We start from the raw sequence: 72,089 nt of genomic DNA, 5'->3' as shown, positions 1-72,089 counted from the left end.
TTTGACTCACGATTCATCTGCGCTCGCTTACTTCGACTCACGACCCATCTGAACTCAGATTCATCTGAACTCAGGCATCTGGACTCACTCATTTCAACTCACGACCCATTTGAGCTCACTCATTTATACTCATCGGGACTCACTCATTTCCACTCTCGACAAGCAACGAGTGACGGTCCAAAAAATTGTATAGGTAGACGGAAGGCAGTGCTGAGGAAAACGAGAAAAAATAAAGAAAAATATGTGTAACATTACAGATTAGACTGTTTTCTTCAGTAATGAATGAATTGAAAGGTTACAGGAAAATGAAAAAATATGGTAGGGATTATCTGGGATTACCATGCCCAGTTCTGACTGTGGCCTCTTGCCCTTTATACAGGTTCCTGAGGAGACAGATGAGGTGAATTGGAACTCCCATCTCTTGGAGAGCTTGCCACAATCTGCTGTGATCTACGCAGTCAAACGCTTTCGCATAATCAATAAAGCAGAAGTAGATGGGTTTCTGGAACTCTCTTCCTTTTTCCATGGTCCAGCGAAGGTTGGCAATTTGGTCTCTAGTTCCTCTGCTCTTGCGAAACACAGCTTGCACGTTCGAAAGCTCCCGATCCACATACTGCTGCAGCCTTCCTTGGAGGATTTTCAACATCACCTTGCTAGCATGCGAAGTAAGCGCGATCATGCGGTACTTGGAACAATCTTTGGCACTGCCTTTCTTTGGAATGGGGATGTAAACTGACCTCCTCCAATCCTGTGGCCACTGCAGGGTTGTCCAAATCTTCTGACCTAATGTATGCAGAATGCTAACTGCGTCATGGTTGAGGTTTTGAAGCAACTCAGCTGGAATGCCATAATTCCGCTAGCTTTGTTCTTAGCAAGGCTGGCTAAGGCCCATTCAACTTCACTCTTCAGGATGCCCGGCTCGAGATCAGTAATCACAACCATCTTATGTTGGGTTTGCACATTCGGGTCCTTCTTGTACAGTTCTTCTGTGTATTCCTGCCACCTCTTCTTTATCTCTGAGGCTTCAGAGAGGTCCTTGCCTCGTTTGTCCTTTATCAAGCCCAGCTTAGCACAGAAGCTTCCTTTGATATCTTTGATTGTCTTATACAGAGCTCTTGTGTTCCTTAATTGGTTGTTGTCCTCAACTGCTTGGCACTGTATGTACAGGAAGGCATTCTTATCTCTCCTTGCTATTTTCTGGAAATCCGCATTGAGAACCTTGTATCTTTCTCTTTCCCCCATAACGTTTGCCATCCTCCTTTCCTCAGCTATTTGCAAAGCCTCTTCAGATAACTAGTTTGCTTTCTTGAATTTCTTTTGCTTTGGAACTACCTTAGTAGCAACTTCTTGTATTATATCACGAACATCAGTCCACATCTCTTCGGGCTCTCTGTCTTCCAGATCTAATTCTTGAAATCGATTCCTCACTTCCACAGCATATTCTAATGGAATTTGATCCAGATCATACCTGAAAGGCCTTCTAGTTTTCTGCGTTTTCCTCAATCGAAGCTTAATTTTGGCAACAAGAAGCTGATGATCGGTGCCACAATCGGCTCCAGGCCTTGTTTTTACTGCTTGTATAGCGCTTCTCCATCTCTGCCGGCAAAGAATATAATCGATCTGATTCCTGTACAGACCGTCCGGTGAAGTCCATGTGTACAGGCGCCTCTTGTGCTGTTGACAATGAGTATTCGCTATGGTCAGGTTGTTTTCTTGACACTAGCCTCTGCCAAGCTTCATTTGGATCGCCAAGACCAAACTTTCCTATAATTCCGGATATTTCTTCACTCCCGACCTTAGCATTCCAGTCTCCTATGAGAAAAACGACGTCTGATGATGGGGTGCGGTCTAAAAGGCATTGTAGGTCCGTGTAAAATTCCTCAACGTCAGCTTCTTCAGCAGTAGTGGTCGGTGCATAGACCTCGGAAGGAGACTCCAGCCATGAAATTAGGAGACGCCTGCTTCTGGGAAAGAGAGCAATGGTTAGCCTTGACCGCCTAGTAAAGAGCAGAGACATTAGTCTGCCAACCAAGATCCGTATAACTCGCGCTATGATATTTCCAGTTGTGATGTATGGATGCGAGAGTTGGACTGTGAAAAAGGCTGACCGCCGAAGAATTGACGCGTTTGAATTGTGGTGCTGGTGAAGACTCTTGAGAGTTCCTTGGACTGCCAGAAGATCAAACCAGTCAATGTTGTCGACCATAAACCCTGACTGCTCATTTGAAGGTCAAATTCTAAAGTTAAAGCTCAGCTACTTTGGTCATCTGATGAGAAGAGAGGAGTCGCTGGAGAAAGATTTGATGTTGGGAAAGGTTGAGGGTCGCCGGAGAAGGGGTAGGCAGCGAACGCGATGGTTAGATGGCATCCTCGAGGCACTGCAGATGAAGTTATGTGATGTTAGGAAGATAGTGAGAGACCGGAAAGCGTGGCGTGAGATGGTCCATAGGGTCACGAAGAGTCAGACACGACTGATCGACTGAACTGAACTGATCTGTTTTGAGCTGATTATAGTACGAAAGCTTGGTCTTTTTAGATATAGCACGGGCAAACTTTTGATATGGCTATGGCCGCTTTGGTGGTTGCCGTCTTGTCGGACACTGTCAATAAAGGTTGGATACCAATTATAAAGGTGATACTTCGAAGGCGGCCTGGGCCAAATTCTGGAAATGGTCATGCCCAACGTATAGGTAACCATAGTGCCGAGGATGGTCAATGCAATTAGGAACTGATCGCTTTTGATGTAAATTGGCCAAAATCAAGTTTCGAGGGTTGGTAAACCGTGTGTGACCCAAACCAAAATTTGGAGGTCACCATCGTGTTCGCCGTAATCGAATTATGTTGTTCGTTCATTTTGGTCCGAAATCGGCTCAGGTCAATCTACTGGGTTGAGGGGACCAAATTTAAGGGTGGGCCCTGTTCGCCATAGTCTTGTTCGCCATAGAACCCCACAAACCAACCAACCATTAAATTGGACAGATATTGCCCAAATCAGTCGAGGTCAAATTTCGGCGGTGGGTGGGCACAATAAAGGCGGCCATGGAGGTCACCGTCGTGGTCTCTGTAGGCGAATTATGTTGGACAGGTTTTGGACCAAATCGACCGAGGCAAAATTTCAGCTATACCGGAATGCGTTTAAATTACCCACGTACGTAGCCACGTATTTGTAACCTCCTCAAACAGCCTACCCAATTAGAGCAATGGCATACAAAAAGAAACATCGGACAAGATTCTTGGTCTCTGGTGGTGAGCCTGTGAATTCTTTCGCAATAAGAAAGAACATTAAAAATGTGGTTTTACAATGGTCTCTTCGAACTTAGCCTGATATTATTAGCTATGCACGGCTAGCCTGGCTCGTTTGCATCGCTGTGCACCTAAACCGTGAAATCATTTGCGAGATATGCCGGAGTAAATAAACAGCAAAGAACGAACCACCGCAATACAACACACTAACGAGAACAAATGTTCGATTAACCTGCATTAGTCGCCACAGTCAAAAGAATTGCGTAACAAAAAACAAAGAAATCGCTCTACATCATCATCTCACCAAGAAGCTTATTCATTATTAGAATTACACAGGCAATTCGAGTCCGCTAGGATCTAATTAGCGGCATGTGCCCATTACTCACTCAATCACTTCAGATCATGATTCTTCAACCTCTTAGCAAGAATTCATTTGATTTCGTCAGACTCGGCAAGACAGATCATAATCTGAATGCGAGTCCGGACTCACTCACGACACAGATCATGATCTAAAAGTGAGTCCGGACTCACGACTCAGACCATGATCTGAATGTGAGTCCGGACTCACTCAAACTCAGATCATAATTTGAGTGTGAGTCCGGACCCACGGCTCAGATCACGATCTGAGTGTGAGTCCGGACTCACTCACTAATCAGATCATAATCTGAATGTGAGTCCGGGCTCATTCACGACTCAGATCATGATCTGAAGATGAGTCCGGACTCACTCACGACTCAGATCATGATCTGAGTGTGAGTCTGAGTGAGCCCGAGTGAGTCGACTCATGAGTGAGTCCGCCGACCTATGGCCGACTCCACTGGCGACGCAGCATAGACGCCCGAACAAAAAGAACGTCTTGACAAGCGGAGAAGCCAAGATGCAGAACGCAACAACAGCAACAACAACAACAATAACAACAACAACAATAATAATAATAATAATAATAATAATAATAATAATAATAATAATAATAATAACAATAATAATAATAATAATCAATCAATCAATCAAACTTTATTTAATGTGCGCAGGAACAACCATGTGGTCTTCGTGCTGCAACACAAATAAAAAAAAGAAACAAAAATGAAAATGCACAAACATGTTTACACACACAGAGAGAACACAAAAGAAGAAATAAATAATACATAAATGAAACAGACAAAAAGTATCACGGAAAGTTATCAATAAATGAGTAGCATCACTTATATTGTAGCGTGTGCAACAGCAGCCGCTAGGCGGAAGCTCATCGAGAGTCTCGTGCGCGGACTGGAAGAAGTGGTCTCGTGGCGTTCGAGAAGAAGCTAGTCGGCTGCTGTCTCTCAGTGCTCTCTGGACCTACTCTTCTGTGCCTTCTAGGTCAACCCCCCTATTAAAACCAACCTTCTGGTTACTGGCCTAAACGGCTACGTGACACTGGTGGAGGTGAGGCCTTGAATTACATGTCTCGGGCCTCTCGTAGCCGCTCATCGAGTCCCAACCGGCTTCCGCTCGTGTCGACACCCGTTCATCGCTGCAGCCGTCGCCTCCGAGGTCTGGCGCCGGAATTCGCTCCTCTACCTGAACCGACGCCAGCTGATCAGCAGTTCGAGACTTCTGTAATGGCACAGGCAAGCCAGCACCAGTTGCTGCTTCAGCAGCCTCGTACGCCCCCCAGTTTCCATGGCGCTACTGGGGAAGATGTCGACGACTGGATCGACCAGTTCGAGCGAGTGGCGCAATTCAATCAGTGGAGCCCTGCTCAGAAGCTGCACAATGTGTATTTCGCCCTTGAGGACTGCGCAAAAACATGGTATGAGAATAGGGAAGCCAGTCTTCAAAGCTTTGATTCCTTTCGCCAGCAGCTGCGGGACACTTTTTCCAGCCATGACTGCCGTGATCGCGCACGCCGCCTCCTAGAAGCTCGTGTGCAACTACCAAACGAGAGCGTGGCCATGTTCGCTGAGGACGTGACGCGTCTTTGCCGACGGGCTGATCCCGACATGACGGAATCAGCGAAGTTGCGCCACCTGATGCAGGGCGTAAAAGAACCCCTCTTCGCTGGTCTGGTTCGGAGTCCACCTCAAACCGTCGCGGACTTCATCAATGAAGCTACCCTCATTGAGCGAGCCCTGCAGCAAAGATACCGGCGCACGGAGTCTGCCTGTGGTCAGCCCTTCAGCAGTGTGGCCACATTGAACGGATCCACTGACGATCACTCTCTGCGTGAGCTGATCCGCGAGGTAGTTCGCGAGGAGCTCCTCAAGTTCAACCTTGGATCGCCTAACCCGACTGCCGTGGCTGTCACCGAAGCCGTGCGGGAAGAAATACGTCAGACATTGTCCCCGCCTGAGTCACCGTCGGAGCCACGTTCTATGAACTACGCAGCGGCTCTTCGTCGGCCTGCAGTGCCTCCTGCGCAACAGCTTCGATTCGAAGCACAGCCGCCACCCACTTTGCAGCCACCGTTCTACCAACCGTCCTTCCAGCCGCCATACCAGCAGAGCCTCGTCATACAGCCGTCCGCTCCTCAGCCACTATACTACCAGCCTTCCTACCAGCCACCGCCCCAGCAGAGCCCCGTCATGCAGCCACCGGTTCGGAAGGCAGACGTCTGGCGCACTCCTCGCCAACGGCCGCTGTGCTACCACTGTGGAGAACCCGGCCACTTGTACCGTCGTTGTCCATACCGTGAGCTCGGTCTTCGGGGTTTTTCTCGGGATTCCCCGCGTCCCCGGGTCGGCGAACGCCCTCCAGAAATCGAGGAATACCTCGCAACCCGTGCAACCTCTTCAAGCAACCGTACACAGTCTTCTCCCGCGCGCTACTCGTCACCTACCCGCCGTGATTTTAATGATGCGCCGAGGCGCCGGTCGCCAAGCCCACACCGGGGAAACTGAAGGCGGCGACCTCAGGGGGGCAGGTTGCTGACGAACGGAACCGATATCCCGAAGACCCCCCCGTGACGACTCAGTCCGATGCTGTGACTAGGATGCCGCCGCCGCCACATGAATCCGAAACTCCCAATCAACCTCAAGCCGATCAAGTTGTTAGCGCCGACCTTTCCGTTCTCGTCGACGGACACCCAGTAACAGCTTTGGTAGACACCGGAGCAGACTTCTCAATAATAAACAAAAATTTCGCAGATCGGCTCTCTAAGGTGAAAACTGAATGGCTGGGGCCGCAAATTCGTACTGCTGGCGGTCACCTTATGACGCCGATCGGACGATGCACTGCCCGAGTAACCATCGCCGATTCAGCCTTTGTAGCCGTTTTTGTTATCCTGCCACACTGCTGCAAGGATCTCATACTCGGCATGGACTTTTTACGTGAGCATGGGGCGATTATTAATGTTCCTCGCCGTACTGTAACGTTTTCGACGCCTGAAACGATGACCGTTGACTCAGAAAGACGCCACGCACCTTTACGCATCGTTGACGCGGATATATTCATGCCGCCGCGTTCGTCTGCTCTCGTCGCAGTCAGGTGCGACGATCAGTCCTGTGCTGCCGGTGTTGCCGAACAGAACATAGAGCTTCTGTTACATCATGGAGTCTGTGTTGCACGCGGTATAGTTCATCTGACTAATGGTCTAGCTCACGTACTGATTACGAACTTCGGGAACGAACGGCAACGCATCGCTAAAGGCACCACGGTAGCTTACTTTGAAGGTGTCGCAGAAGCAGCCCACGGCTGCTTTGTTCTTGAGACCAACACGTCTGCCAGCCAAACGCCCAACTTCGACCCTGATGTGAATCCCGCTTTATCACCGGCAGAGAAGGACAGACTCGTTGGGCTACTCTTTCAGTTTCAAGACTGCTTCTCATCCACCTCCGCGGTTAAACAGACGCCCTTGACCAAGCACCGCATAATAACCGACGACCGCACCCGACCAGTCAGACAGAACCCCTACCGAGTGTCACCGCGGGAACGCGAAGTCATTGCTCAACAGGTCGACGAGATGTTAAATGACGGTGTCATCCAGCCATCGAGGAGTCCCTGGGCTTCGCCTGTTGTCCTCGTTAAGAAGAAAGACGGAAGTTTAAGGTTCTGTGTGGACTACCGTAAGCTCAATCAGGTCACAAAAAAAGACGTCTACCCGCTGCCACGCATTGATGACTCATTAGACCGGTTGCGCCACGCGCGCTACTTTTCATCGCTTGATCTCAAGAGCGGTTACTGGCAGATCGAAGTCGATGAACGTGATCGCGAGAAGACAGCGTTTGTCACGCCCGATGGACTTTATGAATTCAAAGTCCTACCTTTCGGATTGTGCTCCGCTCCAGCGATATTTCAGCGAATGATGGACGCAGTTCTATCTGGTCTTAAATGGCAGATGTGTCTAGTCTACCTGGACGACGTTGTTGCGTTTTCACCAACGTTCGAGGAACACCTCCAACGTCTCTCCGCTGTGCTACGGGCTATCAGATCTGCCGGCCTCACGTTAAAACCACAAAAGTGTCACTTTGGCTATGAAGAGCTCATGTTCTTGGGCCACGTCGTCAGCCATCGAGGAGTTCGTCCCGATCCCGCTAAAACAGCTGCCGTCACCAAATTCCCTACTCCATGTAACAAGAAGACAGTTCGCCGTTTCTTGTGCCTCTGCGTCTATTACCGCAGATTTATTGAAAACTTTTCACGCATTGCCGCTCCGTTGACACGTCTCACCCGGGATGATGTCACCTTCACCTGGACGGACGAACAGCAAAAGGCATTCGACGAGTTACGGCACCGCTTGCAGACAACACCTGTACTTGCCCATTTCGATGCGAATGCCGAGACTCTGGTCCACACAGATGCCAGCAACGTGGGTCTAGGCGCTGTACTCGTCCAGTGGCAAGACGGTGCCGAGCGAGTTATCGCATACGCAAGCCGGACTTTGTCCCGTGCCGAATCAAACTATTCAACCACCGAAAAAGAATGTCTGGCCGTTGTATGGGCGGTGATGAAATTTCGACCCTATCTTTATGGCCGGCACTTTCGGGTTGTGAGTGACCACCACTCTCTGTGCTGGTTAACAAACTTGCGAGACCCCTCCGGACGCCTTGCACGATGGAGCTTACGGCTACAGGAGTTCGACATGACCATCGTGTATAAGTCTGGACGTCAGCACAACGACGCTGACTGCTTGTCCCGTTCACCTGTCGAGGCTGCGCGGGAAGACGAAGAACCAGACTTTCCCCTTATCGCCGCCGTCGACGCGCTCACTGTTTCGCAGCAGCAACGTAATGATCCGGCTCTCGCACCACTTATTGATTTTCTAGAAGAGCGCACTACAGAAATTCCCCGTCTCTTCGCCAGAACGCATTCGTCGTTTTGCATGCGAAACAATGTTTTATACAAGATCAACTTCGCTCCGACGGGAAGAGATTATCTCCTCGTCGTACCAGAGTCTCTTCGCGAAGAAATCTTACAGGCATGTCATGACGAGCCCACCGCGGGTCACCTGGGGTATGCTCGAACTCTGGCCCGAATTAAGAAGAGTTATTATTGGCCAAACCTTGCGGCCGCAGTACGCCATTACGTGAGAACATGCCATGATTGCCAGCGACGAAAAACACCGCCTGTGAAACCGGCCGGTTTACTACATCCTGTTCAAGTGCCAAGATACCCATTCGAACAAGTTGGCATGGATTTGTTGGGTCCTTTTCCAATTTCTGATTCCGGCAACAGGTGGATAATTGTCGCTACAGATTACCTTACGCGTTACGCTGAAACGAAGGCCCTCCAGCGGGGTACGGCAATCGAGGCAGCGAAATTTTTCATCGAACGCATAGTCCTCAGGCACGGCGCCCCGAGAGTTATAATAACGGACCGAGGCACTGCTTTCACTGCCAAGCTACTGGAATCTGTCATGCAGCTAAGCGGCACTACCCATCGCAGGTCAACAGCCTACCATCCACAAACTAATGGCTTGACAGAACGTCTGAACAAAACTCTCGCCGACATGATGTCCATGTACATGGATGTTGAACATCGGTCTTGGGATGACGTCCTCCCGTACGTCACGTTCGCGTGCAACACGGCGCAGCAGGAAACAACGCAAATGACGCCTTTCTCCTTATTGTATGGCCGTGAAGTTTCGACAATGCTCGAAGCCATGTTGCCCCACGACGGCCGTGACCTCGAAGTTGGCGTCGAGGAGTTCACTCAACGCGCAGAACAAGCGCGACAGCTGGCGAGGGCACGCATCCGGAACCAGCAAGGTCGAGACGCCCAGCGGTACGATCACCGCCACCGTGTAGTGACTTTCGAACCGGGCGACAGGGTGTGGCTCTGGACTCCGATTCGACGTCGGGGACTATCCGAAAAACTTCTGAAACAGTACTTTGGCCCATACAAAGTGCTCCGTCAGCTGAGCGACGTGACTTACGAAGTGCTTCCGGACGGCTTTTCTTCTACTCGTCGTCAGCAGAAATCCGAGGTTGCTCATGTCGTGCGCATGAAACCGTACTTTTCGCGCGAAAATTAGCGCACCGCCTACCGCATGTTTCTTGCTTTATTTTTTTTTTCTTTCTGCTTTTGAATTCATCAAACCCGCATTTATTTTTTTAGAGAGGGGGGTAATGTAGCGTGTGCAACAGCAGCCGCTAGGCGGCAGCTCATCGAGAGTCTCGTGCGCGGACTGGAAGAAGTGGTCTCGTGGCGTTCGAGAAGAAGCTAAAGTCGGCTGCTGTCTCTCAGTGCTCTCTGGACCTACTTTTCTGTGCCTTCTAGGTCAACCCCCCTATTAAAACCAACCTTCTGGTTACGGGCCTAAACGGCTACGTGACAATATACACAGTGAGAAAATTTTTGAGCACATCAGGAAAGAAAAAAAAAGAACGGTATATAGAAGAGGAAAAAAAGAACAACAAATAACTGACATTGATTATAGTAATATAGAAATATACATAAAATAAACAACCATTCCAGGCGCAACAAGTGCATGGTACTTAAAACAGAGGCTAGAAATACAGAATAATACAATAACAAGTACAATTAAACAAGGGACAGTAAGATTCGTTAAGTTTAAAGTTGAAATATGAGTAAGAAACGGATAAAAAGTAGTTCAACATACAGACAGGAGAACAAGCAAAAAGTGAAGTAAATACAATATTAAGGCTAGAAAGTGGGAGTTATATGTGATAAAGTACTATTTAGAATACAACGCTACGAACATCCAATGTAAATTAACAGAGCGAGTTTTGGAAGATGTCAAGGTGAGGACAAAAGGAGGTAAATAACCACTGCATCCTGTCCGGAGGGGAGTGGGAATAAAGAGAAGAAACCTGAAATGGTCTGAATTCCCTCATGCTCTTTCGCGGAACGCGCAGTAGGATGCACTCTAAGAGCTGAGGGCACATAATGGGGCTATGAAGGAGTTTGTACAGAAATATGATATCAAGTCTGATACGACGGCAGTGAAGAGAAAGAAGATTCAGTTGGGCGCTCCTGGTGGAGCGAGAGCGGGAAGTTGCGCAAGGAAAGAGATAATGAAATATCCGTAAAAAAATTTTTTTTTGTACTCTGTCAACCTTTTCCAAGTTCGGTTTGCAAGTGCCATTCCAAACAGCCGACGCATACTCTAATAGCGTCAAGCATATGGACAGGTACAGTTTTAGGAACGGAAGTGGAGTATGGAACTCTCTCGAAAGTCTGCAAATGAAACCGAGTGTGCGCATAGCCCGCTGAGCAATGCGTTTAGTGTGAGAGGGGAAGCTGAGAGTGCGGTCAAAAAGTACACCAAGGTCATTAATTTCATCAACCCTGTCCAACAACACAGAATTCACAGAATAATGGTAGAGAAAGCTATGTGTCTTACGAGTAAAGGACACAACCCTATTTTTGGAAGAATTGAGGGTAAGTCGATTCTTTGCACACCAATCAGAAAAAGCAGATATGTCCGATTGCAACAACAAGCAATCTTGAAAAGAATGTATTACCTTGAATATTTTTATATCATCAGCATAAAGAAGAAACGAGGAGTTCTTTATCGCCGAGGAAACATCATTAATGAAAACGGAGAAGAGAAGCGGGCCTAGTACTGAACCTTGAGGAACTCCACTCGTTGCAGGGTAAACGAAAGAAGTCTGTCCATTGACACTGACAAAGCAGAAGCGATCAAGGAGATAGTTGCGTAGGAGGGCTACGAGTGAGATTTCAACGCCAGAGAGTAGAAGTTTTTCAAGAAGTAGTGAGTGAGTAACAACGTCGAAAGCTTTGTTCATATTACAGTACACAGTGTCAACCTGACCCCTCTGAAGGACAGCTGCAGAGGCATACGTCATAAACGTGATTAGGTTGGTAGAAGTAGAGCGACCCGACATGAAGCCATGTTGATTCGGTACTATGATATGTTTGAGATGGAAGGAAAGTGCGTTGTGCAAAGCTAATTCGAAAAGCTTAGAGGTTGCACATATAAGAGAAATCGGACGATAATTGGAAACATCAGATTTGTTTCCAGACTTGAAGACAGGAAACACGCGTGCCATTTTCCACACGCGAGGAAAGGCAGCATTTTTAAACAGTTATTAAATATGGCAGTCAGTACCGGTACAAAGATATAACTGAAGGCTTTTATTATGGCGGCTGGAATGCCATCAGGTCCAGGAGACAAAGATGGTCTCAGACGCTAAGGACTCTCAGTTATCAACTCCTCGTCAAAGAGAATGGAATTAGATAGTGCACCAGATGGGAGGCAAACGGAATCACAATGTGGATGTTTGTAAACGGAGGAAAAATGTTAGGCAAAACTGTCGGCAACATCCCGAATTTCCGAACCCTGAGAGTAAACTAAGCTGATACTTAAATCTGATTTAATGGAACGCTTGCGAACGTAACGCCAGAACTGACTAGGACGATTTGAGGCACTCCTCTTTAAAGACTCAAGATATGAGTCGTAGTCCCGCTTGTATAAGCGTTTGCAAAGAGAACGCACACGGCGAAACTCATCTGCCCAATGGTGAAACCCAGGGCGTTTCGCTTTACGATGGGCCCGTTCCTTGAGTTTTAACGCCGTTATTAGTTCCCTTGAAAACCAGGAAGGGAACTTCCTACGCGTAGGAGTATGCAAAGGTTTGAACCGACGCATACCATCAAGAACTATTTCTGTAAAGAGACTGACTTGTCCATCTGAATCATTAATGCCATTTTAAAGGGACTAGTCGACGGAAGAGAAGAAATTGAAAAGACCGACATAATCACCACGGGCATACGCGAAACGGGGCGAATTCCTCACCGATCTGATTTAGTAGAAGGTGAGGCAGAGACAGCAGTAGTAACTAGAAGCGGAGGGTGAAATCTGTCACAGCGAATTAGCGGTATGTCTGAACTCGAGACTCGAACACTTTCAAAATTCGATAGACAGATGTGAAGAATATTACCACAGCAGTTTTCAATTAAATTTTGTTGCTGCAAAGAGTTAAAGGCTATAAAATCAAGTAGAGCGTTACACTTACTTAATATGTAATAATTGCTGTGAGAAGAAATAAATGAGTTTCAGTTGATACCAGGAGTATTAAAATCGCCTAAAATAAGAAGTTTGTGTTTGCTATGACGGGTTCGATTGAGAGCAGGACATAATCATAGGCTGGAGGAGGAAGATTCGCAGGAATGTAGAAAGCTGCAAGTAAAAGTTTTTCATGTCGATTTAAAGTGAGCTCGAGCCACGCACATTCTTCAACAGTTTCCAGATCGGAACGTCGAACACACTTCACAAAACTGTCAATAGCAATGAGCACTCCACCTCCTCTTGATTTGGGACCTGTTTCAGGGCAGTCGCTACGAAAAACAGAGTAATTATTTGGAAAGAAATCATTGGAAGGAATATCACTTGACAGCCAGGTTTCGGTAACCACAACAGCGGTATAGCAAGAGGACAAGACGCCAGAAAAAAATTCAGATCCCTTAGTCCGAAGACCTCGGGCGTTTTGATAATAGATGTCCAAATTAGGGGCCACTGCAATTTTGCGTCAGTTCTGAGGGATGAAGCATATCGTCGTAAAGCTTCCCACGAAAGTCCTTGTATATGCATCCCATCGGCCACATCGAAGGCTCAACAAGCTTACTGTAGGATTCTTCATCAATTTCAATATGGAAGGACGAGTAGGAGTCGTACCTTGTTTTCAGCTGCCGGCAGGAACTGGGGGTAATATTCACTGATTTTAGATGGTTGGTAAGGTCTACCGATGTAGTATCGGGACTCAGTTTAGAGACGAAAATAGTCTTCGGACGCTTCTGTTGGTAAATGGCAACGTTCAGGACAGATGAGCTCGATGCGCCAGTAATGGCTCGACTTCGGTGCTTCTTCATCGCACTGGGTGAGTTAACCGCACGGGGAAGAGCAGAGGCAGAAGATGAACAGGTAATATCGCCGGAAGTCATCCCACGATGAAGAGCGGCGGAGTAGTCCACAGACGGCTGCTCCTCACGGGTAGGATTGCCCACGGAGACAACGAGAGGACGCTCGACGAGAGGACGCTCACACTGCGAAGCAGCGCACCGCGCGAGCTCCTGGCGTAGGCCGCGAACATCGGCACGTAGAGAGGCAATGACCTCGGCTTGTTGTACGAAAGCCCGCGAGTTCTCTCCACGAAGGCGCTCGTTCTCCTCTCGTAGCTGGGCAACCTCATCGCTCAGAAAAGAGATTCCCTCAAGCGCGTCGAGGAGGAGAGCCCGTAGCGAGGCAAGCTCACCGCCATGTTCGGCCGTCGCAGTTGAAGGGGGAAGACCGGTTGGGTGGCTGGGCAGGACCGGGTCGAAGGGAGAAAGGAACGTAGCCGCCGGCGCACCACCGTCGCTAAGCCCAACACCGTCAGACGACGACGACGCACACAAATTACACACGAATGGCCGAGAGCCGGACTTCAGGAGTTGCAGCTCGTCATCCGCCCAAGTGACGCACTTCGTGTGAACATGTTTCGCACAGTCGGCACATCGTAAAAACTGCTGCTTGCCAAAAAACGGGCGAGAGCACAGCGCACATGCGTCCTTACTGGGCGCCATCTTGGAATAATAATAATAATAATAATAATAATAATAATAATAATAATAATAATAATAATAATAATAATAATAATAATAATAATAAAAGCACTGCAGAATCTGCATTGGAGTAATGCGGAACCACAGATGCTGCTGTTCATTGCTTCTAGTTGCTTAATTCACTTCTTGTTTACCAATTTTAGTCTTCGATACTTTCAAATTGCGTGCCAATTCCTTTCTTTGCCCTTTTTAGGCTGTACTTCCGGTTGCGTGATGTCACATTCTTGATGTAAAATCCACTACGGCACCCCTTTCTCTCTTTCAACTTTCACTCCCATCTTCCTCCCTTCTCATACGGCTCGGTTCAGGTGTTCACAGAACAAGTATGACAGATACTGCACCTTCCTTTTCTGTGAACCTGTTATACTAATTAATTAACTTCGCCTAATTATTTTTGGATACAACATTACGCCACCCTCTATCGATTGCCACCACTCATTAACCTCTACCACTTCTCAATAACTGCCCCTCCAGGGTGGCGTGGCGCAGTGGTTACGGCGCTCGAATACTGTTCCCAAGGACGCGGGGTCGAATCCCGGCCTCGGCGACCACTTTTCGATGGAGGCGAGAAGCAAGGCGCCCATGTGCTGTGCGATGTCAGTGCACGTCAAAGAACCCCAGGTGGTCGAAATTTCCGGAGTCCTTTACTAGAGCGTCTCTCATAGCCTGAGTCGCTTTGTGACATTAAACCCCACAAACTAAACCAAACCAACTTCTCAATTACTCACAACTGCTGCTGACACGATTTTGTGGACACATTCCGCAGACAGAAATCTGTGAACATAGTGTAGTAACGCTATAATAATAATAATATAATAATAATAATAATGATAATAATAATAATAATAATAATAATAATAATAATAATAATAATAATAATAATAATTAATTGGCTCACAGGAAAGTAAAGGCGCAGTGTCTGTCACACTTGCTCCCCGGGCACCTGAACTGTGCTGTAATGATAGGGAGGAAGGTGGGAGATACAATGAAAAGAGAAAAATGGAAACGGTAGTGGAAGGTTATGGAGTAATTTCGACCACCTGGGGATCTTTAATGTGCACTGCCACCGCCCAGCACACGGACGTCTCTCCGTATCGCCTACTTCGAAAGGCAGCCGCCGGCAGAGCGTAAATAGCGGCGCATAGCAGCAGCAAAGAGTCTTTGGGCTGTAGAAGGCGAAGAGAGCACCGGAGACGCCCAAACATAAACAGGAACGGCTTGCCAAACGGTGATTCCAAACAGCCGAGCATAATAGACGGAGCATATTTAACCACTGAGATGAGGCCTATTGAAGAGTTCAGTCAACGGGAACCAACAGAAGAGGATCTAAAGGCACGTCGTAACGGATCACTCCATTCGGGTTTCCAAAAGTGCATCTGCTACCCGGAAATTTGAAGCAGACTGTGAACAATCCGTCTGGACACATGTGTAGGGTGTGCGAGAGATTGTGGCTCCACACCGGTGAGTAATCCGATGTATGAGACTTTGCGTATGAAGACTGCTAAATCAAAATACTGTACAGATAAAATTGATACCGCTGCATGCCACTTCACAGATCATCGGGCAGTCTTCGTCTCTATCAAACAAAATGAATAAAAGATGTGTATACCTAATATCTCTCATTGCCAAACATAAATGACCACAACAAGCTTACCGTCATAGAAGACACTGGGTTACCGACGCTTTCTGGAAAATATTGCTGCACAGACTGCCTCTGAAGACCGTGAAGATGCCAGCAAGTTCACGGAACGCTTTGTGCTGCTTCGCTGGCGCCACTGGTCTGCGAAGGCATAGCCAGCCCTAGCTTCACAGAGCCAACATGGCGGAGTGCGACGCATCGGCATTCGTGATCCCTGCCACCACCTGCTCTTCGACCGTTATTGCTTTGTGCGTGCTTGCCGTGCTACAGAAACTGCTCTCCATCGACCTGTGCAATAAAGTTCTTCTAGAAACTAGTTTCTTGGTATCCTGATTAGTTTGACACCTGTTCAGAAATATTTCAGCTTTGATCGTTGGTAAGCTTCTTGCACAACAAAAGTGCAAAAATTAGCGCCTTCTGCTTCGTTTTTTCACTTCCTGATTGCGAGGTCTTTCATGCTACTGTTCAAACTGACGATACCGAGAAGACATCAAAGAAAAAGATAAAAATAACTCGATAGACTCCGGCCGCGAATTAGAGGGCAGGAGCAGAAGAGAAGGCAAGCTGGAACTGAGAATGTGAGGGCCGCAGTGGACACGAAATGGATTACAATGTACAATGAACCTTCAAGCTCTCCCTACTTGTCCTCCCAGCTACGCGTACGCGGAACGACGACGCCCTAACAATGCGCCGCTGTGGCTTGCCCAATCTTCAACTGCAGGTGTACAAGACGCGGGCCTTCAGTTCACGAGCTATAATTTCAGTTCATTGAGTGATTGATTGATTGATTGAACGTCCTTTATTGAATAGGAAGGCTCATGGCCATGGATGGTAGAGCAGAGTAGGCAGAATCTTCATTATTTGCACAGGTCGTCACTTAAATCATATTGCTCTGACCAGGCCACTAAGGGCGCCATATTTGGCAAATATCCTCTATGTGTTAGCATCAGTGTTTAGAAGGGAACGATAGTTCAGGCGGTAGGGTTCGATCTCGGAGCATCCAGTAGAAAAAGAAGGGCAATCCCGGAGTATTTATTTATTTATTCATGTTACCCCTACAGGCCCTCCAAAGGAGGGTATTATAGGGGGGGGGGGGGGGGGAATACAATTGTAATAAACACGATGAAATTACAACAAGAAACACTAACTAAATAGTCGGTATAACATCAATAGAGATAAAGAAAAAACAACAGCAAATATTCTACACATTTGCGTCACAGCGAAGTAGCTCTTGGAATTTCTTAATGCCAGCTTCTGTGGCAATGTGCGATAGCAAGTTATTCCATTAAATGATAGTGCGAGGAATGAATGAATGAGCATAAGATGATAAATGACACTTTGCGCACTTAACTTTGAAGGCATGATCAAGTCGTGGAAATATGACATCAGGTGACTGAAACAAACCACTGCGCAGAGTGGATGGTGGTAAAGCTTATGGAAAAGTGTTAGCCGAGCGTGTTTACGACGACATAAGTATTCCAGTTCAGCACGTTATTTTAATGCACTGACGCTTGTGAAAGATGAGTAGTCTGAAAAAATACAACGCACAGCACGGTTCTGCAAGGATACGATGTTGACGATAACATAGGCTTGATTAGGGTCCCAAATATCCGCGCAATATTCAATTTTAGGCCGCATTAGAGTTACATAAGAAAGGTTTTTAACGTGAATAGGAGCGTGTTTGAGAGTACGTTTATGAAGAGAAAGTGAACGTTTAGCAGCTGCTAAGGTGAGGTCAGTATGGTGATGCCATGTTAGATCAAACTGAAGGTGCACGCCAAGGTATTTGTAAGTGTTTCTTAGTTTTACAGCATTGTAATGGAGTGTAAGTGGTTGAAATTCAAGCTGTACGACGAGTGAAAGATATCTGTTTTGTTTTAGAAACATTTAGCATCATTAACCAGGATGACCACCATGAGCTTACTGCGTTCAGATCAGGTTGTAGGAATTGGTTAATAATGTTACGGTAAATTACGCAGTCACCTGAGAAAAGACGAACTCTAGATGTTACATAGTGTTGTGCCGGTGGAGTTATCACACAATATGCCACCGTCAACAGGGTTGTGCCAAGGAATTGGCTGCGTAGCGCTCGTCCCCCGTTTCGTGAACGAGGGCTGTTAGCTCCTTGGGCGGTAGCGATGAATCCGAGTCAGCGCTAGAGAGATGACGAAAAGGCTTTATACACTATTTACGGCATTTACACAACGCCATCGGCTCTGGGACCGAAAGCTAACATAGCCATACGCGACTGTACTCGCGCATCGACGGCCGGGGAGATTCCGCCGCGTCCGCTCTCTCAGGAGGCGAACTGCTCCCGATGGACGCTAGTGACAAACTCACACTCGGAGTCCCGAACGGAAGCACTTGAGGCTCTGTAAACCGAGAAACCGTTGTCGCTCAAATGGTCTAATCCGACGGCAGCACTTTCTCAGGGCCAATGGGAGAGCTCGTTGCGCTCCTCAAATGGGCAAATCCGCATTCTTGGCCTGCCCACCTCAAGCTGCAACAGTCCTCAGTAAAATTTCAGTTAAAATTTATACGTTCGTCTAGAACGAACGAGTAAAGGCTGAGCTCCATGTACACGAAACCTCACGCGAGCGCAATAGTGGCACGTGTCGCGAGAAGTGTTTGCGCGAACAAATTGCGTGCATCGCCTGCTGGTGGTAACAACTTTTATTGCCACAAAATGAAAGGAATTATTTCGGGCTGGCGCGAGTCCAGGGTGGCCTCCAGTCGGGGGCGACCTCTTGAGCTCGCGTGAGAGGGCCAGTTGCGCAGTTTTTCTTGGGCTGGTCAACAGCTTGTCCCATTCCTCTGCTGCGGGTCCTGGCAAGAGTGTATTTAGAGGGGGATTGCTGGCGCATTCCCATAGTATGTGGTCTTGAGTGGCCCGCGTCCCGCCACCGCAGTGCCGGCATGCAGGGTTGTATTCTCCATTCGTAATTAACGATAATCGGTAGGGGCTAAGAATCGCCTTTGTTTGTAGGCGTCTGAGTGTCGTGGTTTTGAGGGGCGGGATACGTGCATCTTAGCTCGCGATAAAAGTTTATCTCCGCGTATGTGCGCGGCGCACTCGACAGATGCGTCCGTTCCCGATAGATCTCCCGTTTTCCGGTTGGTTAAGCCTCGGGCTAGATGGTCGACCCCTTCGTTTCCGGAGTTACCCGCGGGTGCCGGAACCCATACGAGATTGATATCGTCACGGGGAGATCGGCTGCGCAGAATTCGCGTCGCGAGCGCGCTTACAGAATTTTTGGCGAAATTTTGAACGGCGCTCTTTGAGTCGCTTAGAATAATTTTGGTGCAAGGATCCTGATAGCCAGTGCAATAGCTACTTCCTCTGCCTCGCATATGGAGCTAACATGAAATGTTATGGCGTCAATAAAGGTTGACTTTGAAGTGGCCATACATGACACGCATGCTCCGTTTTTGATGTGTTGAGCCGCATCCACGTGCACTGCTTGTAGATCGTCCTCGTACTGTTTCTCAAGGGTCTGTGCTCTTCTCGTCCTGCGGGCATCATGTCTGCCTGGTAACATGTTTTTGGCTATTTGTTTAATAACTAGTCTACTAGTAATGTCAGCCCATAAATGGGATGTTGCGCACACCTCTTCGGGGGGTGTATGTGGAGCTTGTCGATAATTACGGGCCCGCAACGCTGCGTGACAAGTGGGTCACTTGTGCTGTCTTATAGGCAGCGTGTTAAAAATTCCCAACTGCACTAGTCGATATGAGTTGGCGTATACAGACAAGCCAATGGCTCCTTTATATGCTGTTATAAATATTGTATTAAGTTTATCTTCGTCCCTACGACGCACATAAAAGTACGAGCAAGCGTACATAATTCTGCCTATCATAAAGGCTTGAATGATCCTGCACAGGTCGGCTTCTCTCATACCCCTGCAACGTGTGGCAATGCGCCTCACCAGCCCACCTATCTGGCGAGCCGGCGTATAGATTCTGTGTTACGCGTATTATTCTGAATCAACATTCCGAGAACTCTGATCGTGGCTACCGGGGATATCTGATGGTTGTCAATGTGCAACTGGATATGTTCTCGAGAATCTGGTTTTGTCTGTGAAGCTTGTTTGTTCCTTATGAGTTCTGTTTAGCCGGTGAACACGTAAGGCCATTTTCCTGCACGTAAGACTACCGTGTCGATAGCTCGTTGTAATAACTCTGTAAATTCTCTATCGGAGCCAGAATTGGTCCATATCGTGACGTCGTCGGCGTATATGGAATGATGTCTGTGTGGGACATAATGTAACAGAAGCTCGAGGTCGTTAATAGCGATGTTGAAGAGAAAAGGTGAAAACACGGCACCTTGCGGTGTTCCTCTCGTCCCTAGTGTAATTTTGCCGCTAGTTTTGTCAACGAAATGGAGCGTAGCCGTACGCGCATTCAGAAAGATAGCGATGTAGTCGTATGTCCGTTTGCCTACGTTCATCTGTGAGAGGTCAGTGACGATGGAAGCGTGTGCCACATTCTCGAGGGCCTTACTAACAGCGAGTCTCAGGATGGTTCGCGTGGTTCTTATGAGTTTTGGACCTAAAATGTCATGTTAAATTTGCCACATGATGTCCTGAATCGAAAGCACTTTTCGAAACCCAATCATGAAGGGGGAAACGTGCTTTCCGCATGGGTGTGCATAAGGAGCCTGTTAAAGACAACGTGTTCCATTACCTTCCCGACTCTGCGCCAAGGATCTATCTATTACCTTCCCGGGACATGACGTTAGCGACATTGATTTGATTTGACTTGTGAGGTTTAACGTCCCAAAGCAACTGACGCTATGAGAGACGCCGTAGTGGAGGACGTCGGAAATTTCGACCACCTGGGTTTTTTAACGTGCACTGACATCGCACAGCACTCGGGCGCCTTGCTTTTCGCCTCCATCGAAAAGCGGCCGCCGAGGCCAGGATTGGGCGGAGTTCCCCATCTCAAATCTTTTGCCCGATTTAGGTACACTCTTAATCTCGTTCCACATAGGTTCCAGTTAGAAGTGGAACTTTCAAAAAAGTTCCGCTTAATAAGTGGAATGTATGTGGAACCCCCGTATTCACAAACCAACTTTTACCTTCCCTTTCGAGGTTCTCACCTTTGCGGCTCCTTATCGCGTTTCGGAAACCAGCCTTCCCTTTAAACTACACCTTTAGCCGGCCTTTCGGCCTCGGAAAGGGAGCGTTCGCTAAGGTAGCGTCTGACCTACCTTCAGCAGCTCCTTTATACCATGGTACCGCTTCGGTGATCGGTGGAACGAAGCTGCATTTACAAATATATTTTATGACGGGGTTTCAGGAGTACCGGAGTGCCGTCCGACGAGGCGTCAACAGCGCTGTCAAACACCCCACGATGGCAGCACCTCCTCAACCGCCGTAAACACCGCCGTGGTAGCCCCTCCTCCCGTAAACCGTGCGCGAACGACACGGCGTATCGCTAGCGCCGATGTCCGAAATAAAGCGTGCACAAATTTGTTGGCGTCTGGAATACTGAGCCGAATATCAAGAATGAAGCACTCGTGAGGATCGTTGACCAGCAGCAAATTGCTGGTATGAGCGATAGCTGCGATACAAGCAAGTTTCTGCTCAAGCCAGCTGCCGCCGGTGCATTGCGGTTCATTCGATCTGCTTGTACTAGCTCTGCGATTAATGCGTCGTCAGACATAATCCTATCATTCTTTTACTATGGCAGAACAGGTTAAAAATAAGGCAGTTTCATAAGTAGACGATTTACGATAGCGTTGATCAGTTCCAAAGCGCCGACCACCGCGGCTTCGAAGCGAAACAATTTAGGCCTAGCGAAGACTAAGGACGGTCACGCACGGCGCCGTCGTGCGCCGCGCTCTCGGTAAGTGTAACGTAGCTCAGCCTTCTCGCTGCATCCCGTGCTGAAAGCGTTGCAAACTCGTGTACTTTCATGATAGAGCTAAGGCAGCACATTTTTTGACGTTCCGTTCAACAACAAGCCGTTCAAATGATACTGCAGGCAGAACGGGGCTTCAGTACGCAGTCGCTGCGCTGTCGGCTGTAACAAAAGATGTCGGGCGGTAGAGTAGACACCGCCTGTTTTATTCATCGATCTTTAAACGTGATGAAGTTGGAAAATGAATAACATTATTAAGCAGACCCACTCGCACGCTTCGCGCACTCGGGCGCCGACGATCGAGTAGCCTCCGTTAACAGACGCTTCGCAGTTAACGACGCAAACCGAGGTCGCCAAGCTCGGTTTGCGATAACCGCGGAACCACGGTTTGGTCCGCCGTAGCACGATTGGCTAGATGGAGCATTAGATTACAAGAGTATGACGTAACAGTCGTATACAAATCAGGACGGAATCATCAGGATGCTGACTGTCGCGCTCGCCCATCGCCATATGTCCAGAAGAAACGGCCGATGATTTTCCCTTTCTGGGGGCTATTAGTACAACCCAAATGGCGCAGCTGCAGAGAACGGACACAGAGTTAGCGTCACTCGTCGACTATCTGCAGGGCGTCGACGCCCGTATCCCCCGTGTTTTTCATCGTGGGCTTCAAACGTTCACTCTGCGTGGTAACGTGCTCTACAAGCGAAATTTCGCCAACAGTGAAGAGACGTTTCTCCTTGTTGTGCCCTTCGAGTTGCGCCGAGATATATTGAGTGCCTGTCATGATGAACCCACCGCCGGCCACTTGGGGGTGAGCCGTACACTTACACGAATTCGTCAAAAGTATTATTGGCCCAAGTTACTCCCATCGGTGCGGGCTTATGTACGCTCATGTCGTGACTGCCAACGTCGCAAGTCTCCGCCATTGAAACCCGCTGGATTTCTTCAGCCTATTGCTCCGCCGAAGACCCCTTTCCATCAAGTGGGCATGGATCTTCTCGGTCCTTTTCCGAAGTCCTCGTCTGGCAACCGTTGGGTAGTCGTCGCAACAGACTACCTAACACGGTACGCAGAGACCGCGTCCCTTGTTAAAGGTACTGCAGCCGAAGTTGCTCAATTTTTCGTTCATAACATTGTCCTACGTCATGGCGCCCCCGCCGTGGCAATCACTGACCGTGGAACAGCTTTTACGGCTCGCCTAATCCGGTTGGTCATGACTCTGACTCACACTAGCCATTGACGTGCGACGGCGTATCACCCTCAGACCAACGGGCTGGTGGAGCGCCTCAATCGCACCCTCACCGACATGATTTCTGTGTATGTGGACGCAGAACATCGCACCTGGGATGCGATTTTGCCCTATATAACTTTCGCGTTCAATACCGCCACTCAAGAGACGACGCGACTGACCCCGTTCCAACTTGTCTTCGGTCGCCAAGGGAGCACGCCGTTGGATGCCATGATGCCAGTTAGTACTTCTTGCCGCTCTGACACCGAACTTGACGCCGACATCTTTGTTCAGCGTGCTGAGGAAGCGCGGCAACTAGCACGCCTCAGAATCCACCGACAACAGGCGAATGACGCTGCTCGGTATAACCTCAGCCGAAGAATCGTCACTTACGAACCGGGCGACCTCGTCTGGGTTTGGACACCTGTTCGTCATCGCGGCTTATCTGAAAAATTACTGCGCCGATACTTCGGCCCTTACGAGATTGTTCGCCGTATCAGTGAAGTCACCTACGCCGCTGTTCCCGTAGCTTCAGCTCCATCCCGAAGGCCACAGCGTCCTGAAGTCGTGCACGTGGTTCGGCTGAAGCCCTATCATGACTGAACTTTTCATCAACGCCGCTGGGCCCTTGTGACACTTTAGTGCACCCTTTCGCTGACTTCTTCCTAGTAGCACCTCGTCGCATCGAGTCGATGCTACAGAGGAGGGGGGCAGTGATACAAACTATAGTCGACGACGAAGAGGAGACAATCAGTGGCTAGTTGACGTAGACGATGAAGTGCTTGCTAGTTGGCGTAGACGACGAAGTTGGTTGCCTGGAACCGCGCTCAGACCGCTGCTCGGGCCGCTCTCGGACTTCGGCAGTCTTCTAGGCTCAGGGCGCTGCCTGAACGTTTGGCTCAATACCCGTTACAATATGTTAGTAAAACCACCATCGTTGAAATTATTTTTATGGTGGGCGATTAGCGCCAATACTACATACCTATATTAATAACTAATCTATTGACTAAAGTCTACCCGTTCCTAGTCCTCTGAGAGCTGCTGAACACGTTTTTCAGGATAGTGAAAGCTGCACACTCTCTTTCATGGCCATTGATGTGATGCGGCGAATTGAAACAAGCGTCGCTTGCGGACCTTTTACCTGTGAAGAATAAAAGTAAAAAAAAAAAAATATTACAGCTGCATTGGTACATTCGCTTTGCTTTTGGCTGGTTTACTACACTCGGAGCAGTGTGACTGATTTTGCACTCGAGGGTATTACAATTATGGAGCTAAGTGAGCGAAAAAGTGAGCGACGCGACCAGGCAGCGTAGTGAATGCGATAATGGTTCGCTCCATCGCCTACTGGGGAAGATACATGCACGCGACAGCGCGAACGGAGCGAAATGGCGACGACGCTATAACGACGCTCAGTGCAGACTGTTGCTGGCATAGTGACCTAATACACCGCGAAACTATTGGCAAATGCAACAACAGTCATAACGATTGCAACAATTGAAGTTATTTCGCGACAACATGGGGCAAAGTAAAAGGGGTTTACAACAAGCCGTATCACAATTGTGTTAACTTGCACTATACGAGTAGTCACGTGACCTCTTGTTTTTTGGTTGCGATTAGACGTTTTTTGAATCCTTGGCCATTCACCCTTGTTCGTACAAAGCGAAAAAATTGCGCGGTAATGCACAATCTCAATGAAACACTGCAAAAGAAAGAAGGCGTGCGAAATGAGTGGCAATGACGTACGTTTCGCGCTTCGTGATATTGGTTGATCGCGCATACACTTTTGGGCGAATGAGCGAAATTTGCTATTTCGTCAGATCCGACGAGCTACGAGAATGGGGCTGCTAAGTTAACAGTAGAAAGGGAGCTAAATTATGGGAGACAGCTCGGGCGGTAGCGCGTACATTACTCGTCGACCCTGATAAACCTACGCGCATTGGTGACAGTGTAACCAGGGATACGTGCCCTGACCTTACCTTTACCAGAAATATCCCCGATGCGAGATGGGAAAACCTAAATACAAACATAGGAAGCGACCACTATGTACGTACCACTTTCCAAGCCACGCATTGCAAAATGCGTCGCCAGGAAGGGAAGCACACGAACTGGGACGCCGTAGATATGTCCGCTCGCAAAGGCCAGCGGAAGCTATAGTAGATTTAAGAGAAATGGGGGATGAGCGTCTGTTGCAAAACGCCGCAATAGTACTAACACTAATAATAATAATAATAATAATAATAATAATAATAATAATAATAATAATAATAATAATAATAATAATGATAATAATAATAATAATAATAATAATAATAATAATAATAATAATAATAACAATAATAATAATAATAATAAAAGGTTCAGAGGAAGGGAAAGGCGCAGTATCTGTCGCACTTGCTTTGTGGACACCTGAACCGCGCCGTAAGCGAAGGCAGGAAGATAGGAGTGAAAGGGGAAAGAGAGAAAGAGCAACCGTAGTGAAGGGCTACGGAGTAATTTCGACCACCTGGGGACCTTTAACATGCGCTGACATCGCCCAGCACACGGACGCCCCTTAGTTTCGCCTCCATCGAAACGCAGCCGCCGTGGTCGATTTCGAACCCGGGAACTCCGGCACAGTAGTCGGGCGTCTTACCGCTGCACCACCCCGGCGGGGCCAAGACACAGCAAACACTTCAAAAACTGTGAAACTGGAGGACAGCAGTCCCAGCCCGGATGCTAAGCTAGTGCACATGATGGAAACGCAAAGGAGTATTCATGCTCGATGACGTAAAAATAAGCACAACCAACGTTTAATAATTCGGCTAACTCGGCTTGAAAAGGAAATTGAGGCTTACTCGCGGGAATTTAGCCGAGAACAGTGGCATCAGACTTGCGACCGCCTTAATGGGCAACTGGGCAACAAGATCACATGGTTTCTACTTTGACATTTACTCGATCCTCCTAGAACTAAGGCCGAATCTCACAAGAACCTTAATGGAATCTCGCAATATTTCCAAGGCACCGACGAAATGTTCATCACCGTATTAAAAGATCCGTACGTTAACACCTCCCAGGATATACCTACGCCAGATGGGTACTCAGAATTGGATAATCCTCAGATTAATATCGTCTTAACCGTAGCAGAGATCAGAGCTGTTCTTAACCAAATTCACACCACCTCGGCCCCGGGGGAAGATTGCATCATCAATAAGCTCTTACGGACCTCTTCAACAAGTACTGTACACAGGGCAGCGTCCCTGAGTAATGGAAGCATGCTGAAATTAGTTTCATACACTCTTAATCTGGTTCCACATACATTCCACTTATTAAGCGGAACTTTTATGAAAGTTCCACTTCTAACTGGAACCTATGTGGAACGAGATTAAGAGTGTACCTAAATCGGGCAAAAGATTTGAGATGGGGAACCTCCGCCCAATCCTGGCCTCGGCGGCCGCTTTTCGATGGAGGCGAGAAGCAAGGCGCCCGAGTGCTGTGCGATGTCAGTGCACGTTAAAGAACCCCAGGTGGTCGAAATTTCCGGCGTCCTCCAGTACGGCGTCTCTCATAGCGTCAGTTGCTTTGGGACGTTAAACCTCACAAGTCAAATCAAATCAGTGTCGCTAACGTCATGTCTCGGGAAGGTAATGGAACACGTTGTCTTTAACAGGCTCCTTATGCACACCCATGCGGAAAGCACGCTTCCCCCTTCATGACTGGATTTCGAAAAGGGCTTTCGATTCAGGACATCATGTGGCAAATTTAACATGACATTCTAGGTCCAAATCTCATAACAACCACGCGAACCATCCTGAGACTCGCTGTTAGTAAGGCCCTCGAGAATGTGGCACACGCTTCCATCGTCACTGACCTCTCACAGATGAACGTAGGCAAACGGACATGCGACTACATCACTATCTTTCTGACTGCGCGTACGGCTACGCTCCATTTCGTTGACAAAAGTAGCGGCACAATTACGCTAGGGACGAGAGGAACACCGCAAGGTGCCGTATTTTAACCTTTTCTCTTCAACATCGCTATTAACGACCTTGCGCTTCTGTTACATAATGTCCCACACAGACATCATTCCATATACGCCGACGACATCACCATATGGACCAATTCTGGCTCCGATGGAGAGATTACAAAGTTATTACAACGAGCTATCGACACGGTAGTCTTACGTGCAGGAAAATGGCCTTACGTGTTCACCGGCTAAACAGAACTCATAAGGAACAAACAAGCTTCACAGACAAAACCAGATTCTCGAGAACATATCCAGTTGCACATTGACAACCATCAGATATCCCCGGTAGCCACGATCAGAGTTCTCGGAATGTTGATTCAGAATAATACGCGGAACACAGAATCTATACGCCGGCTCGCCAGATAGGTGGGCTGGTGAGGCGCATGGCCACACGTTGCAGGGGTATGAGAGAAGCCGACCTGTGCAGGATCATTCAAGCTTTTATGATAGGCAGAATTATATGTACGCTTGCCCGTACTTTTATGTGCGTCGTGGGGACGAAGATAAACTTAATACAATATTTAAAACAGCATATAAAGGAGCCCTTGGCTTGTTTGTATACGCCAACTCATATCGACTAGTGCAGTTGAGAATTTTTAACACGCTGCCCATAAGACAGCACAAGTGACCCACTTGTCACGCAGCGTTGCGGGCCCGTAATTATCGACAAGCTCCACATACTCCCCCCTCCCCCCTCCCCCCCCCCCCCCCCGAAGAGGTGTGCGCTACATCCCATTTATCGACTGACATTACTAGTGACTAGGTACTAAACCAATAGCCAAAAACATGTTACCAGGCATACATGATGCTCGCAGGACGAGAAGAGCACAGACCCTTGAGAAACAGTACGAGGACCATCTACAAGCAGTGCACGTGGATGCGGCTCAACACATCAAAAACGGAGCATACGTGACATGTATGGCCACTTCAAAGTCAACCTTTATTGACGCCATAACATTTCATGTTAGCTCCATATGCGAGGCAGAGGAAGCAGCTATTGCACTGGCTATCGCGGATCCCTGCACCAAAATTATTCTAAGCGACTCAAAGAGCGCCATTCAAAATTTCGCCAAAAATTCTGTAAGCGCGCTTGCGACGCGAATTCTGCGCAGCCGATCTCTCTGTGACGATATCAATCTCGTATGGGTTCCGGCACCCGCGGGTAACTCCGGAAACGAAGGGGTCGACAATCTAGCCCGAGGCTTAACCAACCGGAAAACGGGAGATCTATCGGGAACGGACGCATCTGTCGAGGCGCCGCGCACATACGCGGAGATAACAAACTTCTATCGCGAGCTAAGATGCACGTATCCCGCCCCTCAAAACCACGACACTCAAACGCCTACAAACAAAGGCGATTGTTAGCCCCTACCGATTATCGTTAATTACGAATGGAGAATAGAACCCTGCATGCCGGCACTGCGGTGGCGGGACGCAGGCCACTCAAGACCACATACTATGGGAATGCGCCAGCAAACCCCCTCTAAAGACACTCTTGCCAGGACCCGCAGCAGAGGAATGGGACAAGCTGTTGACCAGCCCAAGAAAAACTGCGCAACTGGCCCTCTCACGCGAGCTCAAGAGGTCGCTCCCGACTGGAGGCCACCCTGGACTCGCGCCAGCCCGAAATAATTCCTTTCATTTTGTGGCAATAAAAGTTGTTACCACCAGCAGGCGATGCCACGCAATTTGTTCGCGCAAACACTTCGCGCGACACGTGCCACTATTGCGCTCGCGTGAGGTGTCGTGTACATGGAGCTCAGCTTTTACTCGTTCGTTCTAGACGAACGTATAAATTTTAACTGAAATTTTACTGAGGACTGTTGCAGCTTGAGATGGGCAGGCCAAGAATGCGGATTTGCCCATTTTAGGAGGTAATGATGTTGCCTCCGATGTGAAGATGGATCTGCATATTGGGGTTGGTTTTATGTTTTCCGTCGATAATAATCAGTTCTGTTTTATGTGGAGCGAGTTCGAGGCCAATTTTGGTTACTTTATCTTCAAGACAAAGAAGGGCCGCCTGAAGTTCAGTCTGCATCGAATATTTGCTTGAGTAATCCGCTGCCTCAGTCCAGATAGTAATATCATCGGCATATATAGCGAATCTTGAGCTTGTGCCGAGTTCCAGATTGTCGGCGACGCGTGCCATGGCCAAGTTGAACAACATGGGTCCAAGAATGGAGCCATGAGGTATACCCCTATCCAAGTAATAGGTTTTGGGTGCCCATCCCGGAGCTTTGCCATGTAGCTGAATGGGTCTTGATGTCAAAAAATTGCGGATCCAGATTTGGGCATGCGTACTGGTGAGTTCCTCCAAGATAACCTCATGGCGAACATTGTCAAAGGCTTTGTGTATATCGACCAGCACTGCTGCACACTATTCGTCGCCTGTCCAACCGGCACGGCGGTGCGCGGCAACATGCCTGCCGTGCACTGGCCCGATCAGCGGCGGTAGGAAAAATCCTCTATGGCACACCCGTCCTCCCACTGTCGAAGACTACCTTCGCTAAGGTCTAACGCATCCTTCGCTCAACATTATGCACTATTACTGCACTATTATTATGCACTACACTGATATGACTGACATATACACCAACGCTTCGATTACTCGGTATGCGATGACAACTATTCTCTTTCAGGCGCTTATGCCTGCCACCTACCCTAAGATACACCTCTTAATGCTAAACTCTTCGCGATTTAGGGAGCTTTGTCAGAAGTGCCTTGCGCCGGAACTCATTCAGTACGTATTCTTACTGATTCCTATGAAGCCTACAAGGAAATGGCTACTCCGGGTTCGCAAGATGCAACTGCTACGGCCATACAGCACCTCCTTCAACGCCACCAACTCACGACCAGAACTGTCGTTATTCAGTGGATCCCAGGTTACTCGGTCAAATCAGGGGGCAATGCGGCGGCATACTCCGCGGCTGCCTTGGCAGGTGGGATGTCCACATTTACTTCACTACCCCCCTTGCTTCATCTTTACTCGACCTTGGGCGGCAAACACACTTCTTCTCTTGCCCTTATGTACTATACACGGACCAGTCTTCGTAGCCTCAGTCAGCATCGGATGCAAGTGGCCACACCAGATCCACCTCAAGACGTCTTCTTGAATAAGCTTCTCACCCATGCGGCTTACACGCCATGTATTATGGCCTGTTGGCGTCAGTATGCAGAGGAAATGATTACGTGCCCCAACTGTACGACTCTAACGCGCGGCGGCATATCTCATCTACTCTCAGTTCACCTCGATCAGTTATTAATTCTAAATCTTCTTCGAATTATGTGACATATCGTGCACACCAAGGAAGCGTGCTTGGTCCTTTGCTTTTTCTAATTTACAATAATGATTTACCTGCCTGTTGTGGCCGGCCAAAGCCGCCCAGAAATTCAGCCGGACGCCAAACTTCTCCGGCGAACACCTCCTTCACAAATTCCGGATACTTCTTTGCAATGCACCGGTGCACTGGAGGCGAGCCGTGCCAAGGGGAGATGAGCGACGTGTTTGAACATGAGCTGAGCATCCAGACAGCTCGGCGCCGTGGCCCTGGCGGTGGACCCCTTTTCGCCCCGCGGCATATTTGAAGCAAGAGCGCAACGAGCTCTCCCATTGGCCCTGCGAAAGTGCTGCCGTCGGATTGGACCATTTGAGCGTCAACGGTTTCTCGGCTTACGGAGCCTCAAGTGCTTCCGTTCGGGACACCGAGTATGAGTTCGTCACTAGCGTCCATCGGGAGCAGTTCGCCTCCTGAGAGAGCGGACGCGACGGAATCTCTACGGCCGTCGATGCGCGAGTACAGTCGCGTATGGCTATGTTAGCTTTCGGCCCCAGAGCCGATCGCGTTGTCTAAATGCCTGTAAATAGTGTATAAAGCCTTTTCGTCATCTCACCAGCGCTGACTCGGATTCATCGCTACCGCCCAGGGAGCTGACAGCCCTCGTTCACGAAACGGGTGACGAGCGCTACGCAACCAATTCCTTGGCACAAACCTGTTGACGGTGGCATATTGTGTGATAACTCCACCGGCACAACACTATGTAACATCTAGAGTTCGTCTTTTCTCAGGTGACTGCGTAATTTACCGTAAAATTATTAACCAATTCCTACAATCTTATCTGAACGCAGTAAGCTCATGGTGCTCATCCTGGTTAATGATGCTAAATGTTTCTAAAACAAAACAGATATCTTTCACTCGTCGTACAGCTTGAATTTCAACCACTTACACTCAATGACAATGCTGTAAAACGAAGAAACACTTACAAATACCTTGGCGTGCACCTTCAATTTGATCTAACATGGCATCACCATACTGACCTCACCTTAGCAGCTGCTAAGCGTTCACTTGCTCTTCTTAAACGTACTCTCAAACACGCTCCTATCCACGTTAAAAACCTTTCTTATATAACTCTAATACGCCCTAAAATTGAATATGCCACGGATATTTGGGACCCTAATCAAGCCTATGTTATCGCCAACATCGTATCCTTGCAGAACCGTGCTGTGCGTTTTATTCTTTCAGACTACTCATCTTTCACAACCGTCAGTGCATTAAAACAACGTGCTGAACTGGAATACTTATCATGTCGTCGTAAACACACTCGGTTAACACTACTTTATAAGCTTTACCACCATCCACTACTGCGCAGTGGTTTGTTTCAGTCACCTGATGTCATATTTCCACGGCTTGATCATGCCTTCAAAGTTAAGTGCACAAAGTGCCATTTATCATCTTATGCTCATTCATTCATTCCTCGCACTATCATTTAATGGAATAACTTGCTATCGCACATTGCCACAGAAGCTGACAAAAATTCCAAGAGCTACTTCGCTGTGACGGAAATGTGTAGAATATTTTGCTGTTGTTTTTCTTTATCTCTATTGATGTTATACCTACTATTTAATTTGTGTTTTTTGTTGTAATTGTTGATAATTTCATCTTGTTTATAACAATTGTATCACCCCCCCCCCCCCTATGTAATACCCTCCTTTGGAGGGCCTGTAGGGGTAACGTGAATAAATAAATAAATACTCTGGGATTGCCCTTCTTTTTCTACTGGACCCTACCGCCTGAACTATCGTTCCCTTCTAGACACTGATGCTAACACATAGAGGATATTTGCCAAGTATGGCGCCCTTAGTGGCCTGGTCAGAGCAATATGATTTAAGTGACAACCTGTGCAAATAATGAAGATTCTGCCTACTCTGCTCTACCATCCATGGCCATGAGCCTTCCTATTCAATAAAGGACGTTCAATCAATCAATCAATCAATCAATCAATCAATCACTCAATGAACTGAAATTATAGCTCGTGAACTGAAGGCCAGCGTCTTGTACACCTGCAGTTGAAGATTGGGCAAGACACAGTGGCGCATTGTTAGGGCGTCGTCGTTCCGCGTACGCGTAGCTGGGAAGACAAGCAGGGGGAGCTTGAAGGTTCATTGTACATTGTAATCCATCTCGTGTCCACTGCGGCTCTCACATTCTCAGTTCCAGCTCGCCTTCTCTTCTGCTCCTGCCCTCTAATTCGCGGCCGGAGTCTATCGAGTTGTTTTTATCTTTTTCTTTGATGTCTTCTCGGTATTGGCAGTTTGAACAGCAGCATGAAAGACCTCGCAATAAGGAAGGGAAAAAACGAAGCAGAAGGCGCTAATTTTTGCACTTTTGTTATGCAAGAAGCTTACCAACGATCAAAGCTGAAACATTTCTGAGCAGGTGTCAAACTAATCAGGATACCAAGAAACCAGTTTCTAGAAGAACTTTATTGCACAGGTTGATGGAGCGCAGTTTTTGTATCACGGCAAGCAAGCACAAAACAATAACGGTCGAAGGGCAGGTGGTGGCAGGGATCATGAACGCCGATGCGTCGCACTCCACCATGTTGGCTCTGTGAAACTAGGGCTGGCTATGCCTTCGCAGACCAGTGGCGCCAGGGAAGCAGCACAAAGCGTTCCGTGAACTAGCTGGCATCTTCACGGTCTTCAGAGGCAGTCTGTGCAGCAATATTTTCCAGAAAACGTCGGTAACCCAGTGTCTTCTATGACGGTAAGCCCGCGCGAAAAAAAAAATTTACGATATACGTAGCAAGGGGTACATACTTTCCCTGGCTGAGCTTGTTGTGGTCATTTATGTTTGGCAATGAGAGATATTGGGTATACACATCTTTTATTCATTTTGTTTGATACAGACGAAGACTGCCCGATGATCTGTGAACTGGCATGCAGCGGTATCAATTTTCTCTATACAGTATTTTGATTTAGCAGTCTTCATACGCAAAGTCTCATACATTGGATTACTCACCGGTGTGGAGACACAGTCTCTCGCACACCCTACACGTGTCCAGACGGATTGTTCACAGTCTGCTTCAAATTCCCTGGTAGCGGATGCACGTTTGGAAACCCGAATGGAGTGATCCGTTACGACGTGCCTTCAGATCCTCTTCTGTTGGTTCCCGTTGACTGAACTCTTCTACTCATCTCGGTGGTTATACTCCGTCTATTATGTTCGGCAGTCTGTAATCACCGTTTGGCAAGTCGTTCGTCTTTATGTTTCGGCGTCTCCGGCGCTCTCTTCACCTTCTTACGCCCATTCTCTCTTTGCTGCCGCTATGCGCCGCTATTTACGCTCTGCCGGCGGCTGCCTTTCGAAGTAGGCGAAACGGAGAGACGCCCGTGTGCTGGGCGGTGACAGTGCACATTAAAGATCCCCAGGTGGTCGAAATTGCTTCATAACCTTCCATTACCGTTTCCGGTTTTCTCTTTTCATTGCATCTCCCACCTTCCTCCCTATCATTACAGCAGAGTTCAGGTGCCCAGGGAGCAAGTGTGACAGACACTGCGCCTTTACTTTCCTGTGAACCAATTTATTATTATTATTATTATTGTTATCATCATCATCATCATCATCATTATTATTATTATTATTATTATTATTATTATTATTATTATTATTATTATTATTATTATTATTATTATTATTATTATTATTGTTATTATTATTATTATTATTATTTTCTAAACATTACTACGCTATGTTCACAGATTTCTGTCTGCGGAATGTGTCCACAAAACCGTGTCCGCAGCAGTTGTGAGTAATTGAGAAGTTGGTTTGGTTAGTTTTGTGAGGTTTAACGTCCCAAAGCGACTCAGGCTATGAGAGACGTCGTAGTAAAAGACTCCGGAAATTTCAACCACCCGGGGTTCTTTAACGTGCACTGACATCACACAGCACAGCGCCTTGCTTCTCGCCTCCATCTAAAAGTGGCCGCCGAGGCCGGGATTCGATCCCGCATCCTTGAGAACAGTAGTCGAGCACCGTAACCACTGCGCCACCCCGGCGGGGCAGTAATAGAGAAGTGGTAGAGTTTAATGAGTGGTGGCAATCGATACAGGGTGACGTAAGGTTGAATCCAAAAATAATTAGGCGAAGTTATTTAATTGGTATAACAGGTTCACAGGAAAGGAAGGTGCAGTATCTGTCATACTTGTTCTATGAACACCTGAACCAAGCCGTATGGGAAGGGAGGAAGATGGGAGTGAAAGTCGAAAGAGAGAAAGGGGTGCCGTAGTGGATTTTACGTCAAGAATGTGACGTCACGCAACCGGAGGTACAGTCGAAAAAGGGCAAAAGAAGGAACTGGCACATAATTTGAAAGTATCGAAGACTAAAATTGGTAAACAAGAAGTGAATTAAGCAACTAGAAGCAATCACCAGCAGCATCCGTGGTTCAGCATTACTCCAATGCAGATTCTGCAGTGCTCTTTATTATTATTATTATTATTATTATTATTATTATTATTATTATTATTATTATTATTATTATTATTATTATTATTATTATTATTATTATTATTATTATTATTATTATTATTATTATTATTATTATTATTATTATTATAATTATTATTATTGTTGTTGTTGTTGTTGAGTTCTGCACCTTGACTTCTCCGCTTGTCAAGACGTTCTTTTTGTTCGGGCGTCTATGCTGCGTCGGCAGTGAAGTCGGCCGTAGGTCGGCGGACTCACTCATGAGTCGACTCACTCGGGCTCAGTCAGACTCACACTCAGATCATGATCTGAGTCGTGAGTGAGTCCGGACTCACATTCAGATCATGATCTGAGTCGTGAGTGAGTCCGGACTCATATTCAGATCATCATCTGAGTCGTGAATGAGCCTGGACTCACACTCAGATCATGATCTGATTAGTGAGGTAGTCCGGACTCACACTCAGATCGTGATCTTAGCCGTCGGTCCGGACACTCAAATTGTGATCTGAGTTTGAGTGAGTCCGGACTCACATTCAGATCATGATCTGTGTCGTGAGTGATTCCGGACTCACATTCAGATTATGATCACCGTCTTGCCGAGTCTGACCTAGAAAGTTCCTATGAAATCAAATGAATTCTTGCTAAGAGGTTGAAGAATCATGATCTGAAGTGATTCAGTGAGTAATGGGCACAGGTCGCTAATTAGATCCTAGTGGACTCGAATTGCCTGTGTAATTCTAATAATGAATAAGCTTCTTGGTGAGCTGATGATGTAGAGCCATTTCGTTGTTTTCTGTTACGCAATTATTTTTAACTGTGGCGACTCTGCAGGTTAATCGTACTTTTCTTCTCCTTAGTGTGTTGTATTGTGGTGGCTATATAGTTCTTTCTTTGCTGTTTATTTACTCCGGAATATCTCGCAAATGATTTCACGGTTTAGGTGCACAGCAATGCAACGAGCCAGGCTAGCCGAGCATAACTAATAATATCAGGCTAAGTTCGAAGAGACCATTGTGTTAACACGTTTTTAATGTTCTTTCTTATTGCGAAAGAATTCACAGGCTCACCACCACCGACCAAGAATGTTGTCCGATGTTTCTTTTTGTGTGCCATTGCTCCAATTGGGTAGGCTGTTTGAGGAGGTCACAAATGCGTGGCTACGTACGCGTGTAATTTAAACGCATTCCGGTATAGCTGAAATTTTGCTTCGGTCGATTTGGTCCAAAACCTGTCCAACATAATTCGCCTACGGAGACCAGGATGCTGGACTCCATGCCCGCCTTATATTTTGCCCACCCACCGCCGAAATTTGACCTCGACTGATTTGGGCAAAATCTCTCCAATTTAATATGACTATGGCGAACAAGACTATGGCAAACCGGGGCCACCCTCAAATTGGTCCCCTCACCCCAGTAGATTGACCTGAGCCGATTTCGGACCAAAATGAACGGACAACATAATTCGAGTACGGCGAACACGATGGTGACCTCCAATATTTGGTTTGGGTCACACACGGTTTACCAACCCTCGAAACTTCATTTTGGCCAAGTTACATGAAAAGCGATCAGTTCCTAATTGCTTTGGCCATCCACGGCACTATGGTTACCTATAAGTTGGATGACCATTTCCAGAATTTGGCCCAAGCCGCCTTCGAAGTATCACCTTTATAATTTGTATCCAATCTTAATAGACTGTGCCCGACAAGACGGCAACCACCAAAGCGGCCATAGCCATATCAAAAATTTTGCCCGTTCTATAGCCAAAAAGACAAAGCTTTCGTACTATATTCAGCTCAAAAGAGATAATCCCTACCATATTTTTTCATTTTCCTGTAACCTTTCAATTCATTCATTACTGAAGAAAACAGTCTAATCTGTAATGTTACACTTTTTTTTTCTATTTTTTTCCCTCGTGTTTCTCAGCACTGCCTTACGCCTACATATACAAGCTTTAGGACCGTCGCTCGTTTCTTGTCGAGAGTTGAAATGAGTGAGTACACGATGAGTCTGAGTTCATATAAGTCGCGAGTTGAAGTGAGTGAGTGTAGATAAGTTGCGAGTCAAAAATGAGTGAGTCGAGATGAGTGAGTGAGCCCAGATTAGTTATGAGTCTGAGTGTGCCCCAGTGAATCGTCATCATGCGTGAGTTTGTGTTTAAGAGTCTGAGTGAGCCCGAGTGACTCGCCAGCTTGGGTGAGTTTGAGTTCACGAGTGTGAGTGAGTCCGGGCCTTGTGAGTCTGAGTGAGAATGAGCCCGCAGATGGACCAAATTTTCTGAGTGAGCCTGAGTGAGCACACGTGATTTTGCGGACCTGTGGAGTCGGCACGTGGCCGCGGCAACGGCGAGCTCTGATGTCATGCGCAGCGCACCTGTTGCTCCTCTCTGGTTTCCGCGCATGCGCACAGTGACCTGGTTTACACACGACGAAATGCGCTGCTGGCTAGCGTAGTGTGATCCTCGCTACAAAACGCAAGCAGATGCGACAAACGAGCCAGCAGCGATGATGGCATTGTAACCTGCTAGCTCGGTGAAGAGTGACCTGCCGCCAGCCGGCGGCCGAGTGCCTAGACGCTGAAGAAGGAGTTTTTAAAACCCTTTAAGGTATCGAGGAGTATTCATTCTGGCAATAAACTCCTGTTTGTAGAAGGAGCATAATCATCCAAGACTCAATTTCACTTCTTAATTTTGTCACAGTAGTAAAAAAGGTGGTGTCCTCAACTTCTTACAAGGAATTTCATAATATCGAAGTAACGAGTATAAAAGGCGACGTCAGCCATTTATTCTCCTATTTGGGCTTGTTTATGTTAAAAGGGTGGCAACCCAAAATTTGGTGCTGCCTATGACATCGTTTTATTGCATTTTTAAGAGCTACTTGGAATCAGGAGGCGCCGCAACGTATAAGGCAATGCAGGCCCACTGAGTATAATCAGTTATTTTCGTGCCTTTAATTCTTTACCTCCATGATTACGACAGCGACAAAGAACGCTAGCAAAACCTACACTGCGGTCAAAAGAAAGACTCGACACAATTATTACCGCAATAGCATTAGTGATCTCTTTCGAAGAGAAATGTGGCGTTGACGCCGCGTCGAGAAGATGCTGATTGGGAGAGGGGGACTTGACGTCAGAGCCAACGAATTTAACACAATAGAATAATTTGTCGCTCAAGTGCTGGAATAAAATGTATGTCCCCTATGTCGCTATCTGGACACGCTGCCTCTACGCCAACAAGGAAGCTGTCGCACAACACTCTTAAAGGCCCACTGTCCACCTTCCGGTCGGAAATATTTTCTGCACCGATGACTGTGAGACTTCGCCCCTAGAACGCAAGGCCGCAAAATGTTTTTGAAAAGAGCAACTAATAACGCAGTTACAGCCATCGCAATCACCCGATTCTGTCATGCTTGTCTCCTTCCGTTCCCTCGCAAAGGTTTTTCACTCTCCTGCCCAAGGTCGTCTAGCCTCCGCAAGACAAATTCCCCTTCCTCCTCCGCGTTTGGCGGGTGGTGGGGCGTGGCACTCCGCGAGCGCGAAAAAAAAAAGAAAAAAAAAAAACGGCCGAGGGAGCGCGCGCCTCTGGATTCAGTCTGGCCGTGGCGAGGGAAAAGCGCGCAGCGAGCTGCAGACACCCATTCTTCTCCCGTCAGTCAGCGAGACGGACCAATGGACATCGTTCGCGGTAGGTACGTGATTACTGTGGCCCGTCGGGCCAGCGCAGGAAACGGGGAAGCTGGCTTCCCAAAGGGGAGCATGAGAGCGCTTTGATTTGTATTTTCGATGCTTTGGAGCGCGCGTGTGACTGTAGCATTTTGCACAGACTATCTCCGGTACCTGATCGAAACACTGGGCTCCTTTGCTTAAAAGGGCCTTCCCTGGACAGTGGCCAAGTACTCACCGCATGAGGCGGAGATCCGCCATGACGGGAAGCCACTCGCCGCTCGATAGGCAGCAGGTTGCGAAGCAACAAATCGCATAAGGCTTTGACACTGTATGTAACTTCCGCTATACATTTTTTTTAGAAACTTTGATCTTTTTTTATTCGAGAAGTTTGCCATAAGGAATTTGCTTTCCTAGTGCCGTTTAAGTGAGGAACCTGCAGCTACTCGCTTCATCTTAGCCAAGGAGCAGGGTTGGGAGTCTAGTGCAGTTCGCCGTTTGCGACACAATGTGCTTGCCGCTATTGTATTTGTATTATACATGCCGTCATTGCACTCGCCGCCGCTACGATGGCGAACGACGGCTGTCGTGACGCGTGTCTTTATCTTTCTTTTTACCTCATCTCTTAACTCTCTGCCTGCAAGAGTCAATGGTGGTGGCTTAGCTACAGAGACAGTTTGCTGGGCCGTGCATTTTTTTTTACTTCTTCCTAGAGTCGCAACAACATCTGACCCATACATATGAGCGCGTCGAGTTCTGTAAAATTTGGCAGGTTAATAACGGATACAAAAGGCTATTGTGGGTAGGTTTTGGGGATTAATAAAAAAAGGAGGGATAGAAAGTCACTTTTTAAAGTTGTGCATCGCATAGTGTAGTTTCACATCACTGCACCGTGTCCCTTAAACGCCAGATATTTTTCAACGCTTCCTGTTTAGCCTTAAAACATGACGCTAGCATATTTATACTCCCCTTGACCAAACGGCGAGACGGCCGAAACAGAGCAACACTTTAAACATTCTGTCACCGAGCTTCGTTTATTCGCACGGGTAATTGTTGTGCTCTCGGATAATTGCACATACACACAAGGGACAATGGCCACAGTGTCTGAAATGGTATTATATTGCGTAACGAGATAAAAAAGTATATTGTAATATGATAGACAAAAAGCCCTACTGAACAATAGGAAACAAATCAATAACTTCGACTCAATGTGAAACAAATGGTAGAGACCAGAATCGGCGCACCTAGCAGGAAATTCGTTCAGAGGGATTAACAAAATTATGAACCGCAGGGAACGATCCGTGCCCCTGTAATGCCTAGCTGCAGAGTAGCTTGAAATGAAAGAAATTTGAAATAGTCAAATATATAACTATTTGGTTATAAGGAATTTCAAGGAAAACTTTACTGAAGGACGCGAAACAGTGAAAGTAGAGGGAAAAATGATCCAGTGACTCGGGTTCACTGCAGAATGAATACATGGCTGCGGGCGAGGAGCGAGGCTTGGGGGGGGGGGAGGGGGGGGGGAATAAAAGAGAGTAGTCCTACACCTGACTTTTGTTAGAGATAGCTCGCACTGATGTTTCAGGCTCTGCCCTAGGGTCTGGTATACTGCAAATATATAATACCAGCGGAAACGATACGCGTTGGAGTCGTCGCGCGACGAATCGCTAGGGAAAGTGGCCTCATGCGGTTATCGCTTTAAATAAACTTAAGTATACTCATTTTTTGTCACAACTTGAAGGTACATGCATTTTTAGGCAGTAGTGAGATCGACAAGAATTCGAGCTTGATTTTTAAGTTCTTAATATTTTTGACCAATTGATCCTTGCAGGCACGCGCCAGTCTCTTGACTGCGAAAAAGAAAAGAGCGAAGAAGAATGCCGCATGTTTAGTCAAGACCGTGGTTTCTTATAACCAGAGCCCAGTAAACTGGATAAACTACAAATTTTGTTCGGCGTCATTTAAAAGAGCCATAGCGTAGGCAAAGGACAAGTACAATGAAAATTTAAATACTTATTTGTCAAGCCCTAAGCACAGGAAGGCTTTGTATCGTTTCATGGAGCGAAATAGAAGCTCACGCATTTCTCAGTCATTAAGTTCAATAGAGGGTTTACAAAAGTAAGTCTGGCAACCATGAGCGGTACGCTGATCACGCGCTGCCCGCCATATTTTGCTCGCTCTATCCGTTCGCTTTGTGTCTGTCCGTCAGCGCTCGCCGTTCTGTTCGCGCTTTTCACGTTTTAACCTAGTGTGCTGTGCTTGTACCTCTGCTCTGTCCCTGGCGGGTTTCGTTAGCGACGCTTAAAAGCATATTTTGACAGCCGAGACGTGGCATGGCCCACCGGCCGCGCTGCCGAACGCAGTTACAAATTGCTCTACGAGTCGTGCATGGGCCCCTCGGCAATCAGTGTAGCGTCATTCCTATCCAGTCACAGTATCCAGTGTTTTGTAATGTGGATTGTTTTTGTCTGTGTGCCTTTGCTGTTTACTTGAACGCCTATGAGAGACGATGGCGAGTTTGTTTGCGTGGTTTGCGCAGTCACCGTCGCTCATCCTCCTGGTAGATACTTGGTTGGTGAAATGAGCGAGTATGCATTTTATTTTATGATAAAAGAATCGTGCGTAATTTGACGTAAGTCGGACTGGCGCTGAACACTTTCCTTTCCATGTCGTCGATGCAGTATTTGGCACGAGTTTCGAAAATAATCGGGGGCTGCGTAAAATAAAATATATGCCATGATAATTTGTGCTTCCAGTGATTTAAGATTGATTGGTGTGCGATAGGCGATGACGAGTGAATTAAACCTTCGTTATTAATTGATCAATTGATGAAATAAAGAAACGAAAAAAGTGACAATTGTAAATGAAGGGTTTAAATGTGTCAGAATGCTCAGAATGAAAAACCGGTGCTTGATGATGCTAAGGAAGAAAATTTAGAATGTGTAAATGATTAATTTGAATGATTGAAGAATGTGTTCAATAGTGTCAAATTGCTCAGTATGGAAAGCGATTGTTGCTGACGCATGAGTATTGGCGTATAAAAATATAAATCATCAAATAAAATAAATCTAAATAAAGAAATGATAGAAATATAATATAAATAAAACAGCTAAAATATAAAACGTGAAGAAAAAAACATCGTGCGTGTGTGTGTATGAGAGAGAGAGACGCTATCGCGTTATATCTTTAACGGCGGAGCTTAAGTGTCCTCGTAATTATTTACAACGATATGATATAATACAAATCTGACTTTATGAACAAAGCCAGTTGCCCCAAACACAAACACATCGCAGTAATGTAAGTTGGCCATTCAAATTTCTTTTCGTTTCAGCCGAGTTCCTCTTCCTCAGAGTTCCTCGAAGTTTCCCATGTCAGCGCTTTCATGTGAAGTTACAGCTTCAAATGTCTACTATCTGAGAGAGGGAATAAACAAGAAATCGGCATATTTACAAATTCCACTGAATTTCAGGTAGCAGTCAATTAGCGAACCATCTGGTGTTTCGACAAAACAAACAAAAGCGAAGCGCAGGCTTCGTTATTTTATCAGCCGCGCTGGCAGGTATAAGGCACAGAATGCGAACCTGAGCTGCGCGCTCTGGACGTGGACCGGTCGAAACGGGCTGCACGTGAGCGTATTACAACACACTAGTGGGATGTCATATTTTCCTGCTTTACTAGACGCCGCGGGTTTGGTAGCCGCTTGCTTTTGCAGCGTGAAACACGCACCTCGGGTGCACTAGACAACCGTACTGCTCTCTGGTAAATGCAACCTGCGTACAAAATGTTGCAAAGAACGTATTTGGACTATAGCGTTTGTTATAGATGCATTGCTCCTTCTCCCGTGTTCTCCATCGCAGCATAAGCTTCTCCTTCAAGTTCACAAGGCTCCATAGCACGCCAAATAACCTTGCTGTTTTAGGAGATAGCACGTTCTGTGAGCTAGCTCTCAGTCAGAGGGACGTGCAGTAATGCTTTACATGATGCAAGTGACACTTGTGAAGCCGATTAGAACTGCAAACAAACGGTCGCAAACACGCGTATACCTTGATTCCGTGCGCGTCTACGACGGTGCGCGTGCTGCAGAAGGGGACGCAACAACATGCTGTCATCATTCCGAATAGAGCTTAGTGCTAACAGTGACTGCTGTGATGTTAAAAAATGGAAGAATCACTTGTGAGTATTAAAATGCACCTTTCGGTGCATGCACGGGTTCCACGAAGGCGCGCGTTGACAGCGTTCTCGATGGGAGGCGCGGGCGGACTGAACAAAACATGGCCGCCGCGCACAGTTTCTGTTTCTTTCACTAGATGGCTCTAACTTTTGTAAAGCCTCTATAGTGTTGTCTCCACAGGAGGCAAAGGATGAGTTGGAACCAATTGCACAAGGGCACGCATTACGTTTCCAGGAGCAGTGCAGAGTTTCCTTCCACGCTCCCATTTTCTGCTCACACTATGTGGAGGTTGAAAGGTCAGAACTTCTATCTGTCATTTCTTCCATGCAAAACTCGGCTCCAGGTTGGGACGGGGTTACGATAGGTGTGCTCAAAATTTTAGCAAATGAATTCACTTAGTATCTCCTGAATCTGGTCCACGAATCATTAGAATCTGCATGGCTGCCGCACGTCTGGAAAGTGGCAAAAATTATATTGCTCTTGAAAGACCCTGGTAGAGGATTTTATGTTGAAAACATTCGGCCGATAGCTTTGACTTTGAATCTAGTAAAATTAATAGAAAGAATTGTGCATGGCCGCCTCTCAAAGCATATTTCAGAGGTTAATGCTTTGAGTTCTGACCAGATTGATTTCCGCAATGGGTGCTCAATATGGTCTGTACATGTTGATTTATAAAGCAGGATTCATCTTGCAATGTGCAACAAGGAGGTATCAGCGTTAGTGACGCTGGATATAGCTAACGCCTATGACAGCATTGAACATTCCATTCTACTAAACAAGTGGTCATTATCACGTCCTCCGTTCTACATTTATGCTTAGATCAGGAAATTTTTGAAAGGACGAGAATTCTTTTGCACTGATGGCTCATTATTCTCAGATACCTATGCACAGACAAGAGGGGTGCCCCAGGGCTCTGTGCTCTCACCACTCCTTTCTAATATATTAATGTGCGATATTCCGGTTCATCCTGATGTCACTGTGTATGTATATTGTCACGTAGTGGTGACAAGGCCGTACACGCCCAAAGTAGACACAGGCGTGATGGTACTGAAATAACTCTTTATTGGGGCTTACTTGCGCCCGTAAAGGAACTAAGCAACTCGGCGGCGGCGATAGCAAACGTGCTCGTCGGTCGTCGGACAAAGAGTGCTCGTCACACTCGTCAACGCTCAATTTAAAGGCTGCACAGACCAATCTCGATAAACGTCGCAAACAGCTACCAGCACGGGCTGGAACATTGTGGAAAGACACCCGAGTGGCCGGAACCTTCGAGACAGATCTCGGTGCATCTTTCGCTACAACAAAACTGATAAAGGTGTGACTTGCGACATCGAGCATTAACAAACAAAGATTACGGAACTGATACGCGGTCCAGAATCAGAGTGATAAGCCTGTATGCCGGCGGCTGTTAAAAAACAACAAATACTGTTTTGAAGGTTTCGCGGCAATATGCAGATGACATAGCATTCTTCGCCTCTGCAAAAGATATTCATGACCTCTATCGTTCACTACAGGCTCACCTAAATGCCCTTGATGTCTGGTTGGACAAAATTAAATTGGTTTTAAACGTGTCCAAACGTACTGTGCTAGTTTTTAAAACCAAAACCCCCTTATATGTTTCGTTAAACTACCGCTCAGATGTCATACCTCAAGTGGAATCTGTACGGTATTTAGGCATTACGTATGATGCTAGTATGGATTGGAGGCCTCGCATCAAGTCTAATGTTCAGAAAGGTGAGCGTGCCCTTGGTAGGCTCATACAGATAAGTAGTAGGAAATTTAGTATGCGTCGAGACACTCTTCCACATTTGTACAAAGCCTATGTGAGACCGATTCTGGAATTTGGCTCCATTCTTTTTTCTGGGTGTCCTAAATATAAGCTGCATCCTTTGCTGTTTTTAGAGAGACGAGCTCTGCGCCTCTGCCTAGGGCTTCCACAGTCAGTCTCTACCACTGTGCTGCACTTGGAGGCCCGCAATTCGGACCTTAGCTCCCGTTTCCGCCTTCTAACTGTTAGATTTTTCTTGCGATCATTTGAGGCTACTCCAGGTATGGCTATACCTATTTTTGTGTCAAACCCCGCCCTCTTTCTCACTCACCAGTGGCCAAGGGTCTGCAAGCCCCAGGTTGTTTTCACGCAGAGCATTTTAGCAAACATTGGTGTGGACCTCGGTTCTATATGTCCTATTGGTTGCTCAACGTCCTTTGTGGATATAAATTATGATTCTATATTTCCAACTAATGTGAAGCACTTACCTTCAGGTCTGATATCCAGTCTCCTATGTGATCACCTTGAAAAGTTCCCTGATCACACTGTAATTGCCACTGATGCGTCTGTGACTGCGCTGAAAGCAGCGATTGGAATTTTTTTCAGAGTCTCTTTCCTGGAGTTTTTCGGTGCGTGTCCCGGATTACACACCGATATTTTTAGCAGAGTTTATGGCAATTGGACTAGCACTACTGAACGTTCCCTGCAGTCAATCAAAAATAATTTTTCTATCAGACTTTCTGTTTTGCTGCCACTGGAGTCAGCACGGGATGCTCTTTTGAGCTGCTCACTAAAGTATTTCATACCGGGGTGGGTGAAAGAACTACGCTTCATCTGGGTCCCCGGTCACTGCGGTATTTTTCAGATCGAAGCGGCAGATTTCCTGGCTAAACCAGCTCTTGATGCATCCGTTTCATGTACCATCCCTAATATCACCATTTTTGGAATGTCCTGTTTTCAGCGTTATCAATACCTAGCCGCTTCGTGCAATGAAACCTTGCTATCTACAGCCGAATACCAGCATCTCATATACTCATGGAAAGTTCGTTCATGTAAATTACGGCAGTGTGAGATAACTATGACTCTCACGAGATGCAGGACTCCTCGCCTAAATCTTTATTTATGTAGATGCGCGATCAGCCCCACAAACCTTTGTGAGGCTTGCGATGAGATTGAAAATATTGATAACTTCCTCCTCGCTTGCTGAAGATTTTCACATCAGAGGAGGGTGCATTTAGAAACTCCAATTGCACGCTTGTGATTTACGTTGTCGGTCCCGCTTGTACTCTCCTTCGGTGCGAGTGCGAAAGGATTTGCGTTGCCTCAAATTTGTCAGTACTTCCATAACTACATCACAGCTACGGACAGATTCCCTTGCTAATTGTATTCCACATTTACAAACTTCCAAATTTTTGCTGCGTATTTTTTCTTTCAATCAATTTTGTGATCTTAAATCTTATGTTTTTGTTTAGTTGATAATTGCTTTATTGCACTAATTCAGTTCGTGTAGGACATTTGGCAGTCCACACTGAACCCTGGTCAATCCCCCTTCGTGGGTATGTGCCATATATCAAGGCAGAAGAAGAAGAAGACCTTGGTTCAGGTTAGGGCAGCTACAAATACCTGCCGTATTAACGTCTAAGATGCTTCTGCTGTCTAGATGCAGGCTCAGTCGAGTAGACTTAGTGACGAGCGACTGCTATGACTGCAGTGATGTGTTCGGCCATGGTCATTTTCAGCGCTGGTTCTTCAATCTCGTTATATTCTCCGTGTGCGCAATGCAGTGCCACACCCTCGCCTTCAGTCTCATCTCTGGTGACGTCGACCACTGGTGCAAGCAGCCACAGGGCGAAATGAAGGTACCTGCGGCCTCCTGGAGGAACTCGGCAATCCCTCTAGAGGCGGACGGTCGCTTCAGTCGATGCAGCGTGTACAAACACCCAGGTCACCCTAACGACACGCTGATTGTTGACTGCGATGATTGGGACTACGACCCGGAGTACAGCAAGAGGACCATCGTAAGTCAGTGGGACTTGGTCTGCCACAGACGCTGGTTGCGCGCCATGGCGGAGAGCCTCTACATAGCCGGCTCGCTGATTGCGATGACTGCCGTCGGGCAGATGGCGGACCGAGTCGGCCGGATGCCCATGCTCCTCACAGCGATGGCGGTGCTGCAGCTGGCCACGATGGGCGGATGTTTCGCAACATCATACCACATGTACGTCCTTTCAAGGTTTCTCAACTCTGGCTGCGTGGCAACTGTCGCCGTCCTCGCCTGCACACTATTCTTTGAGGCATCCACGCACGAGAACAGGAACAGGGACCTGTGTGCCGCCATGTGCGCAGGCTTGCTGATTGCCGAGGTATGGCTTGCTGTGGCACGGCTGCTCAGAGGGCTGAACTGGATAGTTCTCCAGATCTTCATGCTGTCCCCGACTGTCCTCACGTTGTACGCGGTGTCCGCAGTGCACGAGTCAGCCCGCTGGTGCATTGCAGTAAACGACATGGCCAGAGCCGAAATGCTCATGATCGCTGCCGCCAAAGAAAATCACTTTCCCGTTTCGAACACTGACTGCATGCTGGAAAGGCTCAAGGCAGAGGTTCAGAGGACCGAAATGCGCATGCTGCTCACAGCAGCAGACGTAACTAGAGCAAAGGCAGTACAGCGCAGCGCGTTCGTGATGATCGGCTTATCGTTCTCTGCTTCGTTCTCACAATACTCATTGATGGCCGTCGAGGACAGGGTAATATTAGGAACAACTGCTTGGTTCCAGTGGGCCTCAAGCGGAACCAACCTCGCAAGTTTCGCGCTGCTCTACGCTACGTTCAGAAAACTCTCACCGCAACATCTACTGGCCGCAGCAGTAGGAACGCTCGGTGGCGTTTCCTGCGTGATAAGCCTGAGTTTCGCATTGGGATGCGATTACGTAACGACATTGTTCTTCCTTTTAGCCAAACCGCTTACGTTCGCGGTCAAAGTCCTCATATTCGCCAACGTCTTGGAAATGGTGCCGACGCGTGTGCGTTGCGGGGCGAGTTGCTGGCTCTTCGGTTTGGGCCGCTTGGGAGGGGTGTGTGCCATAGTGCTGTCCGTGTGGCAAGACATTGGGCGTGTCGATGTGCTTTTCGCCCTAGCTGGGACCACGCTCTTTATGATGCTCCATGCCCAGCTCTTTTCACAGCAGCCGTCGGAGAAGCCAACTTTGGCCAGCCCTTTATCTGCTGCGGGTTCCATTCAGAGTGTGGACTTCATGAAGCAGACGCTGAACTGGCGGAATGTGAAGAAGGAACGAACCAGCAAGCCTCGTGGCAGTGGTCAGTCATCGAGGTACCAAAGCATCGAGCCGAGACCTGTGGACAGCAGACTCAATTAGAGTGTTGTGATTTGTGACGCAAATGGGTTTTCAGTCTCATCACTGTAATTTATGCTATCTAAGCACAACGTTATGCGAATGTAATTTATTCGATCTGTCGAATGTTTACACAATTTTTATGCCGTCATGTGACACTTGTATCAAGGGCAAACATTGGATATTGGATGCAATGCATTTTTTTTTGTGTTGCTATTAAGTTGGCTTCCAATGTGGTTTGCTCTTGGGGTTTAACGTCCCAAAGTGACTCAGGCTATGAGGGACGCCGTAATGGAGGATTCCAGAAATTTCGACGACCTGGGGTTCTTTAACGTTCACTGACATCGCAAAGCCCACGGGCGCCTAGCTTTTCGCCTCCACCGATAAGCAGCCACCGAAACCTGCATTCGATTCCGCGTCCTTGGGCGCAGTAGTCGAGCGCCCTAACCACTGCACCACCCCGGCAGGCTGCCAATATGTGCATGACCTATACATTATTAGTGGAGGAGGTTCGGAGCCTACTAAAATAGTCTAACGTTTTTTTTTATTACGTCTTTATTTCTGCTTACGTTAGGCGTTTCCCTTGCGGCAGAACTAAGTTGTTTCATGGATGTAGGGGTGGGGGTGGGGGTGAAGGTTGGGATAGATATGAGGGACCGGTGTCCACTTCTTCCTCGAGGTAGGGTCGTCCCGAGGTCGGCTCCGTGAAGTAATGGCCTGGTCCTTATTCTTCCTTGAAGTAGGAAAGAAAAGTTCGCCAGAGCCGGGTTGCGTCTGATGGCCCGATGTGCGATGGAGGATCGACCCATGCCTGCAGGGTTGCAGGTCGAAGCCCACCCAGGGACTTGAGTGCTCTCTCCCGTACTGCGTCAAAAGCGCGCAGCTCCACAGGAGATGTTCGGCCGTGCCTCTGGCCGGGCATGTCGGGCACTGAGGAGAAGGTTATACCTGCGGGTTTATGAGGTGCAGCTTCCAGGGTGACAGAAGCTGACCAGTCTGGGCTCGGCGAAGGAGTACTGCCTCCACTCTCCGGAATGAGCTATCTGGACGGCGATATAGTTGCTCAGGGTTGGCCAAGTGCTGGAGTATGCTTCGACGATAGCGTTGGGCTCGATGCCATGTCTCCGCCCTATCCATATGAGGCGACGACGGATGTGTAACGTCCTCAGGGGGCCACGAAGAGGAAACGAATGTGGATCCAGGCAAAGGTGCGGAAAGAGCTGCTTCGCGCGCTGCCTGGTGTGCCTTTTCGTTTCCAGTGATTCCTTCAAGTGCAGGAATCCATTTGATAATTAAGGTGTAGCCCTCCTCTCTCAGGTGACGGGCTTGTGTTCGAATAGTGTTCAGAATGGCATAGTCTGCTCCCCCTGCGTGGCATGCAGTGTACGCTGCTTGTGAATCTGTGTAAACATGGTAGGTGCACGGAGCCCGATCTTGTCTTGCTACTATTCGAGTAATGGCAAGTCGTATGGCAATGGGTTCGAGATTGGTAACAGTGTGTTCCTCGGAAAGCCGTTGAACTACCGAGGTATCTGACACAGAGTCGTGACAAGCTATAGCTGCGCAGAGTTGAAACTGAGCGGCGTCTGTGTATAGTTGGATAGCTCCTTCCTGGGCTAGCTTGTGTGACATCTTCCTATGACGTTTGGCGGCAGCTTTGCGCCTTTGAGGATTAGCCGAACTCATATTCTTTGGTAATGGTATACCATCTAGTAAGTCAATCAACTCCCATGGTGGGGCGGCGGACGAAAGCGGCTCTAAATTGCCAACGTTGTAGCCTAATGCCTGCAGGATCTGTCGGCCAGCCGCCGTTGTGGAGAGACGGACTCGCTGGGGTTGCAATTGCTGCTCTGCCAGATCCCGAAGGGCATTAATATTGCTGCATCCGCGTAGGTTCACTACTGGGCAGTACTGTGGCAGGCCAGTAACTAGGCGCATCGCCTTGCGATTTATTCGCTCAAGCTGAAGGCGTTTGGTCGCGTTAAGTCGCATGTACGGATATGCGTACAGGATTTTCGATGTTATGAGTGCTAATGCCATCTGACGGAGCCCCACCTCCTTGATTCCCCATCCACGCGCAGAGACGCGGCGCATTAGGTGTAAAGCCTGATGACAGCTAAGCATCGTGTTATGAAGCCAGCTTTTGGCTCCTCCATCCTCGTCAATAAGCATGCCTAGTATACGGATTGTTGGTTTCCGGCAAATAACCGAGTTCCCTAAATGAAGAGAGATAAGTTTGCGTTCTGCCTCGGCTCGCACCCGCGGACCATTAATGACAACCACATACTCGGTTTTTTCCGGAGAGGTTTTCATTCCCCACTTCTCGATGTATTCATGGACGGCATTGAGGCCTGTCTGTAGGGCTTGTTCTTGCTCTGCAGGGGACCCTGAATTGGTCCACAGCGTTATAACGTCCGCATAGACGGTGAAATTGAGACCGGGTATCAACGACAGCATTGGCGGGAGACCTGACATAGCTATATTGAAGAGAGCCGGTGATAAGACAGCGCCTTGGGGGACACCTGTTTGGTTGCGTTGCCAACCACCCTGAGTATCTCCAACCATTACTAAAAAGGTTCTTTCTGCAAGAAAGGCTTTCACGAAGCGGTAGAGGTTGTCGCCTATCCCCACTTCCTGGAGCCGGCGAAGTATGGTCGAGTGGGGCACGGAATCAAACGCCTTTTTGACGTCGACCCCAACAACCACTCGGAGCTGTGCGCTACTAGGGTATGCGAGAACGTCGTTATGAAGCCTTCTGAGAATATCTTGGGCGCAGAGACCTCGACGAAAACCTACTTGCATAGGATACAAGACGTTGTACTTGTCTAAGTACCATTCAAGTTTTCTTAGACGTCGCGTCGCGTCGCGTAGCTAATTCTGCTAGTCACATACGCTTGTACTAGTTTTAAGAGAATTCTCTTTTTCAGTCGTCTCTCGTTGACGGTCTAATAGGCCCCCGAATACGTATCGCGTGATTCTCGAGCTTATTTGACCTTTCCATTGCGAATGTTTGCAGAAATACAAGAAATTGTACAATAGCAGTGGACACCGTTGCCGAATGCGTATAGAGGGCGGGTTTATCCTGCTCCCCAACAAAATCAGAACTTCTGCTCATGCGTAGTAAACCAGGCACAAGGGGCCATACCCAAATCCGGGTGCACGGTAATGGACAACTTATACCGGAGGTGTCCGTCATACGGGTTCTTAGAATTTACATCCAGAAAAACGGCTGAAACACAGAGTCCCTCAATCGCCTCATGGCTAGTGTCTATGAGAAAGTGCGTCTCATACGTAGAATCGTTAAACGGTATTCGAGTATGAAGGAAACTGATCTCGTCCGCCTGGTACAGGCTTTTGTCATTAGTAGAATTACCTTCACGCTACCATACACAACGTGTTGATTCCCTGATCAGACGGGCGTTCAAGTCCGCACTTGGTATCCCCATAAATAACTCCCCGGAGCGCGTCAGTGTCCCCGGAGTCCACAACACACTTGGCGAGCTGGTAGATGCCCACCTCACCTCTCAATACGAACGGCTAACCCACACACCGACCAGACGCTTTATCCTTGATGTCCTCTCAATCAGTTACCCCGCAACAAGGCAGGACAAAGCGCCACTTTCAATTAGCCTGCGGAAAATCCTACCTCTCCCGAAGAATATGCCCCCTGAATTTCATTCAGGCAAGCGAGTAGAAAGAGCCAAAGCCGTACACAAGCAATACCAGTTCAAAAAGACGCGGTCTATGTCGATGCAGCCGAACACGCGGACCGTAATGCCTTGACGATTGTGACTGTAAATTATCAAGGTCAACAGCTCACAGTCGGTTCGATCGTTATCAACGACCCGCAGGAAGCGGAGGAGGGTACGATCACCCTCGTTATAAGCTCAACCTCAGCTCTTCATATAAATTACGACTAAAAAACCGCAATAAGAAATTACAGCAAAGGCAAGATATCCACTGTAGGACTCGAATTTCTGCTTTTTTTTTCAAACGCCTCACTGTTCAATGAAGCTAATCTGGACACGAGCACATTCTTCTCTTCTTGGAAATGAGGCTGTCCACAATTTCGCCCGAGCCGGGTGATGGCACAACCCCTCATGAGATGGGCGAAGGACCGCATGGTTTCCTATCAAGAAATTACACTACACTTCTGTTAAACACGTACCTTATACCCTCTGGGACACAAATCTCGCACAATGGAAAGGCGGGCACCTGGCGAAAATTACAGACGCATTTATTTACAAATCCAGTCACCTACGTCACTGCATACCCTGAATTATACACCCCTTACTGTAACTTATGCCACCAGAGGGCTAACTTATATCCCATCTTATGGGCACGAGAGGTGGTGGATGTTTTTGCATATTTTAGGGCAGCGACTGAGACGTCAGAGCAAACGTACTGCTTGAAGTGCGTAAGTGCGGATGGCAATGTGGGCTGCAGGGAGCATGATTATGGAAGCCACTGAGCAGAGTGCCTCCTGAACAGCCACGAGCTCAGCGCAGAAAGATGTAAGTGGTTCCGAAAGCTTACATGTAGAGGTCTGATTCAGGCTATGTCTTCATGGACAATAGATTGCTGTTCTGGCTTCACAGGCTTGCAGGCTTGCATTCACATACACTACAATGGACCCTGAGTATCTTGCGCTTCAAATCTCTGGCGAAGCAACGATGCCGAGTTGGCTGACGTTGGTATGCGGAGGTCAGTTGGCTTGCTGTCTCCTAACTGTACAAATTTCCAGGGAGGGAGACCTGGCGCAGGTGGTTAAAGAATAATGTGTGACGTCGCATACGCCCTCAGTGCTTGCGTGGAATGTGGCAAACTGGCCTTGAGTCTGCGAGCATCACTGCGCTGCTGCACCAGTTCATCAATGGTGTTGAGCTGCGCATTCTCTTCTAACGCAACGACCAATGTGAGTCGTGGAAGGCATGTTATGGTCCTCATAGCTTCTCGATTTACGGCTTCAAGGCGGTGCCATTCTTCTTTGGTAAGATCCTGGAACTGGGCCTGATAAACAAACGTGGCTGCAGAAGCGCCCTCACTAACTGGCGTGCAACCGACGAGCCAGCACCCCCCTTTTAGGCGCAATTCTCCTTATCAAACTCAGTTTGAAGTGTTTACTTTTTTGCCTGAGAAAGCCAAGCAGCCGCTGATCCTGATTGATGAATTGTTGAGCCCAGAATTCTTATGCTCGGACTTTCTTGTAGTGGGGTGCCTATTAGAGAGAGACGAAATGGATTTGAAGTAAGTTTACGGCGTCGCCAGCGGTTGGCGACAGACGTGTATGCTGGACTGCGGAACCGGGGGGGGGGAGGCAGGGGGGGGGGCAGGGGGTCCAGGGGATTGAAACAGGTCGTGCGCGAACTTTCTCACGTGTACATTGTTCGCGTGTATACTTCTTTGGACTTTTTTTATGTATTTCATACCAAATTAAGGATCTAGGTAGAACGAAATGAAGAAGATGGATTGCACGGTATGAAGAAGAACTGAACAAGGGTAAATGGGGTACGCCTCAGTCCGCAGATGAGCCAACGTTTCGACAAGCGGACTTGTCTTTCTCTGGGCATAGCGATTATCACTGGCAGGGGTTTAAATACGCTTTTGCTTCCGAAGAAGAAAAGCTGGGGAGGGGAAAGTGGGTGTGGAGGAGGGGGGAGGAGAGGATGGTTGAGAAGAAAGTGGGTCATGAAGTGAAAGAAAAAAAAAGAAAAACAAGAAAAATCTTCAGTATGTACTTATCAGCCTGGAACCAGGGATTCTGTGGCCTGCAAAAGAAGTAAAAGCGGCAGTACCAGGAAAAAACCCACAGTACCGGGTAGATGTTTAGTCACCACTTAGGTGGGTTTGGTGCAGATACACCTTACAAAGGGAGGCTGCGCGAAGTCTGCAAATGTGTGTGTCTGCAATGTGTGTGTCTGCAAATGTGTGTGTGTGTGGGGGGGGGGGGGGGGAGGGAGAAGTACAAAGTCACAGGATAATAACCGCACAGGGAACCGCGACTAAAATGAAAAACAAAAATAACAAAATATGTTTGAGGAAAAATGCAAGCAACAAGTGATAAGGAGGAAATGTGTTTAGAGGAACCTGTAAGGTTATGCTATTGCGGAAGGGAATAGAGTGTACATGCGTTGTGAATAAACTGTACAATTAACGCTATTTGAGATTGTTTTCCCGAATAGTTATGATGCAGAGGGAATATACCTAAGGGATTCTAACATTCCCTTAGATATATTTATTCCTGCTGGTTCCAATGTTCTAAATTTATGAATTAGATATGCCTCTCTATATTTTCTGTCCCTTGCAGATTTAAAGCCTGACTGGAGAATATATAAGTTAATTTCTTCGAACTTATGGTCTTTTTGATTGAAATGCTGGGAAACTGCTTTCGGGAGGTTTTTGCCTGCGTCTGCCCGATGTCCATTAAGCCGTATGTTCATTGGTTGTCCTGTCTCTCCGATGTACTGTTTGTGGCAGAAGGAGCATTCTAGAAGGTAGATAACGTTTGAAGATGGGCAGTTAAAGCCTGATTGTATATGAAAAGTGAAATCGCTTGCATTGCTTTTAACCGTGGTGTCTTTTTGTATATGACGGCACGTCTTACATCTAGGTCGAGAGCAAGGGTGTGGTTGTGTTGGAGGCTTGTTGTCGAGTTTAGAATGTACTAGAATATCTCTGAGGTTTGCGTTACGTTTGTATGTCACCCTTGCTGCCTCCGGAAATATTTTCTTGAGGCATTCATTACACGTTAGCACGGATTGGTATTTCCGCAGAATATTGTTTATGTTTGGAAGGGCATTGGAGTATTTAGTTACAAAAGAAGGCTGGCGTTCAGTGTTGGCCTTTGGTCGTTTCGTGAGCACATCGTTGCGGTTTAAAGTGCTTGCGTTTTCGAGGGCCGTATTAAGGTAGTTACCGGGATATTTTATCTGTAGTAGTGTTGCTTTCAATGAATGTAGTTTGCTTAGGTAGTCACTATCATCGCTACATATTCTTCTTACCCCGCCGGGGTGGCGCAGTGGTTACGGCGCTCGACTACTGTTCCCAAGGACGCGGGATCGAATCCCGGCCTCGGCGGCCGCTTTTCGATGGAGGCGAAAAGCAAGGCGCCCGTGTGCTGTGCGATGTCAGCGCACGTTAAAGAACCCCAGGCGGTCGAAATTTCCGGAGTCCTCCACTACGGCGTCTCTCATAGCCCGAGTTGCTTTGGGACGTTAAACCCCACAAACCAACCAACCAAACATATTCTTCTAAGCCGTATCGCCTGTCTTACAAATATCCCTTGCTTACAATGCATCGGATGATGACTCGTAAAATCTAGGTATTCTTGCTTATCCGTTGGCTTCCTGTACAAAGAAGTTTTAAGTTTCCATTTTCCACTGACACCGGGGTGTCTAGAAAGTCGACTTTTAATTGCGATGACTGACATGTGAATGTAATGCTATTGTGATGATTATTAAGATGCAAGACGAACGACTGAAGTTATTCTGATCCATGCCGCCATATCATGAAAATATTGTCCATATAGCGAAGGTATATAAGTGGCTTTTCCGGGAATGAATTTTGTATATTGGATTCTAGAACTTCCATGAATATATTCGCGTCAGTCGGCGCTAATGGAGTACCCATGCTGGTTCCAAATATCTGCAAATAATAGGATGAATCGAACTCGAAATAATTTAAAGTTAGGACTAGTTTAAGGAGCGAGAGATAAACTTCAGAGGCACGCGGATGGTGGTTGTTGATTAATACTTCGGAGAGGGCGTCGATACCTTTATTGAAAGGAATATTAGTGTGAGTACCGCGACTTCAAGTGTATTAGCAACTTTCACGTACAGTGCCGCCGCCACGCGGCCGCTTCCGGTACCGCCCTTGGAGGGATACTCGGAGAACGGCTCGTGCTCCTCCAGCTTGCTGCTGCGCCTCCCGCGAAAATTTGTTACGTGGAGCTCGGTACTGCAGCTCCTGTAGTATGTAACTGCTTTTCGAGTTGACTTTGGCTCGCAGCCATGACAATAGATTAATAATATAACTTCTTTTTTGGTGTGCGGGGCACGTATACGAGGGGAAAACATAAAAGCTGTCGAATCTTCCATACACCAATGTGTTCTGACTGCACGGTCAAAGGCGGGATAAACTTGCACATCTTACCTCCAGGTTATATGCCCGACGATAATTAAGTTATTTAAAATCTCGGTAAGATCAAGTCGGCTACATTATCGTGAAAAACATCGTGATAAATCCTGGTCGACGAAGAAACACCTCCTTAGGGACAGTATGAGCGGTGTAGCTATCTCATTTCTGGGGTTATACATGGGTCTCGTTTTTTCTTGCCGCTCTAAACTCTGAGCAGAACTACTTTTCGCAAGAAAAAAGAGAGACTGCGACTAAAGCTATGACGGTTTTCGGTACGCGCATTTCTAATGTGAGAAGTTAGACTGACGTAAGTTGCGATAACATTTTTGACTGCCGACCAGTTCATGGCCCACACATGTTTGAGAAATTATGAATGTTTGTTTCCTACCCGGTTGAGTAAATGCAGTGTTTGCAATCAGCAGCTGCCAGATGAACGCTAGATTAGGAGCTTGTATTGAACGTTGCGGAGCATACTCTCGCACTCCATATTCGGACTGTTCTCAAAGCCAGCGCTCTAGCTGTCTTGCTTTTCAAATACTTGTTCTCGAAAAACTGTCTGTTTCAGCACTGGGTCATCACATGCGAAAGTCAAAATCACTGCCTATTATAGGTGCTGCAAAAAAAAAAAAAGAAAACAGGTTGGTTAAAGTGATCGCAGTAGACCATTATTAGTACCGTGTAGTGATGTTTTGTGCACAAACAAGGTAGTAGGTACTTCGATGCGACGGCGTATATTTTGAAGTGAAATAAAAAATTTGGCCACATAAAGTGCGGGGTTTTGACCGCTCGGCATGCCTGTGCTACGCGCGTAAATACAGAGCACGACTTCTTGAAATGCTGCAGTTCGCGAGTGCCCGTGATCCCTAGATAAAAGTAGAAAATTTTATCTATATTCATGTTTATGTTTCTCTGTAGCACTTAGTGGCGCGATTAGAGTCACCTGGGAACCTGTCGTACTTGCGCACAACACAGTCAGCAGTAGGATGTTTCACATACCCGACCAGTCACACTCGAGGGGTCCTTCGTATCGTACCCCTGCAACGCATGCTCACAAAGGTCTTGCATACGCAGGCTGGCAATACCGTGCATACCTTCGCACCGCAGCCCAGCGGCCCAGCACGACGCACTTGAAGCGTGACAGCCGGATCCCCTCAAGGGTAGCCATATTGGATTTCGAGTGGCGCCGCCTATAGCTCGTGAAAGTTGCGAATACTTTTCACACTGGACGTCGTGGCACTCTGCACTAATATTCCTAAGGTGTATCCTAAGGTGTATCTAAGGTGTAAGGTGTATCTGCACCAAACCCACCTAAGTGGTGACTAATCATCTACCCGGTACTGTGGGATTTTCCTGGTACTGCCGCTTATACTTCTTTTGCAGGCCACAGGATCTCTGGTTCCAGGTTGAGATACATACTTAAGATTATTATTCTTTTTTTATTTGTCAGTTGCGGTTCACTATGCGGTTATTATCCTGCGACTTTGTACTCCCCCCTCCCCCCTTCTTTTAAGAATTGTCCCCCTAGATATATGCCTTATCAGGGCCCTTTGCATAGCCTGTCGCTTTGTAAGGTGTATCTGCACCAAACCCGCTTAGGTGGTGACTAATCACCTACCCGGTATTGTAGTTTTTCCTTGTACTGCCGCTTTTACTTCTTTTGGAGACCACAGAATCCCTGGTTCCTGGTTGATAAGTACATACTGAAGATTTGTTTTTATTCTTTCACTTCATGGCCCACTTTCTTCTCACCCATTCTTTCCTCCCCCCTCCTTCACACCCACTTTCCCCTTCCCAGCGTTTCAAGCAAAAGCGTATTTAAACCCCTGCCAGTGATAATCGCTATGCCCAGACGAAGACAAGTTCACGTGTCGAAACGTTGGTGCATCTGCGAACTGAGGCGTACCCCATTTACCCTTGTTCAGTTCTTTTTCATACCAAATTAAGGCCCTCTAAGTGTTTCATTTCTTTGCCAAGCTCCATTCAATGGCGAATCGTATAGGTTAAAATATCGTGCGGGATTTTATACCCTGCGTTTGGCATACAGATAAGCACAAGTTTGTTGAACAATTTATTTTGTTTTACTCACTTTGTCTTCATAATTTTCGAGTTTTTTAGTGTATACGCTAATAGAAGAAAAAGCGAAAACGTCAGTAACAACAAACGATAAGAAAAATAGCAGCGGCAATCTTTATTATTTGTGTTTAATGCATCTTTGCGTTACCCACATTTTAGTTTAAGTGAGCGGTAAATTTCTTCCTGACAAATCATATATGCAAACTGTGATAGCCACTGGATGTAATGTATACATGCATTACATCGTTTCCTCTTTAAAAAAAGAAAGGTATATGCGGTATATATGTAGCCAAACTGAACGAACTCAGATACCCGCGCGCCGCTCACCTTGGACTGTTATGATCTTACGCCTTGCGAATTCAACGCCTGTTTTAAGAATTGCAACGACTGTGATCCCGAGGATCAGTTGATAATTCACCCGAGCGATGGCAGCGATATGGCAAGACACTGGCCGCTTGCCCTTGATCGGCTGAACGAAGCGCCGGTATAAATAATATAATTGGTTCACAGGAAGGGAAAGGCGCAGTATCTGTCACACGTGTCTGGGGACACCTGAACCGCGCCGTGAGGAATGGGATGAAGGTGGGAGAGAAAGTGGAAAGAGAGAAAGAGGAGCCGTAGTGGAGGGCTACGGAGTAGTTTCGACCACCTGGGGATCTTTAACGTGCGCTGACATCGCACAGCACACGGACGCCTCTTCGTTTCGCCTCAATCGAAACGCAGCCGCCGAGGTCGGGTTCGAACCCGGGTACTCCGGCACAGTAGTCGGGCGTCTTACCACTGCACCACCCCGGCGGGGCAAATACAAAAACAATTCTTGGTTCCGATCTTCCGATCTAAAAAATTAGAGGGGCACGCGAGACCCCATCCTTTCCACGACAGCATTCTCCACAAGGAAGTAGAGAACCATTTCAGCCTGGATGTACGGCGCCGTTACAAAAGAAAATAAAACTGCTAGTGACTGCAAAACGCCAATATTTATTCTCATGGGTGCTCACATAAGTGTCTGTAGTCCCCTGGAGAAAGCGGACAGCGGGGGGGGGGGGGGGGGGGGGAGTTGGAGGCTTGTCAAGCAGTTGGCTTGCGTGATTATATTGACTTAGGGGCTATCAAGTGTAAACCGCAAACTGGCGGTTTACACTTGATCCCGTCCCGTCCTCCACGGTCAATGTTCTACACTTCAAGATTCAACAACGAAGATTTTGTTAACGCTATCAGTAACACAGACTCGTCTCTGTGCCTCTTGTCCAGCAATCCGGAGGGAGCAATGGAGTGTTTTTGTCACCTTTTTTCCAACTGCATATCTGAGAGTATACTTAAATGTAAAAAGAATTACAAATTTCCCCATTATCCATGGCTTACAAATAGCTTATTAAGTAGCATGCGTCGAAAAGAAAATTTGTACAGAAAAACGAAGAAACAGCCTTTTAAAGATCCCTTGAAAGCCCGCTACAAAATATACTCCATTGTTCTGAGCAACTTACTTAAACACGCGAAAAGATCTTACTATGAACACGAACAGTGTAAAAGCGCTAACGACACTAAAAAGCAATGGAGACTCCTGAGCGAATTCCTGAATTTGCCCTGCGCTAACAATGCCCCTACTGAAATTAATTTCAATGGTCCTGCCTACACTAAGCCATTTGTCATCGCGAATGCTTTCAGTGACTTCTTTTCTGAGCCACATAACCGACTTCCACTTCCGCCGGAGATAGATTTGAAACGCACTAATCATCCTTTCTTTCTTTTTCCTGTCTCCCCTTGTGAAATCGATTTGATTATTTATAGCCTCAAGAACACTAGTCCTGGACTTGATAACATATCCTCACAGCGCCTGAAACTTGCTGCTAATCTAGCTTCTATACCACTTTGTCATATTATTAATCTCATCTTAAAGAAAGGCGTTTTTCCTGCTTGCCTTAAGATAGCGAAAGTCATTCCAGTCTTCAAAAAAGGTGACAGACAAACAATATCTAACTATCGTCCACTATCTATTTTATCATCTCTTAGTAAGGTAATTGAAAAATTAATAGTCAGCCGCTTAGACAATTATCTAAATAAATTTAATATTATTACCCCTTGTCAGTTTGCTTTTAGGTCTGGCAGTTTAACTAACTTGGCTCTTATCTCTTTGACTGAATTTATTAAGCATGGCATTGACAATGGCGAATTTGTTGGTTCTGTGTTTTTAGATCTGCTTTTGATACGATTAACCATTTGATTTTGCTACAGAAACAAGAATGTTATGGCATAGTAAGCCCTGTATCTCTCCTTCTGAAAAGCTACTTACAAGATCGTAAACAAATAATTAATATTAATGGAACTACCTCTCTAGACAAAACAATTAACCAAGGTGTTCCTCAGGGATCTATTTTAGGACATTTACTGTTCATATTATATATTAACGACCTTCTTACTTCTATTAGTCCAACTCACTGTGTTTTATACGCGGACGATACTACTGTGTCATTATCTAGCAGGTTCATTGATGATCTTACTGTTGATTTGAATACCATTTTGAGTAACATAACAAAATGGTGTCTTAATAACCACCTGGTTATCAACCCCACTAAAAGAAAGTTTTTAATCGTCAAAAGTAGCCAGAAAAGCCTTCCTTGCACTCCTACGTCAAACCTCTGTTCTTACACTATTCCAGCTTCCGATAACACTAGCTTTCTGGGCGTTATTCTTGATTCTGCGCTTAAATTCTCAGCCCATCACCCATCAGAAAAAAATATCTATGTTTGGCATACGAGCTCTCATTAAAGCACGCCCATATTTTCCTTATTACATTCTCTTATCTCTGTATTATGCTTTCATTCCCAGTCGCCTCACATACGGGATTGTCGTTTGGGGAAATACAACTGCCATTTATCGTCTGCACAGCATATACAAAATCAGGCCATCCGCATTATCACCTGCAGCACTTTTTCAGCTAGCGCTCGTCCCTTATTATATGAACATCATATCTTATCAGTCCACCAGCTCTTTCAGTATCACCTTGTAATCGCGTTCTTTTAGCTATTGAATGGCAGCTTGCATTTCCAGTTTGTTAATCCGTCACTACTTTCGAACTATAACTCTACAAGATTTGCAGCGAAAAACAATTTACTACTCCCGAAAGTTTGTACTAATTATGGAAAAATGACATCTTTTGCGGCCATTTCATTTTGGAACTCATTACCTTTAACACTGAAAACTTATATGTCCTTGCCCACATTTAAGGATAACTGGAAGGAATATCTGTTGAATTGCTGATGTTTTATATTTTTTTGTCTGATACCTGTGTTAGTGCCTTTGTTTTTGTGTAAAACTACTGATTCGCCTAATTCCTGTGTTAGTGCCATTGTTTTTGTGTAAAAAATACCCATTTGCCATGTTTTGTATATTATAAACCTTTCGCTAACTTTGCTGTTATTATTTATTTTGTTGTAGTGATCTATCGAGGGTCCCGGTGCAGTCTTATGACTATGGGACCCTCGTCTGTATTTTTATGCATTTTGTAAATATGTTTAATCTAATAAACTTTCACTTTCACTTTCAAAGCGCGTTTCATATTTCTATTTTTGGTTTCTTCGATCTATTACGTGCTCGCACGTATATTCTCTAATCATTTTTTAATTATGTAAAAGAAGCAAATAAATAAAAAAGTAAATACGTTTGCTACTTCTGAAGGTTGCCCTTTGTCATCTGCCTACCTTCTCTCCCTGTAGCGAAGCTGTCGGCCCCTTTCCTGATCCAGCAGGGCAGAGAAGCGATGTCCAAATTAATGCTTGCATCTGTTTAACGGTAAACATTCTTCATCAACTTTTCCTTTTGACGGAACAATGAAAGGCCAAGGGAAAAAAAAATGAGGCCTGGAGGTACGGCACACATATTACGGGTGCAAGTAAGCCGATCTTTCGAAGCATCGAATTTCAAAATATATTTATTTCAACTATAGCTCAGAAAACAAAATATAACGAGCGTCTGCCAATATCAATGTCATCTATGCTATATCCGCTGTTGCCGGCGGCGCGAAGGCAGGGACAAGGGGCGTGGGAAGAAGAAGCGTAGTGACTCCGCGTAATGGAGAGGATGCATAGGGCTGCAGCTCGCCCATTGTGAGTCTTCGGCACAGACATCCCGACTCCCAAGCCCGGGCACCCTAGTGCTAGGGTCGTTAGCGCTTTCGAAGAGCAGAGCCTGCTGAGATCTCAACGAGATACTCCTCCATCTACAACCAGGAGATCTTCCAAATGAACCTAACTACTGCACCTGGCGCCAGAGCTTGCCCTCCGGGGAGTTGGCGTGGCCGTGCATAGCGCATACTTTCTCCTGCAGCAGCCTATTGAAATTCTCGGCCCTCAAATGTCTTGCACTGCTTGCTGATGTCATCGTAGGTCGCGGCAGCTGGCCTGCTTGGCAGGACCAGGGACCAGATGGAGGGGCGCTGGGAGGCCGGAGAGATTTTGTTGAGTTTAAGTGAGTGAAACTTGAAAAATTCTCCACCAACATTTCGGAGCCAGCTCGGCTCATTCTTTATGGGTGCATGACGCGGGGCGTGGTGCAGCTATAAGTAAAGGAACAGAGACGCGAGGAAGGGAGGGGGGAGATGGGCGTGAAAGAAATGAAAAGGAAGAGGGGGGTGGTAGTTAAACCTATAATGAGCCACGGTGCCGTAAGTGCAGGGGTCTCCGCTGGCGTCTTTTTCCTTTTCTGTGAAGGGGCCGGGAAGGAGCGAAGACCTTGTAAGTATACAGCAGGAAGGTTGCTATTGTCCGGTTGACAATGTTTGCGATCACCTGTATATGCCATGATTCGAGAAGGCGTCTTTTCCAGATAATTGGTCTCGGTCTTCAGGATGCACGTTTCTTCGAAATTCATTCTGTGGTCGGAATCTTCTGAATGTTGAGCTACGGGGTTGCGTTCTCTTGAGATGTTTCGTACATCACTCAAAGGTGTGAGGAGAGCGATGCCGTTTGCTTCGGAGGTGAAAGACATCGATGTACCCTACTTTCTTGTTTCATGCACACCCGCTACGGGGTGTGCACGAAACACGCCGTCTAGACGAGTGTAAATCGTTTTCTCGCGTCCGAAAAATGACTGCTGTAAATTCAACGGAAGCAGATCCGAGTACAGCGTTAAGCTATGTCCGTGCTACACCTTGGCTATGCTCTCGTTTCCTGTACGGATACCGGAATTCCACGGCTTTACTTAGACTTCGGTGTCACGGAGAGCGCTCAGAAAAGAACCCGTGCATGCTCAACACCTCCTGCGCCGTGGTCCAGCCAAGCATGCCAGCTGCCGTGGTCTGCTAGACTACTACACCATGGTATTTACACTGAAGAAGCATTTTCAAGCCCGCGGTCATCTGAAGGCAGCAGCGGGATCGCTTCCTATGGCGAGACTAGTTGGAGGGAGAACTGTAAACTAGCTGCCGACTGCAGCTTTGGAACACTGCCGAACAGTAAGCCGGAGCAGTGTCGTCGCTATCGCTTGTTAAATGACCTCTGTCCACCCTGCGGTTGAAAATATTTTCTTCCCCGGTGAATGTCAGACTTCGCCCCTAGAACGCAAGGCCTCAAAATGTGTTTGAAAAGAGTAACTAATAACGCAGTTACAGCCACCGCAATCACCCGATTCTGTCATGCTTCTCTCCTTCTGTTCCCTCGCAAAGGTTTTTCACTCTCCTGCCCAAGGTCGTCTAGCCTCCGCAAGACAAATTCACCTTCCTCCTCCGCGTTTGGAGGGGAGGCGGGGCGTAGCACTCCGCGTGCGCAAAAAAAAAAAAAAAAAAAACGGGGGAGGGAGCGCGCGCCGCTGTATTCAGTATGGCTTTGGCGAGGGAAAAGCGCGCAGCGAGCGGTACAGACACCCATCCTTCTCCCGTCACTCAGCGAGACGGATCAATGGACGTCGTTCTCAGGAAGTACGTCATAACTGTGGCTCGACGGGCCAGCGCAGGAAACGGGGACGCTGGCTTCCCGAAGGAGAACATGAGAGAGCTTTGATTTGTATTTTTGTTGCTTTGCGGCGCGCGTGTCACTGTAGCATTTTGCACAGACTATCTTCGGTAGCTGATCGAAACACTGGGCTCCTTCGCCTAAAAGGTCCTTCCCTGGACAGTGGCTCTCTTTGCGGCGCGAGTGTCACTGTAGCATTTTGTACAGACTATCTCCGGTACCTGATCGAAAAACTGGGCTCTTTTGCTTAAAAGGTCCTTCCCTGGACATCGGCCCTTTAAGCAAAGGAGCCCAGTGTTTCGATCAGGTACCGGAGATAGTCTGTGCACAAAATGCTACCGTGACACGCGAGCCGCAAAGCAACAAAAATACAAATCAAAGTTCTCTCATGCTTTCCTTCGGGAAGCCAGCTTCCCCGTTTCCTGCGCTGGCCCGTCGAGCCACAGTAATGACGTACTTCCAGCGAATGACGTCCATTGGTCCATCTCGCTGTCTGAGGGTTGGTTGGTTGGGGGTCTTTGGGTTATTCTCGGGGGGGGGGACCGGACACGGGTTATGCCGGCCTTAATTCACGGCGGCACTCTTGGTGTCCGGGGGGAAGGGGAGATGGGATGTTGGGAGGGGAGGGGGGTCATCATCGTGGAGTCGCTCTCGTCGTCGTCCTCGTCATCGGCTCCGTCGCCAGCGCTGGGGCCAGCAGGTCAGCAGGCCCGCTGGTAGGCTACAGTTGTGCAGCCAGGCCGGACTCCTCCAGGAAAGCCAGCAGGAGCCGGTGGGCTGCCAGGAGGCTCCTGGCCGGGAAGAGCAGGTGGTCCTCGGTGGCAGCAGGAAGTCCGAGGGCCCGGTAGCCTGCCTCCATCTTGCGACGGTGGTGGGCGTGTTCCGGGCACACACAGAGGAGGAGCCCCAGCGTTCCTGCAACACCGCAGGAGGGGCATGCTGGGGAGGGGGCCCAGACACGGACATACAGCTCCGTGGGCGTCCAGGAACCTCCGGTGCGGAGGCGTAGGAGGAGAGCTCGCTCCCTGCGGGCGAGCTTGTCGGACAGGCGGTGGAATGTCCTCCCCTCGGCGATGCGCCGATCGGGGTGCAGGGCCCTCACCGCCTTCTTGAGGGGGAGCCTGGAAAAGTCAAAGGCAGATACATGATTAGAAACACTTGCCTGGTCGGAGTGGGCCGCTTTGGCAAGTGCGTCGGCCTCATCGTTGCCCTGGATGCCCGCATGGCCCGGGATCCAGTGCAGTGAGATGACGAAGCCGGCATCCTCCAGGGCCTGGAGGCGCGCTCGTAGGTGGCAAGCCGATAGCTGGAAGCAGGACGGCTTGCGCAGGAGCTGCAGTGCCGGCCTCGAGTCGCACAGGATGGTGTAGAAGCTTGGGGGCTGGCCAGTTTCCAGGTAGTCCGCTGCCAGGTGGAGGCCCGCCAGCTCAGCTGCAGTAGAGCTACCTGGAAAGGAGAACCTGCAAGAGCTGGACACCCCCACCTGCGGGGCCGTCACAGCCGCTGCAGCCTGGCCCGTGGAAGGTAGGACCGAGCCGTTGGTGAAGAGGAGGGTGCTCCCTTTGGACTCTTCAATCAGGGCTGCGGCGGCCTGGCCCAGGGTAGCAACTGGGGAGCGGCGCTTGCTGACCCCTTCCAGGTCAAGGGTGACCTGTAAAGGAGGACGTGTTGGTGGAGGAGGGAGGATGGAATCATCATCATCATCAGCCTGATTATACCCACTGCAGGGCGAAGGCCTCTCCCATATTTCTCCACTTAACCCGGTTCTGTGCTAGCTGCATCCACTTGACCCCTGCGAACTTCTTAATCTCATCCGCCCACCTAACTTTCTGCCGCCCCTTGCTATGCTTACCTTCCCTTGGAATCCAGTTTGTTACCCTCAGCGACCATCGGTTATCCTCTCTTCGCACTACATGTCCTGCCCATGTCCATTTCTTCTTAATTTGCACTAGAATGTCGGTAACTTGAGTTGTTTCTCTGACCCACTCTGCACGCTTTCTATCTCTTAATGTTACCCCTACCATTTTTCGTTCCATAGCCCTCTGGGTTGCCCTCAACTTAAGTAGGACTCTCTTGGTTTGCCTCCACGTTTCAGCCCCATAGGTGAGTACAGGCAAGATGCAACTGTTGTATACTTTCCTCTTGAGCGATACCGGTAAGCTGCTAGTCATAATCTGCGAGTGCTTGCCAAATGCGCTCCATCCCAATCTTATTCTTCTTGTTATTTCCTTTTCATGGTCCGGATCTGCGGTTACTACCTGTCCTAAGTAGACATATTCGCCTACTACTTCCAATATTTCGCACCCTAATGTAAACTGCTGTTCCTTCCCGAGGCTGTTGAACAATACCTTAGTCTTCTGCATATTGATTTTCAAGCCTACCTTTCTACTTTTTCTGTCTAGGTCATCAATCATTATTTGCAGTTCATCCCCCGAGTTGCTTAGCAAGGCAATGTCATCAGCAAATCGCAGATTACTGAGGTATTCTCCATCTACCCTTATCCCTACCTGCTCCCATTCCAAGTCTCTGAATACTTCCTCTAAACAAGCTGTGAATAGCACTGGGGAGATTGTGTCTCCTTGCCTAACACCATTCTTTATGAGAATTTTGTTACTTTCTTTATGCAGAAGTATGGTTGCTGTGCAGCCACTATATATATCTTCCACCACTTTCACGTACGGCTCGTCTACCCCCTGATTTCGCAATGCCTGCATCACCGCCGAGGTTTCAACTGAGTCAAATGCTTTTTCGTAATCAATAAATGCTATGTATAAGGGCTGGTTATATTCCGAGCATTTTTCTATCACCTGATTGATGGTATGGATATCATCGATAGTAGTACCGTTTCCGAAACCCTGCTTGATCATTTGCTTGATTGCAGTCTAAGGTTGTCCTGATTCTATTAGCGATTACCTTAGTAAATACCTTATACGTAACAGATAGTAAGCTGATTGGTCTGTAATTTTTAAGGTCCTTAGAGTCCCCTTTCTTATGGATGAGGATAATGTTTGCATTCTTCCATGGTTCCGGTACCGTCGATGACACCAGGCACTGCGTATACAGGGTGGCCAGTTTTTCTAGCACGATATCCCCCCCGTCCTTCAGCAAATCTGTAGTTATCTGATCCTCTCCAACTGATTTCCCCCTTTTAATAGTTTCTAGTGCTTTCTTGACCTCGTCCTTCGTCACTGGTGGAACGTCTGACTGTTTTTCCCTACCGCCAATCTCATTACGGTCCTTACTACTTTGGCTACTGTAGAGATCTGTATAGAACTCCTCGGCTACTTTGACTATCTTGTCCGCATTAGTGATGACGTTGCCCACCTTGTCCCTTATCGCATGCATCTGGTTTTTGCCTATGCCCAATTTCTTTTTTACCGCTTTAAGGCTTCCCTCGTTCTTTACAGCATGCTCATTGATGAAATACCCTGGGGCGTTTCCGATGAAATCCTTGTATACAGCCGTCAGTAGTCCCATCCGTGAATGGGGGCGCTGGGCAGCCGTGCCAGGAGGGAAGCTCCGTCAGGGGCGTGGTGAAGGCGGTCCACGTGAGTGAGGCCTCTCTGGAGGAGCTGCAGGGTCAGGGGGTAGACACCGGCTTCCGCCAGTGTTGCCGCAATCCTAGAGCACTGCGTTGCTCCCAGCAGGCGTCGGATCCACATCCTGCGTGCTCCGTCCAGGATGTTCACTCTAGTGGGCCTGAGGGAAATAAAAGGGAGGGCATAAAGTATGGAAAAGGTGGCGGCCGCCTCAAACAGCCGGATTGCCCATGATGTTGAACAGCCATTGCCTCCTGCAAGAAGACGTTGGGCTGCTCGGCCAACCCGGTTCAGGCGACCCAGGTAGGCCTTGTCTGCAGGGATCCATGTGAGGCGGTGATCGATCACCAGCCCCAGGTACTTGACCTGGCGTCTCCAGGGCAGGCTGGTGCCGTCGATCATCAGGGTGGTTGCATGGGCTGACGCTCGTGCTCCCGAAGGGTGCACCATGAGGGCCTCCGACTTTGCAGCAGAGAGCTTGAGCCCCCTGCCGAGTAGGAACTGCTGCACGGAGTCGAGGGCTCGTTGCATGGCTTTCCTAGCAGAGATCATCCTGCTCCTTGGGGCCCGGACCCAGAGCGCCACGTCGTCAGCATAGATCGAGGTCAGCACTCCGTGGTCCCGAACCTGTTTGATGGCGCTCGGGAGACCGGCCAGGACCAGATTGAACAAGAATGGGCTGAGAACAGACCCCTGGGGCACTCCGGTGTTGATGGGGCGAGGCGAGCTCAGGGCCTGTCCAACCCGGACCTGCAGGGTACGATTGGAAAGAAAGGCTGTTATGAAACGCCGCAGGTTACCTGTGACTCCCAGGTCATCCAGAGCCTGTTGGATGGCCTGGTGTGGTAGATGGTCGAAAGCAGACTCGTCCAGAAGGGCGAGAAAGGCGACGTCGCCCATGTACTGTGCCTCTTCCAGGGTGGACACCACGTCCGCGATGGAGTCCGCTGTGCACCTGTGTCTCCGGAACCCGGACTGGCTTTCAGGGAGAAAGTTTTTCACCCGTGCAATCCAAGAGAGGCGCTCCAGGACACGGACTCCATGGCCTTGCAGGCTGCGGATGTCAGGGACACGGGGCGGTAGGACGAGAGCTGCTGGGGGGGCTTCTTCCCTTTGAGGATGAGGACCACGATGGCCATAGTCCAGCTCTCGGGAAGGATGCCGCTTTCCTAGATCCCGTTGAACACCTGCAGGAGGCGGGCCTTTTCTGGGGTGTCTAGGTTGCGCAGCATTTGGAGGTTGCTCCCATCTACACCTGGAGCCGTCTTTTTCTTGGACCGGTTGAGGGCCCGAAGAAGCTCGTGGGTGGTGATGGGATCCGAGCACTGAGCAGCGACCATGGAGGTTGCTGCGGAAGGAAGTGAGGTGCGAGTCTGAGGCTCACGTAGCGGAGGGCTTGGTAGAGGGCCGAGGGCGGGGCGGGCGGCCTCGGACAGGTGGTCTCCCAGCTCCTCGGCTAACACCTGGTAGGGCACCCCTCTGGCGATGGCGGCGCCCAGGTCAGGATGGCGGTTGACGGTCACCTGCAGGAGAGATCGGAAGAGACGCCATGCTGTCGCTGACTGTCGAGCGGTTTGAAGCTTGTGGCAGACGCTGGCCCAGCCTTCTCGACCTCGTCGGTTGGCTTGTCGGCGGCAGCAGGCGTCGACCTTCCTCCATTTGGACCAGTCCTTGGGGAGCTCCGTCCGCTTGGATGTGCGTTCCGCCCTACGCCTAGCTGCTCGAAGACCCAGTAGCCGGAGGTCAGGCACAGGGGTCAGTCTGGGGACATGGCCAGTCACGGTGGCACACTGGGCACATTCTCCCAAGAGGGTCAGGAAGTCGCCTGCGTGCGGGATACCCTTGGTCAGCTCCCTGAACTGAGACCACCTCGTTACCCGATACACCCTGTCTCGTTGTCGACGCTGCTTGGTAGGTGTCAGGTAGATGGGGAAGTGGTCAGAGCCCAGAGAGTCTGCCGCTTGCTCCCAGGTGTAGAAGCAGGCCTCCGTCAGCAGGGCCAGGTCGAGGATGGACGAGCAGCGAGGCCCGATGAAAGTTGGGGCCGTGGGCCTCAGGAACCGCATGCCAGCGACTGAAATGGAATCCAGCAGCTTCTTGCCCCTGGCTGAGGATGTCTGGCTGCCCAAGGCCCTGTGGGGAGAGTTGAAATCGCCACAAATTACGGCATCGTTACCTAGGTGGCAATGCAGGGCCGTGAAGCAGGAAGGATCCCATGGGACGCCCTGGGGGACGTAGACCGAGGCCACCGAGGTGTCTGTGTTGCCCAGACGGACACGGATGGCACAAATCTCAAGGTGACCCAGGTCCTTGGCAGCGACATCTAGCACCGTGTGCGGGATGGTGTTACGCACATAGATGGCGGTGCGGGGTCGGTCCTGAGGATGGGACGGGTCCAGGCAGGGGGCATCTGCACATGAATCGAGGGCACAGCAGGACAGGCCAGAGTAGCCAGTGTAGCCCGGAAGGCGAGCAGATTCTACAGGTTCTCCTGAAGCGCCAGGACGTCAACGTTCATGGTTCCCTGCAAAATCATGTCTCGTAGGTCAGCGTGGCGAGCGCATAGGGAATTCACATTCTACTGGAGGACGCGTGGCCACTCTGCGGTTCCTCTACGGCTCGCCATGATTAAGGATTGAAGGGCTCTCTGCAAGGAGAGCTGCCTCGTAGAGATTACGTGCCCTGGAGTTGGGGGGAAGCTGGGAGAGGAGGGTTTGGACCGCCAGTCGGATGGCAGCGGTCACGCCTGGTTGCACCTCACCCACCGTGGCAGGCGGGTTGGCAGGGCCTTGGGCTGCAGGGCGAGGTCTGGTCTTGAGGACCCCTGCGTAGTTACCTTTCCCCCGTGGGGAGCTGTGGCTCCAGTGGGGCGTTGGCTCGGCTGCTGCGAGCGCAGCTCGGCGAGGATGGTCCGCCTTGCCTCTGGGTTGGGGTTCCTGCGCTGTGTGGTGGTCAACTTACTTTGTTGTTCCCAGCGTGGACAGGACGGGTCCGAGGCCTTGTGACGTCCACTGCAGTGGATGCACCTCGGAGCGGGGGCCGTGCACTCCTTCCTGAGGTGGGGCCCACTGCAGGTGGTGCAGCGTGGTGGTCGGGTGCAAGCAGACCTGGTGTGGTTGTACCCTCCACACAGGGGACGCTGCAAGGGGCGGGCCATGAGGGGGCGGACACGGAACCGCATCCCGGAGATGAGGACGTGGCCTGGAGGTGGAAGGAAGGGGAATTTGTCTTGCGGAGGCTAGACGACCGGGTAGGAGAGTGAAAAACGTTTGCGAGGGAACGGAAGGAGAGAAACACGAGAGAATCGGGTGATTGGGGTGGCTGTAACTGCGTTATTAGCTACTCTTTTCAAAAACTTTTTGCGGCCTTGCGTTCTGGGGGCGAAGTCTCACGGTCACCGGGGAAGAAAATATTTTCGACCGGAGGGTGGACAGTGGGCCTTTAACCCGACAATGTTCACATTTGAGTGCATGCTTCGTGACAAAGCCTGCGCCGGTCCGCTGGACAGGACACGCGTTCTAGAAAGCATGTTGGCGAGCCATCGAGACAGTGCACCAGACAAGCCGTTCGCACAACCAGAGTCACAGCACGAAGGCAAGTTTGGAAAATCTTACAAAACTTTGCCGCTGTTGGCGCTAACTGCGACAAACAAAATACAGACATGCCGGTTTCAAGACGTTACGTGCAACAGTTAATTGCTACCGGCGTGGACACCTAGAGCAGGCCTGCATCCTTATAAAGAAGCAAGGTAAAGCAGCCATTTTACGTGGCCACAGCGCAGTTGCAGTATAATTACGCAATTTGGGACGTAAACACGTCAGTCAGCTTCGTCATTGCTGTATGACCTCGACACCGTTTCTAACCTTTGCACATGGTCGAAGTAACAGCTCACTTGATCATGAACCACCACTTGATGCAGTTCGAGATGGAGGTCAAATATTTAGGGGAATCCCCCAAGGTGGAGTAGATTTCTACTCCAATAAGGGAGTAATTAGTGACGTCCCCCCAAGCGCAACCATACGGCTACAAAGCAAAGCTAAACAGTTTTCTCAGAAACTTCGTAGTTAAAGAAGAATTCGTCCTACTCCGGGGATCGAACCCGGCACCACCGCCTTTCCAGGCCAGTCGCTCTACCGACTGAGCTAACCAGGACGGCTAGCAGATCAGATGGTAGGGCGAGAGCGAATTGATCTGTAACTCGAAGTGGGAATGGTGTTGGTCAAATATTTCTAGAATTACGAAGTTTCTGAGAAAGCTGTTTAGCTTTCCTTTATAGCCGTATGGCTGCGCATGGGTGAACGTCACTGAGTAATTACTCCCATATTAGTTCGGGATGGACCACCCTCACAAGCGAGGACTCTGAAACGAGCTTTTGTTGGCTCTCTACAGTTTTCTATTTGTATATTTGTATATCCGTTCTTTTAGTATATGAGCTATAAAACTCTCAAATCAATTTTTCGATTGCTTGAACTTGCATCATGTTGGTAATATTGACTGAGTATAGCAATGAGTATTTTGGAAGCGTGAAGTGCGATAGGGCTTTAGAAGGGCATATTTGGGAACTATTCAAGGCCTCGTTCTTCTTTAGGGGTAAAACATGCTTTCATATTGCCTAAAAATAAAATTAGGATGTGTACATTTGCGGTTAAATTATCTAAATATAAATTTAGGATGTGTAAATTTGTGGCTAAATTATATTTAAAATTTTC

General features: G+C 48.1%; 1 protein-coding gene across 1 annotated transcript; it reads left to right on the top strand.

The window, feature by feature from the left end:
• The first annotated feature begins 46,115 nt into the window (after positions 1-46,115).
• Positions 46,116-47,711, top strand: LOC146193831 (solute carrier family 22 member 7-like). The gene is made up of 2 exons (XM_084600615.1): positions 46,116-46,979; positions 47,508-47,711. Exons 1-2 carry the CDS (start codon positions 46,116-46,118, stop codon positions 47,709-47,711), a joined length of 1,068 nt encoding a protein of 355 aa, XP_084456741.1.
• Positions 47,712-72,089: the final 24,378 nt, after the last annotated feature.

Source organism: Amblyomma maculatum, chromosome 4, assembly GCF_055883805.1.
Source record: "Amblyomma maculatum isolate TAMU_Amacu chromosome 4, ASM5588380v1, whole genome shotgun sequence".
Classification (NCBI taxonomy): Eukaryota; Metazoa; Arthropoda; class Arachnida; order Ixodida; family Ixodidae; genus Amblyomma; species Amblyomma maculatum.
Note: the sequence above shows the minus strand (reverse complement) of the source record. Positions and strands in the feature narration are given on the sequence as shown.

Bases quoted from the DNA above. Each gene is read 5' to 3' on its own strand.
- LOC146193831 (XM_084600615.1), top strand. From the start codon at position 46,116: ATGCAGTGCCACACCCTCGCCTTCAGTCTCATCTCTGGTGACGTCGAC. The intron at 46,980-47,507 runs GTAACTAGAGCA...CTCCATGCCCAG, and splicing joins TGCTGCTCACAGCAGCAGAC to CTCTTTTCACAGCAGCCGTC.